At 34.3% G+C, this 72,089-nt stretch overlaps 5 protein-coding genes, 2 long non-coding RNA genes and 2 other non-coding genes across 9 annotated transcripts in view; 4 read left to right on the top strand and 5 right to left on the bottom strand.

The window, feature by feature from the left end:
* The window catches only part of LOC146953106 (transcriptional activator hap3-like), a 1,778-nt gene extending 302 nt beyond the window's left edge, over positions 1 to 1,476 (bottom strand). Inside the window, exons 1-2 of the mRNA XM_085744878.1 lie at positions 1,422 to 1,476; positions 1 to 201 (exon numbers count right to left, since the gene is read on the bottom strand). The exon at positions 1 to 201 is cut by the window's left edge and continues 302 nt beyond it. Of these exons, the coding sequence (XP_085601004.1) occupies positions 1 to 201; positions 1,422 to 1,476 (256 nt within the window). The remainder of the gene's footprint in view (positions 202 to 1,421) is intronic.
* Positions 1,477 to 5,139: 3,663 nt separating this feature from the next.
* LOC146953105 (uncharacterized) lies at positions 5,140 to 7,406 on the top strand. Its single transcript, XR_015026914.1, has 2 exons — positions 5,140 to 5,392; positions 7,088 to 7,406. It is a non-coding gene; the product is annotated as an uncharacterized LOC146953105 (long non-coding RNA).
* A 2,586-nt stretch (positions 7,407 to 9,992) lies between these two features.
* On the bottom strand, positions 9,993 to 11,213 carry LOC146953104 (uncharacterized). The gene has a single exon (XM_085707874.1). The coding sequence runs from the start codon at positions 11,180 to 11,182 to the stop codon at positions 10,541 to 10,543; it is 642 nt and encodes a 213-aa protein (XP_085564000.1). The 5' UTR covers positions 11,183 to 11,213; the 3' UTR covers positions 9,993 to 10,540.
* Positions 11,214 to 14,902: 3,689 nt separating this feature from the next.
* On the top strand, positions 14,903 to 15,009 carry LOC146953103 (small nucleolar RNA R71). The gene has a single exon (XR_015025251.1). It is a non-coding gene; the product is annotated as a small nucleolar RNA R71 (small nucleolar RNA).
* Positions 15,010 to 21,366: 6,357 nt separating this feature from the next.
* LOC146953102 (nuclear transcription factor Y subunit B-1-like) lies at positions 21,367 to 23,478 on the bottom strand. The gene is made up of 2 exons (XM_085744740.1): positions 23,349 to 23,478; positions 21,367 to 21,975 (listed from the first exon to the last, which is right to left on the bottom strand). Exons 1-2 carry the CDS (start codon positions 23,401 to 23,403, stop codon positions 21,608 to 21,610), a joined length of 423 nt encoding a protein of 140 aa, XP_085600866.1. The 5' UTR covers positions 23,404 to 23,478; the 3' UTR covers positions 21,367 to 21,607.
* A 10,253-nt stretch (positions 23,479 to 33,731) lies between these two features.
* LOC146953101 (small nucleolar RNA Z221/R21b) lies at positions 33,732 to 33,818 on the top strand. The gene has a single exon (XR_015025287.1). It is a non-coding gene; the product is annotated as a small nucleolar RNA Z221/R21b (small nucleolar RNA).
* A 4,892-nt stretch (positions 33,819 to 38,710) lies between these two features.
* LOC146953100 (uncharacterized protein C57A10.07) lies at positions 38,711 to 43,854 on the bottom strand. Its single transcript, XM_085707863.1, has 3 exons — positions 43,119 to 43,854; positions 41,603 to 41,727; positions 38,711 to 39,251 (listed from the first exon to the last, which is right to left on the bottom strand). Exons 1-3 carry the CDS (start codon positions 43,705 to 43,707, stop codon positions 38,934 to 38,936), a joined length of 1,032 nt encoding a protein of 343 aa, XP_085563989.1. The 5' UTR covers positions 43,708 to 43,854; the 3' UTR covers positions 38,711 to 38,933.
* A 15,226-nt stretch (positions 43,855 to 59,080) lies between these two features.
* On the bottom strand, positions 59,081 to 62,688 carry LOC146953099 (uncharacterized). Its single transcript, XM_085707870.1, has one exon. The coding sequence runs from the start codon at positions 62,676 to 62,678 to the stop codon at positions 59,568 to 59,570; it is 3,111 nt and encodes a 1,036-aa protein (XP_085563996.1). The 5' UTR covers positions 62,679 to 62,688; the 3' UTR covers positions 59,081 to 59,567.
* Positions 62,689 to 66,478: 3,790 nt separating this feature from the next.
* Positions 66,479 to 66,947, top strand: LOC146953098 (uncharacterized). Its single transcript, XR_015008036.1, has 2 exons — positions 66,479 to 66,619; positions 66,723 to 66,947. It is a non-coding gene; the product is annotated as an uncharacterized LOC146953098 (long non-coding RNA).
* Positions 66,948 to 72,089: the final 5,142 nt, after the last annotated feature.

Genomic DNA, 72,089 nt, shown 5'->3' with positions numbered 1-72,089 from the left:
AATCAGACACACACAATTGTGTTGTTGCCTTGGCATCTTGAGATATTTTTGCGTACGATGGAAGAGCACGCCGCATGATTCTTGTCAAATTTCGGATGGGAAGACACAGTTCTTCATTTGTTGTTGGAGGTAAATCTTGTTTCTCAATTTCAGCATCAATGTTTTTGGTCCTTGGAGATTCATTGTTTTCATATGGACTCCCTGCTTGCAAACGGACTAAATCCAAACATAAGCACGTAGTTAAGTAATTTACATGAAAATAATTTTTTATTGAAAAAATATTTAACATAAGAGTAATTTACATTAAAAATGCAGTGTATATTGTATACTTTCTTTCCTTCTTTTTTATTACACAGAGTGTCAAAGTCCGAACGTAACGTATAATTGACAAAAAATGTAATGTATTAATTTTTTTTTCTACTTTTAAATCTAAGGTGGCAAACCAGCATGTAAAAGGTGACTACACATCATCACTTGACGTTAGTGGAATCTTTACATATAAAAACGAGAACTATGAAGCTATATATTACAAACATATTTTTTGTGTCTGTGTAGATACCGGTTAGCTTCACACCATTAGATAGATCAACAATGAAATTTGTAGCAAAATTGACGTATTTAAGGGGACCTTGTTTATTTTGTCACCCACCTTTTCTCTCACTTTATTTCTATTCACACGATAATTGCATTTTTGTGTAACCTCAAATAATTAATTTATTATTATAATTAATATTATATCCCATTAGTTTTAAAATACAATAATTTATAATATTAAAAAATTGAAATCTTAGCAAAGATGTTTTTCTCACCATTGTATACGCAGATCTGCTCTGAATAAAATTAATTCCAAGATCTCAAATCTTTTTTAGTGTGAATCGAATTCGGTACCCCAAAATTTATAACCCTCAGACATATTAAAATAATAAATTAAAAATATTAAAGATATATATAAAATTGAGAGAAAGAGATAGAGATCAAATATGAGATCCATATTTTTTTTTTGTCATCCCCTTAAATCAAAATTTCATTAAATAACTAAGTATTTTCCAGTGTAAAAAATCGCTAACAAGTGATGCACAATCTCCTTCAAAAAAAAAGTGATGCACAATCATATCCCAAGTTAGATCTTTCTTTCCGAAGCAAATAATGCCTTGAGAATCTAATAAAATCAATTAAGGGGGAAAAATACGAAAAATAAAATAAAATCTAGTGAAAAATATTAAAACAGTAAGATCTACTATGAAATTAGATATCAAAATCAATCTTTTACAAGGTAAAAAAATTTTAAAAATTAAAATATGTGTTAATCACTCTTTTTAAATATCATTACTCTCTATTATTTTAGAGAAATACGAGGATCTCAACTCATTATAAAGAGATACAAGAGTGTAATTTTTTTGTTTATTGTTTAGAGTGCTTACCAGAGCTTGATTGTGCTGAACGGTTGTTGTTAAATGAGGGACTTCCATGCTCCATGCTACTTTAGGACTTAAATTTGACTATTGAACAATGGTGGTAATTTATTTTGAGAAGAATCGATGTGAATTTTAGTCTATACTCTTCTTAATTTATAGAGGAAGAATGACCTTTCCCCATAAAATAGAAACGTAAAATTGTTGAATTGTCACCCTATTAGTCCATGTCCACGTGTATAAAGCATGGATTTTTTTATATATTAATTAATAAAACTGAAAATTTATTTTGATACCTCATTATATTTAATTTCAATAAATGTTAAAAAATTATATTATTTGGATTCATTAATAGAATCAGATATGATTTTAAAATAATTATATCTATTATGAGGTGTTATCTCAGTGGTAAAATCTTAACTTTTTCTTATTTGGTAGTGTAAAATCTTAACTTTTATAATTACAACGGACATGGTTCAAATCGGCCAAGGTAGTTAAAAAGTGATCAACAATGCTATCCCGGTTTTAATAATATTTTCTCCATCCCGATTTTTTATTTTAGTTTTCAAAGAATTTTAATATAGTTTTCTTAGGAGTTAGGAATAGACCAAGGCTTCTCGACTTTAGATTTATTCATTGTTAACGAGGTCTTACTAATGTCCTCCTCCTCCCCCTTTGTTTTGTATCTTTTCTTTTTCTCTATATATTTGAGTGGTTGCAGCTCCTTTATTGCACCACTTTTTGCTTAAAAAAAAGACTACCAGTAACTAATAAATTTTCTTCTCTCTAAAGACATGTGTGACAATCAAATACATATTTCTAACAAGAATCATACAGTTGAATCTTTTGTTCCTCAAACTCCAAGGTATCAAGGCATAAGATTTGTTAGTCAAAATAACAAGAGTTGAATCACTATCCAACTAAGGTTTGACCAATCCATTGCAAAAGCTATCTCAATGGATTTCATGAACCCTGATAATTTAGCAAAGTAGGCAGAAGCAACTCCTAAATTCTCTCTAAATCCTCCAAGAAAATCAATACCACTATTTCTGAAAAATGTCTTCATGAGAAGAATCATGTGATGTAGAGGCTCCACTTGTATTGCACTTCATGCAATTAGAAATTGGAGGAATCCAAATAACTTCTTTAATGATAGGAGCCTTAGGGAGGTGAATATTTTGATGAAACTTTTTCAATATAATAAAATCATACATAAAAGAAGTTGAAACTTTTCTAGTTTAGTTGCCATAATGAGAGAACCTAGAGGTAATATTGGAAATAGATGATCTCTAGTTCACTATGTTGAAATAAGCCCTAATAACTGATATGTATTGATTGGATATGGTTTTGTATCATGACTTTAATATATATTTATGAATATATAATAAGACATTGCTTTAGTGATTTTGTTTTGTTTCAAAATAATAAAGTCCCTGGAATAATTAGTTTGTTTAATCGAACATTAAGTATAACTTAATCATGAGACCCTATTAAACATAAGGACATTATTCTTAAAGTATCTATAGTCAAGCTTTATTGTGAAGTGGGATAGCATTAAAGCATAGAGAATACTATGTGGGTAGGCTGATGATCACATCTCACGGATTCTGGATAAAGAGTTATCAAGTCTTCACATAGATATAAATATTTTGAGTAATATTTATATTGGATTGACCCGTCATGAGAATACTTGATAGAAAGTTATGTAAATTTCATAAATTATTCTCATAGTGATAAGTGGTGTATTCCACCCTTCGACCTGAAACCACTATGTACCATAGATGTAGGAGTCAGGAACTTTGTTATCTTCCAAACGTTGTCCGTAACAAGGTGACTATAAAGCTAGTTGATGAGTTCTCCACGAATCATGTTGAGGAACATGAGTGACCTAGGTGGAATTTTCCTCCCTACATAAAAGGAGAAATGTCTAAGGGCTCAATATTGAACTGGACAAGGTTGACCAAATATGTCTTGTGTTCAATATAGAAATGAGAGCAAAAGGGTAATTATACACAAGATCGTTATCACAAAAATATTTCGTCAGATCACTTGACATTCTTGTCACTTGATTAACAGTGATTTGTTGTTAGATACCACTCACTGTTTATAATATTAAATATATTTAATATTATTACCAACATGACAAGAAGCTACAAGGTCACACACAAAATAACAATTGAGTGAGAGGTATAAATGAGACTTATAACTCGGTGGTGCAATTAGAACATTAAACTAATTAGTTAGCAAAGTGCAGCAAATGGATTATTGGGCAATCCCAATAGTGACTGCTTGACTTGCAGAGCACAGAAGTGGTTCTATAATAGAACCCTTGTGCTGAAACAAGATAACACACTTAACCTAATTCAGAAACCTTAGTTTTCTGAACCATAAATCGCCCATTTCTCTCTAAGTCTTCATATGTAAGTATCTAGCACTAAAGAGTGAAGGAAGTTTTTGTATGGACTGAGTAGAGGTGTTGTCATCGAGAAGTACTTGTGATCACTCACTTGAGGTAAACATATAATCCTTTCAAGTTGTTGTTTGATTTGTGATTAATAATTTAATTAAGACCCGTTCATCAGGATTTATTCCGCTAAAAGGATTAAAATTTTGAAAATCCCCTATTGAAATCCCAACACACTCTATCATTGTTAAATATACTCTGATTTCTAGAGTACTAATAAGCAACATTGGTGATGGTATCTAGAATAACAGTCTTGCATAGTGGAGACCAAGCTCTAATGCAAAGATTCCAAAAATTATCTAAAGACATAAAGTGTATATTTATGGTGATAGTTGCAAATATGGAATTCCATAATCTAATGTAAAATTGCATTTAAAGAAAATATGAAAAGAGGTTTCGTCATGAATTGAGCAGAGTGAGCATGTAGAAGGAAGATTACAACTTCTTTCCATAACGTTCTCGTCAGTTAGGATCTTATTATGCATCAATCTCTTGATCAACATAGATATTGAGAGAGGGGGGGGGGGGTATGCATACCAAATGTATTTGACCCTGGTTAACTCTTAAGATTGACGAGCTTTATGCAGGAAAGCTTATTTAAAGGAAAGTTAATCGTTGGAAGTATTTTTCAAGATAACTGGTCTGCATTATCTTTAGCTAGAATGGTTACTTGTCGAACAAGTTGCCTCAAACTAGGATATACTTGATGCTAGGAATCAGATACGTCCAATTGGAAATTGTTGATAATGTCACTCACCTTGGTTGTGAGAAGATGAAGTTGATTAATAGGAATGTTGAGATAGAAAAATAAGGAAGGACCACACCAAACATCTTTCCAAAATTTCATATTTATGCCATTTCCCAATAGCCAAAATAGTGCTTTCTAAAATGACAAAATATTCTGATTTGATACTAGACCAGATGAAATAAAACATGAAATGATTGATGATTACATAATGCTTAATAGCTCTTTTTTCAGAAGTAAGGCCCATCTTTCCTATGAGTGAATAAGATACCAAAACCAAATAGGGTTTGAGATTTGTTGCTTCATTAATACCAACTAGACCATTGACCCGTGCTCCGCACGGGTCTTTACCGATTAAAGATGTAACGCCCTGTTTTATTATTTATTTATTTGATTGAGTTTAGAGTCTTTTTATAATTTAATTGATTTATTTGATGAGTGATATTTTTGTTGTGTATTGATATTTATTAGTAGCCTCTATTTTATTATTTAGTGGAAGAATATATTTAGTGGAAGAATATATTTAGTGGAGAAATATAATTATTAGAATAAGTAGATTTGGGGGCTGAAATAGAAAGAAGAGAGTTATTGGGCCTAATCAGATTTAAGAAGAGTAATTAGTAATATAAATAGAGGAGAGATTAGGTTGAAAGATGAATATATGCAAAAACAAGGATTTGGAGAAAACAAGGTTTAGAGAGAAGAGAAAAGAAGAGAAGAGAAGAATCAGAGAAGGAGAAGTCTGTAGACCTTGCTGCTAATCAATCTAAGGTAAGGGTGGGACTAACCTTCTTTGATCATAAGTATATGGTTCTGAAATAGGGTTTAACATGTCTGTTGTTGTTTTATTTTGATGATTAGAGAAGTTAGGGTTTGAAAAGAAGATAGGGTTTTGAATTGCAATTTAATTGATGAATTATGCTCAGTTGATGATTTATGTTATGTTGTTGTTGATTTGTGGTTGGATTCATGATTATGAGTTGTGGTTGTTGATGATTGTTGTTGTTAATGTCATATTATGAATTGAGTATGAATTATGTTGAGTTGTTGTTGTTGTTGATTGTGATGATTTTGAATGAATGTGAAGTTTGAATAATATAAGTTGATTTTTCTGATTATTTTCATCTCTGCCCCAAATTTTGATATGAAAACTGGTATTGATCGGTGCGGAATTGGTCTTAGGTGTAAACACGAAAGTTGTAGGTATGGATATTAGCTTTCTAATGTCGTTGGTCTGACGTCAAAACGATTTATAGAACTTGAGTTATGATCAAATTACTGCACGTAGGTCACAGTAAATTTTTATGAATTTCAGCACAACTTTTCCCGAATTTTGATATGAAAACTGGTATTGATCGGTGCGGAATTGGTCTTAGGTGTAAACACATAAGTTGTAGATATGGATGTTAGATTTCTAATGTCCTTGGTTTCACTTCAAAATGATTTATAAAACTTGAGTTATAGTCAAAGTACTGCACGTAGGTCACAGCGAAATTGCACAGTGACAACATTCTCTGTTTCATGTTTTTGCGTTTTGTTCATATGTTTCTGTTTTGAATTGGTCTTTAGTATAACCATGAAAGTTGTTGATAATTGCGATATCTTTCCAGTAGCCTTGGTTTGACATGAAAATATGTTATGTATAATTTATTATGTTTTTACAAAGTTGCATGATGAATTATTGATGTTTGAATACGATGTTATATGATGAATTGTTGATGTTTGAACACGATGTTATATGATGAATTGTTGATGTTTGAACACGATGTTATATGATGAATTGTTGATGTTTAAATACGATGTTATATGACGTTGTTTATGATTGATGAATATGAAATTATGATATTAAGTCGCTGTCGTTGTCGTTACCACAGTTGTCGTCAATGTCTTCAAAGTTGTAAGTAGTTTGTCAATGTCGTTTAAGTTGATGAAGTTGTTAAGATGTTAAGTTGTTAAGATGTCAAATGGTTGAGTTGTTAAGATGTTAGGATGTTAAGATGTCAAGTTGTTGAGTCTACTCATACAAACGATGAGAGCTTAAGCCCTGGAGCATTTTGCTCAATAGCGGCGAGGGCTCAAGCCCTGGAGCCTTGTGCTCAAAAGTGACGAGGGCTCAAGCCTTGGGAGCCTTTTATGCTCAATAGAGACGAGGGCTTATGCCCTGAATGGTACCACATGCATGATGTCTTAGTTGTTGTGGCATTGTCGAAGTTAAAAAGTTGTTGTTGCATCGTCCTTGATGTCTAGTCGAAGTTGTGGATGTCGTAGTTGATCTATTGTCGTTGTTGCCAAGTTATCAATAAATTAAGGAGTTTAATTAAGAAGTATTATGATGAAGTAACATAGTTAAATAAGTGTTATTTATGTTGTTAAATTCTGCTGATGAATTATATGCTTATTATTATTGAATGTGAAATCTCACCCCTTCTGCTTGGAAATGTTGCTCTTCGAATTAGTAACTTGCAGGTGATCGAGAATAAGTAGCTGTTGATTGCTGTCGTGAGTGGCTATCTCTCACTGTGTCTTTTGGTGCTCTGATACGTAACGGGATGGGAACTTTTGTGGCTATTTTCTATTCCTTACGTACTGCTTATGATTTTACATGACTATGATTTAGTTTTTAGATTATTACGAGATGTTTTGATGAGGCCTTCGTGCCAAGACTAATTATGTTGTTGAATTAAAATCCGCTGCGAAGTTTTTGAATATTTATATTGACCAATTTATGAAGGATGAATTGTTATTTATTCCATTTATGATTTTTAAGAAGTGTAGCATTCCGTTTATGTTGAATGACTCTGATTTATATGTGAAATTTTTATGTTGGGAAAACGGGGTGTTACAAAAGAGACATCAATTTGTCTGTCCATAGTACTTGTCAAGAAAAACATATTATTCTAAAATAAAATATAGTTCTCATATAAGTCGTATTATAAACATAAATCCACATATAAGTCTTGTCATAAACATAAATATAGTTCTCGGATTAGCACACTGTGGATTATTGTGAATTCACTAACAAATTGAGAACACTAAATTTGCGCACACACACACTAATCCAATTTTTAAGTAATGCAAATCTAATTCACTAACAAATTGAAGTGTTCAATCCCACTTGTGGTAAGAATCATTCAACTAAAATTAAAGATATCAATGGATGCAATCGGTACATGCCACTTAATATTTAAGTTGTTAATTGTTATGGAATGTGATATGTTTTTCAAAAGACACCCCCTAGTAGTTTTGACTTACAAATTTCATTACATACATCAGTCACCATTGAGATATCAAAATACATTAACCATAGCACAATGAAAGCTTAAGTTGACCTTCATGAATATATGATATGCCCCTTGCAGTTACATGATCCTTCACACTCATAATTTGCATATACAAACAGTTTTCCATTTGATCCAAGCCATGCACCAAAAAAGAACAACCATGCTTGCACTTTGATAGACGTTTGGCAAGTGCACCAAATACTATCGAAGTAGTAAAAATATCGATCCCACGAGGACTGTTTTTAATCTCAATAATTCAACTACGTTGTATTTTAGGATGTATAAAGGTTATTTTGATTTGCCACTAGGCAGTAGATTGGTTTGATTGCATAAAAAATAATTGCTAAAAATAAATTGGTTTTCAAGAATAAGAGAGAGATGAGTTTAGGTCTTTCGAATCATCTATGTTCCCCTAATTGTTATGTTGCACCTATTCGTATGAATGATCTTCTAATCCCACGATAGTTAACAAAATAGTCCTAATCAATCCCTTGAGTTAGGACCCTCTCCTTAAACTACAGCCCCTAATCCCTTAGGTGGTCTAATAATCTTTGAAGGTTTAAAGCACGTTAACCTAACATCACTAATAAACGATTATCCATTCCTAGACTAACCATGTTTATTAGAACAATTCAATAGGTCTAAGTAGAAAGCTATGGTCAGTAGTCATTCATTCTCACAAAATCATATTTATATTTGATCAGGATATAAAAAGCATTAAGAACAATTGAATTGAATAAAGACTAGAATATCATTCACAATAAATAGAGTTTCACAACATAATATCTCAATTAGGGTTACAACGAATCATCTCAGACCTAACCTCTAATGGATTTAGCTACTCATAATAATGTTTACAAATAACATAATCATTAGAGGTAATAAAACATACACAAAGTGGTTGGAAGATGAAGAAATCGTCCTCCTGGTCCTCCTTGTAGTTGTAAAATCGCACTTGGCTCTCTAGAATTCGTAACCCTTGTTTTTGGAATAGACTTCAGCATAAATAGGCACAGAATATCGCCCAAATCGTGTCACGTTTTAAGTGAATCGTGACACGTTTTTACCTTCTGGAGCAAGAAACTGAATTAGGGTTTCACCAAATCGTGTCACGTTTTACCAATCGTGACACGTTTTCCTAATGTCGAAACAAGGCTTCTTGTGCTTCCCAAATCGTGTCACGTTTATACCAAATCGTGACACGTTTTATTTCTTTGCGTTTCCTTCAGTTTTTCTGCTCTTTTTGCTGCATAAGTCTTCTGTGAACTCCTTTTTGTGATGAAAATACATATAAAATTACGTAATGACAAGGTGTCATCACAACCCCAAACTTAAACCATTCCTTGTCCTCAAGGAATTTACTTGCAAAGCTGACAATCGACAGTGAAATAACAATTACCTATTCAAGCAGTAGTACCCAAAAGTTCAACACCTTACTAGCTAATGATGAGCTAGTTTGACTTGTATGCATCCACCACTTCACAACTCCACGCAAATATTTGAAATAGGGTTCTACCAGTCGACATGCAGATCTACATATTACCATACGCTTGAAAAGTTTCTAAACATCAATCAAAGTCAATATCATTACACACTTTTGAGGTCTTTAGGGTTATAACGGGGCTTAGGTGAAAGGTGGGACATATTTGGATAAGTAGGCTACACAAAATTAGAGTTAGGCATTCCTACGGAAGTTAAAGAACAAATTCAATCCTACGATCATTCACCTTGTGGAATAACAATCAATGCAAAGGTACTAGAGAATATTTATAACTTTTAGGGACAATCGAGTTTGAAGTTACTCACATGTTTCAAAGTTTGGTCCCTTTTTCATCATTCATTTCATCTTTTTTTTTTTTTCATACATCAATTTTTTTGAAATGTATTTTTGCCTTTTGCATGACAATTCTTTTTCTTTTTGTTCTCTTATTCTCTAGTACCCCCACCCCAAACTTAATTGGTTGCAAATTCCAATAGCAACCCTAAACTTAATTTTAAGCAACATTCTACAATGCCTAACTCAGAAAAACAATAAGGGACAAGTCCTAAAAGTCTCTAAGTTTGTAATGTAGTTTGTCACTGAACAAAAAGTTCTAATCCTACCGGCTCAAAGGGGCTAAGAAAAGGATAAAGTTTAACAATTATAGTCAGGGTAGGCTTCAAAAGGCTCACAGGACCAAGCACTTTTGCCTCAGTGTGTAATTAACAAAGACCAATCAATAATAGAGAAACAATGCAAGTTCTAGAAATGTAGTTGCATGGAAAACTAAGCTAAATATAAGTAAATTGAAAAACAAAATATGGCAATGAACCTTATGGCTGAGATTTCTGGGAGTATGTGACTACCTAGCAACGCCGTACACTTCGCCTTTGAAAACCAAGTCACTCCTCCTTTTGAACTTTTGGAATACCACTTGAACAACTATTTGTTATCAAACTGTAAAAAGTCAACTAAACAAACAAATTCATCAATAATAAACAAGTGCAGGAATAATTACATAAACGGGGGGAATAAAACCGAGTTAAACTTAATTAAAAGCAATAAAAATTGTTTGAACATAAAATTAAAGTTACATAACCAAAGTGCTGAAACAAAAAAAACAGAAAAATAAAAATAGGTGGGCCATCAGTAGCCCACTCAATCCTGCATCTGGTCCTCCGGAATCCAAGTGTTGGGGTCCTCCTCTGCATAGGTATCCTCCCCAAAGTGCTGCCTAGACTGAGCTCCACCAGCAGCAAAGTCAGCTCGGATCTCCTGCTCTCTATCCTGAGCTCGACCTCTGGTGACATCAAAGTAGTGGTCCATAGCCTCCTCGGACCCATCAAAGCGCTCGAAAGACCCAGTCATCTTCCTCCTGTTGAGGCAGACCGCCTCAGTGAACTCCTGACCAAACCTCGGACGGTTCCAATACTCCTGATCTGACACCTCATTCATCCAGTTGGCATGGCCGAACATGTAGTCCAGCATCATAGGATGAATAGGTGCATAGGCACCCTGCTGGCTGCTCCCCTCTCCAGCAAAAGTCTGACTCTGAGGTGGTGGCGGTGGCTGTTGTGGTGGTGGCGGCTGTGGCTGTCCTGCTGCTGCTGCCTCGGCACCCATGATAGTCTGCATGCGGTCATGATAATCCTTGACAAAGCCATCCATGTAAGTGTCGGTGATGGGCTTCATCATTGCTGCACTCAAATCATTAGCAAACAAATCGCACTCCTCCTCCTCACAAAGCCAATTGATAAGGCTCAAATGAGGGAGTGCCTTCTTGGTACCTGAAGCAAACATATAGATATTGTCGGCAATTAACTCACCAACATTGATGGGTGTACCATCAAGAATGGCAGACAGCGTCAACAAGCGGGGCAGTGGAATCTCTGAAGTACAAGAAGTGCCCTCAATAGTTTGCACCACAAAAGATGCCCACGCCTTTGCATGGGGCTTGAAGTCAGCCCTCAACAGCATATGTGACCCTCCATGCCACTTAGCACCTTCAACACAAATCTGCATTAGCAACTCCTCCCACCTTTCATCATCCCAATTCTTGCACTCCTCCATCCTCCTCTTCACATCACAAATCTCCGGTGGCACAATCTCCAGCAACTGATTAATCCTTTCCGGGCTATAGTCTATCTCCTTCCCCCTCACATAGGACACATACTTCCTCCCCATATACCTGGCATTAGAATAGAATTCTATCCCAATGGTTTTGTTGGCCTGCTCGAAAATCATACTAACAAGGGACTCCCACCCTCTCTCAGTGATCACTTGATGGAACTCAGGGTTGGAGATGAGTTTGGTGAAATCAAAACCTCTCTCCGGGATCACCCTATAGCCTCGGATGTCCTTGAAACGGTCACGGGCAGCAGTATTATAAAACCGGTGGTTGATGGACGGTGGGGGTGCGGTGTTAGGGCTAGGTTTGACAGGTTGTTTTCGTTTGGGGGCTATTTTGGCCTTTTTGGCTGGTTGGGATGTGGCTTGGGACTTGCCTTTGTTGCGGGTCTCAACCATGGTTAGGGTTAGGATTTAGAGAAGAAACAAAACTGGATATTAGGGTTAGGGTTAAGATGGAGATAATGGGTTTGGTTGTTTGTTGGTGATGATGAAGGTGTATGGTAATGGTTTGGTGATTAGAAGATGAAAAGATGAAGATTTTTGGTAGAAAAGGGTTAGAAAATCGTAGGTTAGGGTTCTGGGAAAATTTTGGCAGAGTTTGGCTACTTTTGGAAGTGAATGGAATGAAAATCGTGTTGGATATATTTATAGGCTGGGAAAATCGTGCCACGTTTTGCCAAAAACGTGTCACGATTTTGTTTTGTAACGGTTAAATTTTTGAAACTGCTACAATCGTGTCACGTTTGGGCTAAACGTGTCACGATTTTTCATTTTTGAAAATTTTCTTGCCCAGAAATCGTGTCACGTTTTGGCCAACGTGTCACGATTTCCAATTGTCGAATTGCACCAATTTGAGACTTAGAAAAATTTTTAGGTGCCAAAATTCGTGTCACGATTTCAGCATCGTGACACGTTTTCTGGAAATGTCGAATGGCACCCTTTTTTTTTACTTAGAAAAATTTCTGAGAGGAGCTTCAGAGGGGGCAAATCGTGTCACGTTTGGCCCAAAACGTGTCACGATTTGCACAGTATTGGAAAACAACAAATTTTCTTCCTCTGTTCGTTTCAGCAAAAAATCTTTTTGTATTTTTGAATATTTGAAAGCAATAAAAAGGAAATAAGAAATACTACCTGAAATCTAAATGTGGGTTGCCTCCCACCAAGCGCTTCTTTACCGTCACTAGCTTGACTGATGACCATCCCTAAGGATTAGTTGATGTGGCTCCCTCTTCATTGTTTTGGAGTCCTCCTTCACGGTACCGTTTCAGCTTTTGTTCCTTACCCTTGAAAGTTCCTTGTGCACCAGACTTCTTGATGTCTATAGCTTCATCAACAGGCTTGTTTCTTGCCATCCCTTCGTCACAGTACCTCCTAATTCTTTCCAAAGTATCAGAGAGAGTTGAATGCATACACCATCGAAAAGCAGCCGGCCCATTACGCATCCCATAGGGAATCCTTCTATAAGCCAATTTACCACCTGGACCAGTGGTAGTAGTCTTTATTTCATTTTTACCAGTTGTCAATCCCCCATACTTGTTGTCACGGATGTCTCCTGATGATTGTTGGTGCATCTGTTCTTTGCTTACTTCCAGTTGCTTAACACCCTCTATCTTTCCAAAATCTTCAATCACTTCTTGTCTATCTATAGATTCCACACTTTCCACCTCCGTAGATTGAATAGATTGAGGTTCAAGTGTTTTATCTTCGACAGTTTCTTCCACAACATCAATCCGGTAACACTTGGGATTCTCATCTTGGTGTTTCATTGCCTCAAAGATATTGAAGACTACCTGCTCCTTATGGAATCTCAACATTAGCTCTCCACGTTCAACATCAATCAAAGCACGACCAGTTGCAAGGAAAGGTCTTCCTAGAATGAGTGGCATGTCTTCATCTTCAGCCATATCTAGGACCACAAAATCTGCTGGGAACACCAAGTCATTAACCTTGACTAGCACATCTTCAAGTATACCGACAGGATAAGAGATTGACCGATCAGCTAAAGTAATGGTCATTCTTGTTGGTTTTGGTTCCCCACACTTAAGCTTCTTCATCATTGAAAGTGGCATCAGATTTATACTTGCTCCCAAGTCACATAAAGCTCTTCCAATGTCTACCGGTCCAATTGAACAAGGGATAGTAAAAGCACCAGGATCCTTCAGCTTAGGTGGCAACTTCTTTTGAAGAATAGCACTACAATTTTCAGAAAGTGCTATGTTCTCATCATCCTTAGGCTTCCTTCTTTTGGTTAACAAGTCTTTCATGAACTTAGCATACAACGGCATTTGATCAAGAGCTTCACCGAAAGGAATATTCACCTGAAGTTGTGAGAAAAGTTGCATGAACTTCTTGAATTGGCCTTCATCCTTTTCTTTCTTCTTCGAAAGGTGAGGGTATGGAAGCTTCACATATGATGGAATAACCTGTGGTTTGTCTCCATCTTTCAAAATTTGACTCTTCGACTTCCTCAAGATTGAATCTTCATCAATTAATTTCTCACTTTTTTCTCCCTCTATTTTTTTCTTCCTTTCGTTTTCAACTACACCCTCATCATTCTTTTCAACTACATCATTCTCCTCCTCCTCAACTACTTCATCAACCTTCTTTGGAGCTTTTGGAACTAAAGGTGTCAAAACCTTTTTGCTCCTCAGTTCAATAGCATTACAAGACTCATTCTTAGGGTTATCTTTAGTGTTACCTGAGAATCCGCCTTTGTTTTGTTCAGCCAACTGCTTAGCTAATTGCCCCAGTTGAGTTTCAAGCATCTTCCTAGAAGCTTCATTGTTCTTTCTTTCAGCTTCTTGACTCTTCTTCATCTCTTCAAAGTTGCCTTGAGTCATCTTCATGAAATTCATCATAGTTTCTTCAAGAGCTGATGGCTTCCTTTGTTGTTGTTGAGGAGGAGTAAGCATTTGAGAATTTAAAGCATTGTTATTTGAGTAGCTTAGATTTGGATGCTTATTAATGCCTGAATTGTAGTATTGATTCTGCCTTTGATAACCTCCCATGAAGTTAGCTTCTTCACTTGATCCTTCCGGAACACATTCACCGTTTGGATGTTCTTCACCACATAAGTCACATTTGATTGCAGCCACTTGTTGTTGCTTATGAGCCAAAGTGAAGCCTTGAAACTCCTTAGTTAGAGCTTCGATTTGTTTGTTCATAGCTGCTTGGTTAGCAAGGATAGCAGTTTGTTCACTCACCCCAAACACTCCTCTTTCTTTCTTTTTAGCTTGATCACGATACTCATTGCCAGCCATGTTTTCAATTAGAGCTTGAACTTCATGATCAGTTTTACTTTTGAGACTACCTCCCGCGGAAGCATCTAAGAACATTCGAGTGTTTGGTGTTACCCCCTCAGTGAAGATTTGGAGGTATTGCTTCTCGGTGAACTCATGATTAGGGCATCTCTTGAGAAGCAAATTGAATCGCTCCCAAGCATCGTACAATGATTCACCTTCTCCTTGCTTGAAGTTAGAGATCTCCATCTTCTTGTCCCAATACTTAGACATAGGGAAGTATTTCTCCAAGAACTTCAGCTCTAACTCTTCCCATGTTTGGACAGTCCCGTTTGGAATTGTTAGCAACCAATCTTTTGCTCTTCCCGTCAAGGTGAAAGGAAATAGCCTTAGCTTCTTTTGTGCTTCAGTCACGGTGGCTGGTTGCACACAAAACTCACAGGTTTCAGCAAAACGGCTCAAGTGTTCATGAGGACTCATAGCTTCAGTCCCATCGAATTGCTTGTCCCTCAAACCATTGAGGACAGTTGTCTTGATGTCGAACGCTACGGGGTTAGCTGGTTGAAAAGTGTGGGTCAGTTGACCGCGATGAGTGGCTAACCCGTAGTCTCCAAGCTTAGGTCTTGGTGGTACAACTCCTTCTCCTTCCATAGTTGCAGATTTAGGAGAAGAGATTGTTTCAGATTCACTTGAGAGTTGCTCCGGTACTTGTTCTCGAACACCCGGTGGAACGGATTGAGCTAACCTTTGCGATCGGACAGCTTTCCGAAGTGCTCTAGCAGTTCTTTCAATCTCCGGATCGTACTCTAGGTCGTCAGAGCTCTGTTTACCTCGCATAAACAGCAAAATACCTTAGTAGCACTGCACAACGCAAAGTAATCAAGTGAATATGAAAACAGAAAAATAAAAATTAAAAACAGAAAATTAAATTGCAAAAACCCTAAACTATAACGTAATTGCCTTGTTGAAATAATTCAACAGTCCCCGGCAACGGCGCCAAAAACTTGATAGACGTTTGGCAAGTGCACCAAATACTATCGAAGTAGTAAAAATATCGATCCCACGAGGACTGTTTTTAATCTCAATAATTCAACTACGTTGTATTTTAGGATGTATAAAGGTTATTTTGATTTGCCACTAGGCAGTAGATTGGTTTGATTGCATAAAAAATAATTGCTAAAAATAAATTGGTTTTCAAGAATAAGAGAGAGATGAGTTTAGGTCTTTCGAATCATCTATGTTCCCCTAATTGTTATGTTGCACCTATTCGTATGAATGATCTTCTAATCCCACGATAGTTAACAAAATAGTCCTAATCAATCCCTTGAGTTAGGACCCTCTCCTTAAACTACAGCCCCTAATCCCTTAGGTGGTCTAATAATCTTTGAAGGTTTAAAGCACGTTAACCTAACATCACTAATAAACGATTATCCATTCCTAGACTAACCATGTTTATTAGAACAATTCAATAGGTCTAAGTAGAAAGCTATGGTCAGTAGTCATTCATTCTCACAAAATCATATTTATATTTGATCAGGATATAAAAAGCATTAAGAACAATTGAATTGAATAAAGACTAGAATATCATTCACAATAAATAGAGTTTCACAACATAATATCTCAATTAGGGTTACAACGAATCATCTCAGACCTAACCTCTAATGGATTTAGCTACTCATAATAATGTTTACAAATAACATAATCATTAGAGGTAATAAAACATACACAAAGTGGTTGGAAGATGAAGAAATCGTCCTCCTGGTCCTCCTTGTAGTTGTAAAATCGCACTTGGCTCTCTAGAATTCGTAACCCTTGTTTTTGGAATAGACTTCAGCATAAATAGGCACAGAATATCGCCCAAATCGTGTCACGTTTTAAGTGAATCGTGACACGTTTTTACCTTCTGGAGCAAGAAACTGAATTAGGGTTTCACCAAATCGTGTCACGTTTTACCAATCGTGACACGTTTTCCTAATGTCGAAACAAGGCTTCTTGTGCTTCCCAAATCGTGTCACGTTTATACCAAATCGTGACACGTTTTATTTCTTTGCGTTTCCTTCAGTTTTTCTGCTCTTTTTGCTGCATAAGTCTTCTGTGAACTCCTTTTTGTGATGAAAATACATATAAAATTACGTAATGACAAGGTGTCATCACACTTGATTCTTTCCTCTGCTCAAATACATTTTAAAAATAGTAACGAATAAAATCACCTTAAAAGTTGCTTAAAGTGAAAAGAAGAGGAACGATCATGTATAGAAGGATAAATATTGAAATTTGAGATTACAATGAGAAATGCATTTTCAAAATTCAATAGCAGAAAAGATTCACAATTGAAGAAAAAGATGAGATGTAAGATAGGAGGACATAGCAAGAAAGGCAAGCAACAAAGTAACCTTTACATCATGCACAAACAATGTACATTGAAAAGTCATATAAAAGTAAAAAGATCCACATATTTATCTTGTCTGAAACCATGTAAGCATGCCTTGAGTAAAATGGATGGAAAGGTAAAAATAATAAAGACAAACATATAACGAATAGAAAATGGAAAAATAAGCCGTAAAGTTTTAGTTTGATGAGACAATAATGTTTTCAATTGAGGCCTAACCTTCTTTTCTTTAGTTTTCTTTGTACTCTCTCAAGTCGATTAATTATTTGTTCAAGATCAGCTATGCTTACTTCAGATAAATAGCTGTAGCTTTCTGTTTGAGTCTCAGGCTGACCGATTATGTCTCTTGACAGCCTTCAATCATTGCTCTCATTCCTATCTTCCTAGACATGCTCACCATCCTCAACAGATAACAAAGGAGTTAGAGTATTATCTTTTGGAGGTAAACTTGGATCATCAGAATCAACATCTTTATCACCTATAAAACCATAACAGAATTTTCATAAGACATAGATTTCAAATGTTCAGGAATTGAACCAAAAGGAATAGTTAAACTCAAAGCGTTTATATTGAAATAAGTCTCCTTAATACCTAAATTGTGGACAAATTACTAATTTGTAAGGGGAAAGTCACATGTGAATGAATTTCCAAACAGGGTGAATTACATGAAAGTAGTCTTCGAATTGACTCAAGAATTTCAATAGAGAGAAAATTACCACCGAAATCAAGTGATTTAAAAACTTTGCAACCTCAAACATCTTAGTAGCTGGTTTGAATCTTGACAAATTCCATATTTGAAAATTACTTCACATACAAAACATTAATTCTTTAAAAGATAATCTTCTGTTTTTGAAACCTATCTAACATTGAATCAAACATTGCATTTTTTTTTGTTTCTTTTAATAAAGCTCTAACCTGAGATTGAAATTATTTTAAAAAAAAAATCATCAATCAGGTTTGACAACTTAGCTACTAACCTCAAACTTCATCTTGCTCAAAGTAAACAAAAGTTCCTCTTGCATTCCATTTAATTGTTCAAATTGAAGCTTGTATGTCACACCATATGATTTTGCAGCAGAAAAAAATTTATGAACAACTTTTTACATGGACTAACCAGATTATATAATTACATTGATGTGCCTAGGGGGAACAAAATTAAAAGGGATAATATATGCATCTAAGTTTTGCATAAAAGACAAAGAAGTAACATAAGGAAAATTATACAACTAAAGTCTTGAAGAAATATGAAAATTCACGGTGTACAGCTGAAAAATAATAACCTCAATTAGATCTAAGCACCTCAAAGCCTATGTCATAATTATAGTTGGGTTTCTGCAAAATAATTATAACCTCAATTATATCAAAGCATTTCAAGTCTATGTCAGAACCGTCATTGAGTTTCTGCAAAACAATAACCTCAGTTAGATCAAAATACTTCATCTGCAATAATATCAAAGTTGTATTGAAATCAATGACTGCATCTGCAATCCCTAATCAGAAATCAAATTTAAACTATACCTTTTTTTAGCCAAGACAACACATTAGTTTCTTATTATATACCCAGATTTTGGTTGTGCTACATCAAGGCCATAAGATAAAAGCATTTGAAGGCAGAACAAAACAAAAAAGGTAGAACCTTATTACCTTGGCCATACAGAAAATTGAAAGCACTAAAACAATCAGAAGTATAAAAATATTTATCACTCCTATCAGATAGCCTAAAGGATCGTTACAACTTACCTACCAACAAAAGACAATGCCTAAAGGATTCATATTCGAGTGAGGTAAAGTAAAATTCAAAATGTTTTCCAACATATATTTATAAAAATTGATTTTACAATGAAAAAATTGTTCTCATAAAAGAACCCTCATCAATAAATTCAACATCAATTTATGCTCTTCCAATTGCTTATTCAAACAATTAACAAAATATAAAACATCTTTTATTAAATAGTAATTGAAGGATTTTAAAAGAAACACCTTTCCTTTATCACCATCTATACATAACTCACCACATAATCATCATCGTCAACCTTGGAAGAAAGAAGACGAAACAAACTGGAGGTATACACTCTGTTGAATAGCTGACGGCTTCTGGAAGTAGTATTCACAGATTCAATAGGAGAGAATGTTCACCAGTAAATAGTTGGCACCACAGATGGTCTCACGTTCACGGTCGAGTTAATCCGTGTTAGAAGAAGCAAATGTTTGGGGGAAGGTCATTTTGTGAAGCGGTGGAGATTTGAGAGATATAAAAATGAGAGCTGCATTTACCATTCGAAACGCACAACAGATGAGTTTGTTTTGTTTTTAATAAAAAATAGGGCTATAGTTGAAGTTTTTGCGTAACAGTTTTTGCGTAAAATTAAGGTGAAGTTTAGGGCCAATCTGTTTCAACAACAAAATAGGGCTATAGTTGTTTCGGAATTAAGCTTTAGGTTAGGGTTAAAACAGGAAATTTAATCCCTAGGGTTTAGGTTAAAATTAGGGCTAAATTATGCTTCCGTGATAACTTTAATAATATAAGGATTAGAGACCTAATGTTCAAACCATCTTAAAGATATAGGGCTTGCAAACTTTCTCTCAAGCTACAATCACTAACTTTCTTTTAGAGTTGTCACCACTTCAAATTAAATTCTTAACACATCTTTCAAGATCCTTCAATAAAGAAACTCGTCAAACATAGATAGAAATTCTCGAATTAGCAAACTTTGAATGACTGATTCAATAAAAAACTCGTCAAGCATAGATAGAAATGATCGAATTAGCAAACTTTGAATGACTGGTTCAATAAAAATAAAAAACTCGTCAAGCATAGATAGAAATGCTCGAATTAGCAAAGTTTGAATGACTCATTTGACCAATTGAACCATATCTGACATAGAGAGTAAGGAAGTTATATATCATGTAATGCATATCTATCATTATTTAATTTTTTTAATGAAATTAACCTATCTTCATATAGGTGGATTCTAGGATGAGGGCTCTATTAAGTCCCTCACCGGTGTACCATTTAAATTACCAGTAGATGAAAAAAGTGTACATGATATCTTTAGTGACAAACCACATTGGATTATGCTTTTTCTCACTCACTCTCTCTGCGGTTGCTCTTTTTCCTTTCTCTCCCTCTAAACACAGCCTGCACTTTTTCTCTCTTAAAATGATCTTTTATGCCTCTTTCACCCTATTCCTCTCATATTGAAAATGTCGGAAACAACCATAACAAAGGTTAGCAGGGATTTTGATTGCCTTAGCACCACCAACATAATCATTGTATCCATGGTCACAAAACTTCACATCAAAATCAGTTTCGGAATGAAAATTTCTCAAAATTCATTGTACCCATAGATATATTAAAAAAGAAGAAGCCTACAAGACAAACGGGTAATGGAAGATAAGAGTGGTAAAACGAAATTTATTGAATCCAGTCTTCAATCGTCATTTTTTAAGATTTTTAAAGTCAATGTCAGAACTGAGAATCATAAAACAATAGTTTCAAGGGAAACAAAATGAAAGAGAAAAAAGGATTAAATTTTTGTGATTTGGGAGAAGACATGATTTGGAACTGGTGGTGGTTCTTTGGAGCGTTAGAGAGAAAAAACATAATCCAATGTGATTTATGACTAAAGATATCATGTACACTTTTTTCATCTAACGACCAATTTAAATGGTACACCGGTGAGGGACTTAATAGAACCCTCACCCTAGAATCCACCCTTCATATATGTTTTATTTAGATAATCTCGAAAAAGAAAAAAATAATATCTTTTACATTTTAAACCAAATCTTAAAGTAAAATTATTTATTAAACCATGCATGTAACTTGGTTTTTGAAAAACACTAGGTGGAGAAGATGATGAAGGACCAACACTCACTATTCAGTGTACCAATCATTCACAGAGGACTTCCATCTATGCTTATTGGGGAGACTTAGTACAGTCACAGACCAAGCATTTCACACTCGTGTGATAAAGGATATGCTCTCAAGTATTTGGAAGTCGCAGAAAATGTGTTGTAAAACCAAATTGGTTCTATGAACAATTCTTTTACATTGATATATTGATGATAACAAGGTAGTTTTAACCAAGGCAGAACATACATCCATTTCTGATCAGTTTCAAATTCATGTGTTCATTTCTGATCAAACACTTATCAATATTGATGTGACATTTCATAGACATTGATGATTATGATGATGAAGATGATGACAATTGTTGCAGCAGTAGTAGTAATAATAAAATAATTCTCAAATATTTCCATACATGACACTCAATAATTACTCAAATCACCAATGAAAGCCAAATGAAATAAAAAAACCTTAAAAAGAAGGAACCAACATACTTTCAATGCCACCAATTCATGAAGTTTTAAGTACAACTTATTTTAACCATATCCATAATCATTAAAAAAACATCTTCCATAAGCACATTTTATTGCACGATAGGTAGGACCTTAATTGCATGCATATCAATGTTGGCCATTGCCACTGCTCGAGCCACTAGCACCTGATCCATCCTTGTTGAACCCATAAGCATGGTTGCGATAGTTTTGGAGGAGAACAGATAGAGGACCAACATAGTCCTCAAACCCTAACCTACCCATGGCCCATATTAAATCTTCACCACTAATGATCTTTCGACTCTCTTCATTACATTTCTCAACAGCCTCAGTGATGATGATGCCCATGAATTCAGACACACACATCTGTGTTGATGCCTTAGCATCTTGAGATATTTTTGCGTACGATGGAAGAGCACGCTGCATGATTCTTGTCAAATTTCTAATGGGAAGACGCAGTTCGTCATTCCTTGTTGGACTCCCTACCTGCAAAGGGACTAAATCCAAAAAGAAGCACATAGTTAAGTAATTTACATAAAAATAATTAACATAGAGTATCACAGAGTTAAGAATTTTTTTATTGAAAATAATTTTAAGGAAAAATTAAATTAAAACATGTAATGGTTAACAATAATTTTATGCTTTATTTATATTAATAATATTTTAAGAAAAATATTTTCTATAAAAGCAAAAAAAATGTTGAGTATACTTTCTTTCCTTCTTTTTATTGCATAGAGGTTCAAAGTTTGAATGTAACGTATAGACCAAAAATGTAACATATAATTTCTTTTCTTCTTTTTAATCTAAGGTGGCAAACCAGCTTGTAAAAGGTGACTACACATGCATCAAATGACGTTAGTGGAATCTTTACATATAGAAACGAGAACTATGAAGCTATTACAACTAAGACATAAACTTACTTTTTTGTCTGTGTATATACTTGTTAGCTTCACACCATTAGATAGATCAACAATGGAATTTGTAACAAAACTGAAGTATTTAAAGGGCCCTTGTTTATTTTTTTCACCCAACTTTTCTCTCACTTTTATTTCTTTCACATGATAATTGCATTTTTGTGTAACCTTGATTAATTTATTATTATAATTAATATTATATCCTATTAGTTTTAAATACAATAATATATAATATTAAAAAATTGAAATCTTAGCAAGGATGTTTTCTCACCATTGTATACGCAGATCTGCTCTGAACAAAATTAATTCCAAGATCTCAAATTTTTTTTAGTGTGAATCGAATTCGGTACCCCAAAATTTATAACACTCACACATTAAAATAATGAATTAAAAATATTAAAGATATATATAAAATTGAGAGAAAGAGATAGAGGTCAAATATGGGATCCATATATTTTTTTTTGGCACCCCCTTAAATCAAAATTTCATTCAAAAACTAAGTATTTTCCCATGTCAAAAATGGTTAACAAGTGATGCACAATCATATCCCAAGTTAGATCTTTCTTTTCTGAGGCAAATAATGCCTTGAGAATCTAAGAGAAGCAGTTAAGGGGGAAAAAATACGAAAAATAAAACTAAATCTAGTGAAAAAATATTAAAACAGTAAGATCTGCTATGAAATTAGATATCAAATTCATTTATGCGATGAAATATATACATACACCATTCAAAACAATATATACACATAAAATTTATATTCAATCTTTTACAAAGTAACAAAATAAAAATATTAAAATATGTGTTAATCACACCTTTTAAATATAATTACTCTCTATTACTTTTAAGAAATACGAAGTTCTCAAACTCATTATAAAAGAGATTCTTTTAAAATTAAAAAAAAAACTCATTATTAAGAGATACAAGTGTGTAATTTTTTTTTTGTTTAGAGTGCTTACCAGAACTTGATTCTGATGAACGGTTGTTGTTAAATGAGGAGCTTCCATGCTCCATACTGCTTTAGGACTTAAATTTGACTATTGAACAATGGTGGTAATTTATTTTGAGAAGAATAGGTGTGAATTTTAGTCTATACTCTTCTTAATTTATAGAGGAAGAATGACTTTTCCCCATAAAATAGAAACGTAAATTGTCACCCTATGAGTCCATGTCCACGTGTATAAAGGATGAAATTTTTTATATAGTAATTAATAAACTAGAATTTATTTTTATACCTCCTTATATTTAATTTCAATAAATGTTAAAAAATTAATTATTTGGGTTTTTTTTTTCAAGAAAAATGTGAGAAGTTGTTTACCCCTCACCAAATATATTAACAAAATAGATACAAAGAGGGGGACATAACCAAAACCCTCTCAAAAGTGAGCAAACATGTAACAAGAAAGCCCTGGTCTATCTCTACTTAAACTATGGGCTACCTGGCTAGGTACATGATCAAAATACTGCAAATCATTTAAAATTAAACCAATATTTGCCAAAATGTCAGCATATTGATTCCCTTCTTTGTATGTGTGAGTAATCAAGAAATTCTTGTTCCTTGTTAGAAGTAAAGCATTCCTCCATCTATTCATTGGCCTGCTAGGAACCAGAGAATTGTTTTTGAAGGCTAAAACAAGTAACTGAGAATCACTCTCTATTCAAAGGCTATTCCATCTCTTTTGATCAGAAATTTTTATGGCCCTTGATGCACCTGCTACTTCAGCTTGGAAGGTATTTCCCAAAGATAACATCTCAGCAAAACAACATCTAAAATTAACATTGTGATCTCTAAAGATGCTTCCACAGGTTGAGACCCCTGGACAACCTTTAGCAGCTCCATCTATGTTACATTCTATCTAGCAATTGATAGGGGGAGACCAAATAACCTCCTTTATAATAGGAGCTTTAGGAGGTTTGATATTGCAATGAAATATTTTTTTACACTCTAAATAGGAGCTTGTTTTATCTTGGTTTTCGGGTGTCAAACATTGATTACGTTTGAACCTTTTAAACTGGTGATATCTCATTTTTTCTTGGGAAGGGAAAAGATAAGCAAAACCCTTGAGAATCAAGGTCCGGGAGTTGTTTTCGCTACGGGAAGGTGTTAGGCACCCATAACGACTATAGTAACCTATAGGAACCGTCTTTACTTTCTACGCGCGCGCTTTATTTTTAAATGCTATTTGAAAGTGTTTATTTAAACCTAAGAGTTTCTAAGTGAAGAATTGGAGGGAGAAGAATGTGTTTGAATTTTTATTTTATTTGAATTGAAGGAATTTTGTCCTTGCCTACGTACCCGTTTAAGGGATCAAATCCACCGTAGTTCTCTTCCAAAAATGTTTTTGTTTTTGTTGATTGATTTTAAGTTTGAAAATTGGAATTTGAAGAATGAGAGAGAGAGGCCTCAAGGGCATAAGATTGTGAAATTGTGAGGTTGAATTAGTTATTTTGCAAAAGAAAGTCAAAGTATGATTAAAATTCATTAAGATTTTATTTAAGAAAAGAAAGGGAAAATCAATGGGAATTTGGATCCCAAAGTTTATTAGGAAAAAGATTTGAGTGATGTTGTTCATATATTTTTTTGGAAAAAGGATTTTTCTAAGTATCGCGATTCCTAAGCATACATCTAAACATACATTCTCTAAACATACATCTAAAATATCCATGTGATGTGTGTGCATGTGTCGGTGCTCGTGTCGGTGTACATTATTAGAGTCCATTGTCCTTATTACATCATACCCTAGATACATGCTATGGTCTTGCAAGAATTTAAAAGCATAGGAAAAATATTACAAAATTCCTAAGTTTTACATTCTAAGTATTGCATGAATTTGAAAGTGTGAGAAAAATAGAGACCAAGAATATAGGATGAAGAATGAGATGCCTTATGAAATGCATGAAACATGAAATGAAAGAGTTAGTAGCACATGATAATATCAAGAAAATAAAGCAAGTAAAAGTTACTATAACAAAAGCAAAGAAACTACCACAAAACATAGCAAAAAAATGATGCAAAGCATAGCCAAAATTACACCACAAAATACAAAGCTCCCATGACTTATAACCCTCACATTTTAACACCTTTTAAAGACATGAACTCAGATTTAAAAATGGAGATCAAAGGGATATGAGAAACCATGCATTTAAATGGTGAATTTAGGCATATTTTCCATTATTCATTCACAAACAAGTCTTGCAAAGCAAGTAACTAAACACAAGGCACACACACATGGTAAAAACACATTCAAACAGCAACAAGACCTTCACAAATCATATATAATGAACCAAGACATCCATCAAGAATTGGGATTGGAATCACACAATTTTAATAGGCTCTTTTACACAAAGTTTCACAATTAAAACCCTAAGACACCATATTATTTCCTTACCAATTTTCCAACACAACAAATATCACAAAAAGGACCACAAAAATAAAGAAACATGTAGGAATTTTTTATAGAGTTCTTCAAGGATTTTTAGACTCAAAAAAAATGTACAACACTTTCCACAAATTCGACACAAACACATCACATAAGCAAGAAACTATTACCCACATTTTTATCAATTTTTCAGTACAAGAAATTGCATAAAAACACTTCAAAATTACCAAGAAACATGCACAAATTTTGTGGAATTTTTTTCAAGTAATTTCAATACGAATAGGAGTGTGAAAAGCATAGACAGTGAGGCAAATAGCAAAAAAGTCCAGAAAAACAAACCAAAGGCCCAAGGCCCAAACATCAGCAGGAAACGGATCAGAGGGAAGACTCAGGGACCGTCAGATTGATCCACATGGATCAGGATGAGATCTGACGGTTGAGAGGGAGGGAGAATGAACCGGATCTGAACCGGACCGGTCTAGGGGCCTATAAAAGCTCCAAGACACCGGTCCAATTCATTTCCTCCAACTCTTTCTCTCTCTACCTCCACTCCTCGTTCTTCCCTCTCTCTAACCTACAAACCCTAACGGCGCAGCTGGACAAGAGGAAGGTGACGAACGCCTTGTAAACCTTATGGAACGACGGAATCGTCGTCTTCTCCGATGAGAACGACGGATTCCGTTCATCCACTTTTTGTATATTCTTCGAAAATCAAGGCTTAATTGGTGTTCTCACCATTCGTCAATTCGAAACCCTAATCTGTATCATTTTTCATGCTGATTGCAGATTCGCATCTAATTTTACAAAATAAACGGTGATTCATTGCAGATCTATGTTTTAGGGTTTCGATTTTCAAATCTTTTCAAGCTTTTTCAGTTTTTTCGAATGAACAAGTCTTAGGACTTGTTGATCTATCTTGTTTCACCGTTTATTTTGATTATGGATCCTTCGATGATGATTTGAACACAAAAATGAGAGGGATTCGTATGCTTACCTGGTTTCGAATGAAAATTCGAGTGAGAAGACGATGAAAACCTCCTCGGATTCTCTCTAAGCTTCTGGTAAGTGCCTCGACGTTGTTCGTCTTCTTCCTCTCTGATTCTCTTCGAATTCGATCCCTCTTCTTCTCTTCCTCAATCTTCTTCCTGTGATCACCCTAGGGTTTGAATTGCAGGGAGAGGACAATGATTCGATGATGAAATCTTCGTTGAAGATATCTGAGAATCGAAATGATTCTCAATCAATTGAGAAATTGAAGCTGTTTGATTCGTTTTTTGTGGAATTTGTTGTTGAACTGTGTATTTGATGATGAATTTGGTACGAATTTGTGTTGGATTGTGTTGCTGGAAAACGGTTAGGGTTTGAGTTCTTGATGAATGTTCTTGAAGTTCATATGAGTTTGTGGTTTTGATCCATTTTTCTGGGAAATGGAAAATGGAATCTGTTTGTGTGAGTTGGCGAGTGATGAATGGTGACCCCCTCTGCATTGAATGATGTGGCCTCTATTTATAGGTCAGGTGTGATACTCTGGACCAATGTGGGACTGCCACGTGTTCTGGACTGATGACTTGGACAATGACTTGGACAAAAGGACCATTCTGCAATTCTGAAAAATGTAAAAGGACCAGCTTGCAAATAATAAAAAACTAAAAATAAGATTGGACTGCAATTGTTTAAAAGAAAAAGGCTTAAAAATAAATTCGAGACAAAAAAGGACTTGGATGCAATTATAATAAATTTGAGGACTTTGACAAAATTAAAATAAAATTGGACTAAAAATTGGTAAATTTGACTAAACGTAAAGTGAAACGATTAAAAATAACAAAACGGACTAAAACGAATCAACTACTTAAATGAGGTACTTTAAAGTAACCTCTCTCTGTCGAAATTTCGTGTGAAAAGACCAAAATGCCCCTAGGGACTAAAACGACTCAAAATGACTCAGATGCAGTTTTAAAATGGATTTTATCATGAAATTAAGGCAAGAGTTTATTTAAACCAATTGAAAAGACTCAGAGACAAATTTTTGAATTTAAACAGAATTTTAATACATGAAAAGACCAAAATGCCCCTAGGGGCTGAACTGACTCAGAATGACTTCAAATGCGATTTTTTGAAATGGATTTTGACATAGAATGGAAACAAGGACTTATTCAAACTATTTGAAAGGACTCAAACCATTTCCAAGGACTAAAATGAGTTTGGATACAGGAAATGACTAAAATACCCTTTTTCATGAATTTTGCAAGTAATATTGAAATAAAATGCAGAGAAAGATGTAATTGATCAGAGACAGTTCAAATGACTTGAAATGCAAGAAAAGAAGAATGGAGCTAGTATTTTTAGGTCCAAAATTAGGGTATAACAGAGCTTTAGGAGGTTTGAGATTGCAATGAATTTTTTTTTACACTCTAAAACCATGTAGAGAATTTTTAGATACATGCAAAGTGATATTTCCATAGAGATCTGCATTTGAAGAGATAATAGCAACTGCTGATCTCCAGGAAATTCTTTTGTTTTGGAACCTGTTTTGATTTCTAGCAAACCAAATGGTATTGAAGATGTTAACTAGAGCTGAGGTAATTACCATTTTGCACATATCCTCCATGCTAGTGAACTGAAGAATCATGTCCATCATGGTGGCAAACCAGGACCAAATCCTGGTGGCACAAGAACAAGTGAAGAAAAGATGAAAAGAAGTTTCTTCACTTTTCAAACAAAGATCACGGACTGAGGAATGTATCAACCTCTTTCCTTCAGCTTATCATTTCATTTGGAATGTATCAACCTCTTTTCTTGGAGAGATAATTTCTAAGCTTTCAATCTCATTTCAAACATGAATACAACAAGTAATATAGGAGAAAATATAGTGACTTTAGAAATCTGGGAAATAATGCAAGTCTTGACTCTTGAGTTGTCTCCCGTTTTTATTTTTATTTTTATATATAAACAAATAATTATTTTAAGAAGCACGAGGGGAACTCAAACCCTTACAATTCAAATAGAAGTAATCCTTAGATGCCTTGTAGACATATTAAAAAATCTTATACCAACTAAAAAATAAAATAATTAGAATTACCACCCGCTATACCGATAAACCAAATGTAATGTTTTTCCTCAGAGGCCAAATACATCAAAGTTGTGGCTAACCAATTTAGATGTTTTTTCATACTGTTCCGGACAAAGCTAAAGCTCATTTTGGCTAGACTCGGGTCTGATCCGTGACCCAAGAGCATACAATGGACTCACCCTAAATTTCACTGGATAATAGTCTGAACCATTACATCCTGACCGTTCAGTTCGGATCTAATTGTCCACGTAAAGGCTTCACAGCCAAAAACACTACTTATCCCCTATATATACACATGCTTAACATTGTGTTAGGTAACATAATTCTTACCCTATTTTCAGTCACACTCTTTCCTGAACCCCCTACTGACTTGGCGTCGGAGCACGTGCAGATACACCATCCTCTCTGATGGAGAAGGACTCACGACAAACCACGGTAGACGGCAAAGAGCTCAATCCCTATACACAACGAATTTCAACCCAACAAACCATCTTCCTAGGTTCAACCGGATCATATACATTTTTTAGAATCGTGTAGTTATCTTCATAAAATGGATAGATACATGTGGAGGTATGTCCATATATATATATATATATATATATATATGGCAAATACCAACTTATGCTCTTAGACCATCTACAAACAGTAGGTGTTTCACCTATTAGCATTAAGTTAAATAGGCACCCCACCGTGGAGTGATATTTGCGGTGCTTATATAAAAGGGTGTCTATAGAAGGATTTTCTCTCCCTTAAATTTTTTGTGTGAATTTCATTTAATATATTGTAATAAAATAAATGAGTTGTTGAAATGTAATGATATGGAGTTATTAGTGGAATCTATTACTAGTAGTTAATTTTGAAGAGGTGTTTGGTTGGAGGAATTGAGTGTTTATTATGTATTGACATTAAAAAATTGTAAACTCGATGATGTATACATGCAAGACCCACTTAGACACTCAAATATGAGAGTTCCATTATGGATAGTTTAAGAGCACACTTTAAGAAGCTAAATATAAAAAATTTAATCATAGAAATTGTACATTTATTCATATTGAAAGTTTTAAAATTTATTTTTTTATTGCAATATTTATTTCCTAATTCCGCTTTTAGCTCAGTAATCTGTGCATGTTAACGTGACCTTAAAAAAAATATCCTACATATGAGAACTTGATGAGGAAGTTTTTTCAATGCATTTCTACAAAAAAATTGGTAAGATATGGTAATAGCTATTGAAATTTAAGGAGAAAACAAGCGCGCAATTGCTGAAATCTCATCTCAAGCATATTAAACGTGAAACTCTTAATCTAACATGTGAAACTCTTTCAAGCATATTAAACGTGAAATTCTTGTAACCAAATAAAAAACGTGAAATTGTTAATCATGTGAAAGTCTTTATTAAGCATAATAACGTATGTCAATTGAATTTTTAGAAAGAAAAAAAGGTAAACATGGTTATTGTGAGCTTTATGGTCTGTTTGGTTCAAATATAAGCATGAAATAAACTCTTATCCATTATCGTTGCGTAATTCCCCATACAAACTCTTATTGTTCAAATATATGAAAATTTAAAACAAAAAATTAATGGTAAATGTTAATAAATTGTTAGATCAACAATAATCACACATTCGTCTAGGTTTCAACCAAAACTTTCAATTAATATATATTGTTAGATATTTTAACTTCCTGATTCTCTTTCTTTTTGTGGTTATTAATATATTTAGAAGAAGTTATTATGGAAGAAATGTGTTTATCATACATGGGGAAGGCCCCCTATTTAAAGTGTTGCTTCCGAGATACTCCCTCCGTATTTTATTCTAAAAAAAATTGAAAAAAATGTTTTGCTTTTATTATACTCTCTCCGTTAGGGGTGTTCGCGGTTCGGTCTGGATCGGTTTTGAGGTAAAAAATCAACCGATCCAAAATAAAAATCACGTGCGGTTCGGTTCGGTTTGGATGATTATGTTAAAAAAATCCGAACCGATCCGATCCAAATATATGCGGTTTAATTTGGATCGGTTTTTGGATATCCAAAGTGCAACATGTAATTTTTTTTATTAATATTAATATTACTCATACATCGTAAAATAATAGGTTTGATACAAAATATAACATATTTATTAAAAAAAGTTAACATTACACAATGAAAATGATTGATTATATTTGAAATAGAAGAAGTAGTAATAATATAGATTAAATTAATGCAATATATAAGATTAAATACCAATAATAAATATATTAATGCATTATATAATACTAATAAAATAATAAATAAGTATAAAAATTTACTTTTGCGGTTCGGTTTGGTTCGGTTCGGTTTTGAAAAAGCAATCCGAAATCCGATCCGATCATAGCGGTTTTTCCAAAACAACATCCAAAAATATTCGGTTTTTTGCGGTTTTCGGTTTTTTTGGATCGGTTTGCGGTTTTATTTTGGATCGGTTTGGATTTGAACACCCTACTCTCCGTCATAAATTATATGACGTTTTGGACATTTCATACGTAACAAGAAATATAATTAATTTTGTATGGGAAAGAGATATAATGAGTTGTTGTACAAACTTGTTCTTAATAAATCACATGAGAAAAATAAATTTAATTGAAAAGAGAGAGCAATAAATAGTTAAGGATATAATAGAAAAAGTAACATTAATGTTTCATTGGTATTATAAAGCGACTTATAATTTGGGACAATTTTTTTTCCAGAGCGACTTATGATTGGGAATGGAGGGAGTATAAGCTAATTGCTCAAATTGACTTTGTAATACACGCGATGTTTGAAAAATGATCATGTAAAATAAAAAACACATTCTAACCATGTAATTTTATATTCTTCTTATTTTTGACCCTATAATGTACGCCTAGTCCAAAAAAGTGACATGTAAGTCAAAAAAATTCAACATTTTTCATACAAGTTTAGGACGTCAAAATATGATTTTATACAAAAAAAAAAGATTTTTTCAACTAAGGACGAATTAATTATGAATTTTATTATTCCCCATAATTATGAATTTCTTAAAAAATTCATAATTAATTTGTCTCTTGTTTAAAACTCCAAAATTTCTTGGTGTTATGATGTTCTAACCATGTCTACGAAATTAGAGAACGAAATTTGACTCGTGAGTATACTCAACGAGTCATATGATTTTATGATGTTATAAATTTATGATGTTCTAACATTTTTTAGAAATTTTGTTACTCATAACAAAATTGCAAAATAAATTGAAACGTCTTTGAAATGTTACGAAACATTGCATGTTCTTTTTATGGTTTTTTTTTTATAGATGTCTACGTAAATAATCAGCTCAAAATTTGATTTATAGGTCAAGATTTTTGTTGTGTTGTTTTGAGTTTTTTACGTTTTATAAATCCATAATTAATTCGTCCATAGTTAAAAAATTCAATTTTTTTGTGTAAAGCCATATTTTATCGTTTTAAACATGTCTGGAAAAAATCATGAAAAAAAATTAACCTCTAGATCGCTTTTTTTAACTCCACATATATTAGAAGGTCAAAAATTAAGAATTTCAAATTATAGTGTTAGAGTATGTGTTTTAAATTTTACAGGTCACTGTTCAGACTTAACATATATTAGTGGGTCAATTTCAACAATTAACCCTAAAATATCTTGAAAAAATTCAAATGGAATAAAGTACAACATTCAAACCCTGGCACAACCCCATCCCAACCTTTTTTTTACTGAAATGCCCTTTCTTAGGCGCCAAAATGAAGACTTCTTCAAATGACAAAATGACAACCCTGCCCTTCTGTATTCTTCAACAAAAAGATCTTGTCATTTGTACCATTGGGAGCTTAAAATGCATCCCAAGTGTCAAGAGTAATGCATGCAATAAGTCAATTGTTACCCTTGTAGTAAACCAAGTGTGATGGCTCATGAGGAATACATGCAACGAGACAAATGTCAAGAGGAATACATGCAGCAAGCCAAGTGTTACCCATGCAATAATCAAAATGTCATGAGTAATGTATGCAACAACCCAATTCTTATCCATGCAATAAACCAAGTGTCAAGTGGATTACGTGCAACAAGCGAAATGTTATCCATGTAATAAAATATATCTCTTTCTTATTCCCTTTTAAATCCCAACTCTCTCTTTCTCACGAACTCACCAAAACTTGCCACTCTCTATCATCTCATTTTTTTCTTCTAAAAATGTCATCTCTCATCAGTCACGACCTTCTCTCCTTCTTCTTTTGGATCCTCTCCACCCTCCTCTTGTGTGCTCACTATCCTCAAATCTTGTGACAATCGAATCATGCATTTCTACTACGACTTCCTCAATCAGCACATTCTTCTATGACTCTGTCAACACTTTGATTCACACCACCAATAGGCCCACCTCCATGATCTCTTGCTCTGATGTCAAACCTTTTTCTATCGTATGGCCTAATATGTGTAGATCAAACAAAGACTTATATAAAATTTCTTTCATATACGTTGTTGAAGGATTTCAAATTAATGTGATTGTTATTATATTTAATAATGGAATTTTATATGAACATTTATTGTATATTTTTTTTTTGAATTGAACTCATAAGAATAATTTTATTCACCACAATCTCTATGAATATTACATTTTGCATATTAACTCACCCGCAAAGCACGGTGTGGGGTCTAATCTAGTAAAAAAAAAAAAAAATCTCACTTAATTTGATTAATGAGAAGTGGGCCGTTTTATTGGACCATAGATGAACCGGCCCAATTTCATCAAGCTCCACCTAACAAACGAATTAGGGTTTATACCCTTTCCACTATATAATCAACGCCACAACCCTTCTATCTCATAGCTTCTTCTCTGTTTTTTTCCCTTTTCCTTTCTATAATCTTTATTATTCTCTCTCAATTATAACATGTTTTGCGTTTTTAATTTTCTGGGCTATGATGAATCATAGAGATAGTCATGCACCACTCTGATTTTCAGTGCTGATAATTTTCTCATACCCATTATTTTTCTGAGCCTTTTATTCCTTTAATTATCATAGATCTTCTGAATTTCTGATGATTTTTTATTTGTTAATTTGTATGTGTTATTGAAATTAGAGAACCAAATGATGCGGGGTTTATAACCCCAACCATGATGCGGACCGTACAGCTTTATAGCTTCTGGGGATGAAATTTTGGTTTCTGATGGTTCTCCCTTCGTTCTAAATTTCATTGTTTATTTGTTTTTTTTTTTGTTTTGTAAGCTACGAAGCACAGACACTTTTTGGATCATGCATGTTTTGACGTTGGACATGTATTGTATTCGTCATGACACCAACATATATAATTAGATTGTATTATGTGATTTTGTCAAATTATTAGTGCATATTTTTCAATTATGTTGAATTTATTTTTTGTTAGCATAAAATATTTTCGGTCGAAGAGAATTTTAGTAATCTGAATGGAGAGAGAATCGTAATTGAGCTCCCTTATGTATTTAAGGTTGAAGAATCAGTTTTGGTTTTTGTGTAATTCCCTTCTTGATTGATACTTGGCTTTCTGAGGGATATTTTCCATTTTCTTGGTGCTAGGGCCTTTTGAATAAAGACTAAAATATAGTAGCTTATAGGAGTATAAAACACATTCATAGTTTTTACAACTTAAAATGAAAGTACATTTGACCCAAGAACACTCTTAGATAAGTAGCATATATATGTTCTGTTCTAAACGGAAGTACATTAACCCAATATTTGGCTTGCAAGTACAATCACCCAATATTGGTATTCTGTAAAACGAAACAAAATCTGAAAAACAAGTTCAATAAATTACTTCTTACATTCAACTGAAAAGTACATTTGAAAAGTACATTGACCCAAACTTTACTAGTAATGGCAAAGGTTCACATTTGATTTTTAGAGACCCCAAATTTAGTTGTTGTGTTTGCAGAAAATATTTGTTCTTGTTCTAATCAAAGTTTAATGCAATTTTAAAAATTTCATTTTTTGAAGAAAAATATGTCAATTGAAAATTTTCAATTGACATATTTTCATGTGTATTACTGATATAAAAAGTGAGATTGAGGTAACTTGAGATAAAAAGTGATAAGTTATAAACTTTGCTAAGCTATTTGAATTATAAATTATAATCTTGTGAGACTGATGGGTATCAAAGTAGTGACTTTTCCGCCAATAAAAAAATAAATAAATTATAAAAACAAATCTTACCGAAGAGACCCTAAAATGGTATTAAAAGTAATAATTATGTGTTTGTAAAAAGTCTAAAAATGATAATTTAAAACTGAAGTTCGAAATTGAAGAAACAATGTATGCATGTCTTTCTCTAAGTTTTGAAATTTAAAAATGGCCAAATACCTCCCTGGGTCCTTTAAGTTTCACGTTTGTAACAGATAGGTCCTTTAAGTTTTTTAGGTAACAGATAGGTCCTTTAAGTTTCTAAGGTTTCAGATAGGTCCTTTAAGTTTCGAGTTTGTTTCAGATAGGTCCTTCATATCAACTCCGTTAAGGACCTATCTGAAACTTTAGAAACTTAAAGGACCTATCTGTTACCTAAAAAACTTAAAGGACCTATCTGTTACAAACATGAAACTTAAAGGACCCAGGGAGGTATTTGGCCTTTAAAAATTAAAGAACCTTTTTCAAAGATGACCTGACTTGACCTTCTGTATGGAAATGATCTTGTCAAGATCTTAGTGCCCGTTTGGTTCAGCTTTAAATATAATTGATTCTGATAGAATTGATTCTGACAGAATTGATTCCGAGAGAATTGATTTATGTTTGGATACAATTATGTAGAATTGATTAAACAAAATGATTTATGTTTGGATGCAATTATGTAGAATTGCTTTTGAATGTATAATTACTAAAATAGACATAGATAAAGGATAATTGATAACGAATGAGAATTGATAAAGGGCAATAAAGTAAAATAACATGTTGTAATAATAAAATATACAAACCTATACACGTTGTTCAAGGAGAATTGATTCTAGAAAAGTTAGAAGCTAGGATTTGTAGCTTCATGGAGAATTGCTTTTGGAGGATAAAAGCAATTCTGAAAAGCTGAACCAAACACGTTGTTTTTGGCTAGAATTGCTTTTGGCAGTGTAGAGAATTGATTTTGGGCTAGAATTGCTTCTCAGAAGCCAAACCAAACAGGCCCTTAGACGATGCTAGAGCCTAGAATAATACAAGGTGCAACACCAATCAATTTATTTATTAAAGTTATTGGAAGTGGTAACAATTTATTGTTGTTTGTAAAAAGTTTAAAAATGACAATTAAGAACTAAAGCCTGAAATTGAATAAGAAAATTATGTTACTATACTTTTCTCTATTTCAGTTCTGAAATTTAAGAAATGATAAGGAGATGGTGCCATGGTGGTATTTGATTGGAATCCATGTAGAATGTGGTTTGAAGGAGGTATATATGTGAAAGACAAAATAACGAGGAGATGGTGGTACTTGTCTAGATGGAATGTGGTGTTTGCAGACATGTAAAAGACAATTCAAAATTTAAGTGTCTTTGATCTGAGAGTTCTGATTAGAATGAAACATACCTTGATTGGTAGTGAGTGATATGAGTAGTATACCGACATACAAGATAGTATTTGTGGTGATACATTGTTGAGATTCGTTTGAATGGATGATGATCCTTAGTATTTATCTTTGGTCTAATTTAGTATAATGAATGACTCCTATTAATTTAGGGGTTACTGTTTTGGACTAGACCAAATGCTTGATCATTAAGATCATAGTTCATTGAGGGGTGGCCCCAAAATGGAAACCACTTATACGATCTCTTATGGATATATAAGACTCACACCATTATTACCAATATGCTTCATTCTAACCCTTTGCTACCCATCTCAATCACAAACTGACTTGAGCATTGGGCGTCGGAATCTCTTTTGTAGATACATTGTCTGAAGATTTTGATAAGAACATTTCAGCAGACACCTCCACAAACAAGAAGCTATCAGAACAATAACAATCTCCTTATAACACCTTATGCCTTGACAACATGAATTGAGTATTATCCCTGATACAAAAATCTGATAGAATCTTCGTAACCTCTGGTGACTATCCATGGATTGAGTATTATCCTTACAAGTTTAAAAGGGGATAATGAGGTGATAATATGCATGAGTTTCAAGTAGTTTGGGACTGAGGAAAATATGATTGATCACTAAAACACCCTAATTATGTCAAAACAACAAAATCTGGACAACAAAGACCTAGACATTGAAGCCAGTGTGTTGGACATTGACTTCAGGATGGTTTCGGCCAATTTTTCCATCAACGAGACTTTGGCCATTGAAGCAAAAGTTGTCTGCATTGATGCCCAACCGTTGGTTGTCAGTATTCCGCATTTCCTTCACTTCGAAAGGAAATTATGTCCAATATTGATCACAACCAATTCCATCAGTCACAATATCAGTTCAAACACATATTTGTCATCAAATGAGACAGAAATAAAGGATTTTCTTGTACCAAGTAGTAACTCTTCACTCTCAACTTTCAGTTTGTGATTTGTGAAATGAATCTCTGTTTTGCGTAACAAATTTACTAGTTGCTTCAAAGCTAAACTAAACCAATGCTAAACCAACCAAGAGAAATTGTAAACCAAACCGGTACAAATAAATATCTAATTTACAAAACGAATTTGCAAGTTGCTTCAAATCTAAACCAAACCGGTGTTAAACCAACTAGGTGAAATGGTAAACCAGTTTACCCTTTTTTTTTTTTTTTCTAAATTAAATTGGCTGGTTTGATTATTTTATTAACTGAGTTGGACTTCTAAAATGTGGAAGGCTTTGGTATGGTTAACCCAATTTTCGCACGCCCCTGACTGCAAGCAACTAACCTGGCTGCGACCATAGGTAGCTCTGCGGTGGAGGGGCAAGTGTTGGTGCCAACAAAAAAGGGAGGAGGGAGTGAGTGGGTGGAGAAAATGATAGGACACAAGCAATTTGTATTTCATAGTCTGTCCTTCGTGCATAAATTTTAAAACTCACCCAAGGTGGAGTTCTTTTATGACCCTGCTATACTTTTCCAAGGTCTCCCCAAAAGGTCATGTTTATGACTTTTCTGAAGATGTATTTTCATGCTATAATTTTTAAAAAAAATATGAATTTCTCCATTTATTTGAGAGGTAGAGAAAATTAAGGATCTAGTATGACTATCATACCATGCCCCCTTTTCTCAACTCACATAAAATTTGGTCAATTACTATAAATTTAATGTGAAACAAACGGATAAGAAACTCGTGTACCTGTTCCAACATAATTTTCATGCATGTGCCCAAAAACAACAAATGAAAGTTTAGGGGTTGTTTAAGAGTTTACGAGGGGAAGAGTGGGGAGGACTTTGAAAAACAGGGAGGAAGTTGAAGAGAAATGAAGGATTATGGAATGTGAGTTGCTTTCGGGTTTGCTTTTCTTTATAATGCAAATTCCACTTAATTTTGGAGAACTCAAATAATGTATTAGAGTATAATTTTGGAGGGCTTGAGTGAATTCTTCAAATCATTTTCATATTATAATATTCACAAAAAACATTTTCATGCTTTAATATTCACAAAAATTTAAAATATATTAGCCATAAGCATTCTCTACAAAATCACTTTCTCAAATAAGGTACAAGATTCATCTTTATTTCCTTATCTTTATCTCCCCAAAACCCTCCCGTCCCCTCCGAATTCTCAATCAGAGGTTAAGAGACTAATTCGTTTACTAAAATATAATGTTTTGGGGCTTATTTAGCAATATTGCATAAACTAAGATAAGAATGAAATATAAATAATTGTCATTTATCTCCTACACGATCACAATATTTGTAACCACCATAAAGAAATTAAAAATGCACCCCTTCACAAGATTTCAAATTGAACTGCCATGTTGAGAACAGCAAGAATTTTAATAACCTTACAAAAACTTTGATAGACATTTTTATAAAATTATAACCAATATGTAACAACAGTTTCATGATTCATCTACAATTTATCATCATCTTAACAAAACAAAAAATTGATCTTCATATCATGTATCAACTATTCATGCAACATTAAGTGGTTGCATTGCATCTAATACCTCTATGCTTTTAGTGTACACTTGTATAATTTCACGAACCACCACTACTATGCCCACGGGAGTGCACCAGGATATGGAGCTGGTCCACAGTATCTGAACAAAGGTTCAATTTCTGGACATCCATTAGGATACGGAATTGAGCGATGAAAAGGGTCGCGCTTTAGCTTTTTGTGATAGAGTGAACCTCGACATCCGAACGGATCTCTTGAGAATTGCGTTCTCACCAATTCCTCGCCTTTTAAAGCAGCTTCTTTTGCATTTGACGTAGCAGGTGTGCCAGCGTAGAAGAACCTTGACTCTGGAAAGCCAATCGCAGATCGATGTAGATTTGCAAATCTGTCTTTCTTGAAATCATAACTTACAACCTGATTCCCAGATTTAGCTAATCAGAATAAACTCATGATGCAACTGAAAGAATAATGCATACCATCATTCAATTTATAATTATATTGATGCATGATACTTGGATAGAAAATGATCCTCAAAACAAAAAACTTAACATGCCGTTCCATACTACTATTGAATCAACAGTAAGTGGAATGTGCATGTGATCGTAGTGGCATTGCAAGCATGACTACACGAGTGCAGTAAATTATGAAGCACGAACACGCCTGAGGAGATTAGACGTATATCCCTGTCCAACACGTGTCAGTGTGCGATTATCGTAGGACACTCGTATGACATGTGCCCGACAACTCAGACAAGTGTCCCAATTTTATTTCTCAACCTCACACACATTAGACACTGTCTGGACACATTTTGAGATACATAGACGGAGGTTAAAGATGTGTTGAAGCAATAATGATCAATGAAGATGTTAAAGACATCAAATTTCATTTCATCGATTTTTTTTTTTTTTGGTAATGAAACAAATTGCTCAATTTACATGACATATGTGTATCGGTGTCCTGTGTTTTTTACATTATCAGTGTGAACATGTCGATGTCTGTGTCAAAGTTCGTGTTTCAAAGACAACAACTTTAAATGCAGTTTGAGATACATATACAGAGGTTAAAGATGTGTTGAAGCAATAATGATCAATGAAGATGTTAAAGACATCAAATTTCATTTCATCAATTTTTTATTTTTTTGTAATGAAACAAATTGCTCAATTTACATGACATATGTATCAGTGTCCTATGTTTTTTACATTAGCAGTGTGAACATGTCGGTGTCTGTGTCAAAGTTCATGTTTTAAAGACAACAACTTTAAATTTTCTGACATGTCAATAATAGAAAGCAGACCCTTCTCTAAATCATATTGCAAATGAGCCCAATGTGAACTGCAGCATTTTTCTTCCCTATTAAGTATTACTAGTTAATAATCCTCCGCACTTTCTTTTCTGCAATTTTGTATGCTTAATACTACCTCCATTCCTTGTTACAGGAGACAATTCACTTTTTAGGTTCATTGATTGAATAACTGATGCATCTGATCTATATAGACCAGATACATCAGTTATTCAATGAACCTAAAAAGTGAATTGTCTCCAATAATAAGGAACAGAGGTAGTATTTAGTACCGAGGCAGAAATATCAAAGACAACTCCATGCTACTGTTTTTCTGGGAATGCAAAATGATATTCATATGCAGCAAGAAATCAGCATGCACATTAATAATAATTTTCACCAATTAGTTCTGAGCATATCTCAGCAGACATTACAAAAAACTGAGAATCTGATATTGTGATGGAACAACGGAATGGCCATAGGCAGTCAATCACATCGCGATCACCATGGTGCGGCGCGGCCTATGGCCGCCACGGCAGGGTCAGTCGTGTATTAAAGAAGCAGCCGCGTCAGATGCATTCTGCGAGAATACAACATTCTGTGCAGTTGCAACACATCTTGTACGTGATAATGATAATCGCGCGTAAAACCATTTTAGCCCTTAAAATCTGAGTCCCTTGAGGCGTATTCTGGGTATTTCACAAGCAAAACCTACTTCTCCTCTATTCCTCTCCGTGAATGCAGAGACCTATCACTTTCCCTTAATTTTCTTCCCTGTGCACAAACCTTTCTTCTTCCTGCTCTCCTTTTGATTTCTGCAAGACAGCCACAAACATGTTCACCCCACGCTACCATCAGACAGTCCAGCGCACACCAGATTCTGTTTCCCTTCCTCTGTTTCCCGTTTTAGTTCCTCTGTTTCCATCTTGTCCAGATTTCCTTCCTCACATTTTTCCCACTGTATGTTTTTATTTTTCTTCCTCTGTTTTTTTATTTATTTTCCTTTCTCTGTTATGCTTTTTATTCTTATTTTTCTTCTTATCTGTTTTTTTCTTTCCGACCCAGTTTTTCTTCCTCTCCATTTTTTTTATTTTGATTTTTGTTTCCCTCTGTTTTTCTTATTTCTCTCACACCCTCTCTGTTATGGTATTTGCTATGACTTTTATTTTTCCCTTGGAAATTATTGAATATTTCACGAGTTTTGAGTTATTTGTTTAATTTTACATTAGCTATGTGTTTGAATACTTTATAGCATTATCCATGTATTTGTCCAAAAAATGATCAAATAGTAGCTACCCTGCTATACGCTATCCCACTTTTATGGCCGGCTGCTCTGCGCTGCTATTTGGGATTGACTACCTAAGTATGGCCACATATTTTAATATATTATTTTTCTTTCTTTTAATTAACTTTGGTAATTCCACAAAAATGTGTTTATACAAAGGAACATAATGCTTCAGAACTCACAAAAGTAAGGCTTACATACAGTAATATTTTGAGGATAGGTGCCAGTAAGCTCTCGGAACCGACAGACACTAAATAGAAGATTTTCAAAGCTGTCCCTTGCATGTTCTTCCGTAAGTGCTCTCCATTTCACACTTTCTTCCTTACCTACAGAGACAACCCAAGAGAATGATACTATTTCTATAAAGGCAGTTTATGTGGGAAGCAAATGCGGTGAACCACTTTCATGTTATCCATATCAGTAATAAACAGGGAAAACAAAGACAAACAATGCAACGGAGACCGATTGAGCTAAATCTAATTATTTTGAAGTTGTAGGAACTTTTTTTAGAAGCTACAGCCTACAGAACTGATGAGACAGGGCGGCAAGACCGTAATGAAACAAAATGATGAATTTATCAATTTCCATGTTCTTTCACATAGACAGGTTGCAGAAAACATCTAAATACAAGCTCGATTGGCTACCTGGTCTACCATGCTTGATGTTCTTTTATCATCATGTTTTTAATTTACTTTGAGACGTTCATGTCCGACATAAAGTGCATAATACACTAGAACGTAACAAACTACATTCCTAAAACTGTTATGGCAAGCATATGATATATGTAATAGTACAATCAGTCAAATATCTAGGCCAAGCAAATTGACATGAATTGACGAAAAGATTGAAGTAGAATGGAATGAAAATAAAACATATTTCAATGCTTACATTACATAAAATAGGAAATAATGAAATGGAATCTGAATCCATTCCGCCAAAAAATATTCTTTCTATTTCCCTCCAACTTAAGAGTATGAGATAAAACCATTTTTTATCCTGTCATAAAAATATCCAATCAATAGAATGATAGTAGCCTCAATCTATTTCATTTTATTCACTCAAAATTTAATTTCTAAAACCATAGTCTTAAATTGCAGTCTGCAAGTCAAAATTACTAGAGTCTCTTTAACAACATAGCAAAGGTTTTAAGTAAAGGTCTGCAATTATGATCTGTTATCGCAATCACTATTTAAATCATGAACCACAATGTAACCATAATCAAATTAAAAAAATGGTCCCATATCACAAATGTTCCAACAAAATCACGGTTCTTTATATCTTTGCTACCTAACATGATTGCAATCACAACCACATCATCCACTCGGCTATATCTAGGACGATACCACAACCTAAATTTAAAACTTTAACTGCGATAGCAACCTAAAACCATATCAAGAAAACATTTATTTCTAACAAACAAACTTTCAGTGAACAAATCATTTTGATTCCTAATTGTATAACATCTGTCATTATTGAATGTATCAAAATTACAAAAACATCCTTAATGTCCATCGCTAGTAATTTTATCGATCAAATCAACTAACATAAGACACATTCGAGAAACAAACAAGCTAACTAACTAACTAACTAACTAACATACACACATATCGTGACAGCGCCTCAGACATTTACGTATAGAAATGACCATTTAACAGTAAACTTCGAAAACTTACTACAAATACCAAAACAATGACTATAAGATATAATCAAAACTCACCAAACCATCCTTTAAAATCAGCAACAGCCCAATAACTCTGCGCCTCACTCCTCGGCCCCGCGTCTTTCCTCGTCTCACCACCACTAAACAAAAGCAAACCCTTCTCATCCTTATCAACAATCCCAACTCCTTCCTCAATATGCTTCACAAACGTAGCAGCCTGACCAGGATTCTTCTGATAACTCTCCAAATACCACGAATCCTCTTTCTCAATCTTCTCACAACCACTACTCGTATAAACCGAATGACCAGCAACCATAACCAAATTCCTCAGCTTCGAAAACGGGTAATCATCAAAACCCAGATCAGTTTTCGCGTAATTGTTCAACTGGGTTGCGTTGTAAGAGAGAAAAACGAAAAGGGTCACACCGAAAGTTAAAGATAGCAGTAAAATAGCTACGAAAGGATGAAGCTTGAAAAAATGGTGAAATTTTTTGAGCATTTTGAAAAGGTGGAAAATTGGTGAGTTTTTGGGTTTTCTGGTTCGTTTGATTGTGGTTGTGGGAATGCCAGATTCTAAATCGAAATCGGATTTTGGGTATGCGGGGAAAGATTTGTAGGATTGTGATGTGAATGAGAAATTGTTCATTGTTTTGGTTTGAAGCGATGCAATGGAATCATTGGATCGCGGTTTTTTTTTGCAAGAGAAGCTACATGGAAGGAATGAAGTGTGTAGTGAAAAAGTAGATTGATTAGAAGATCCAAATTCAATTCAGAGGATCTTGTTTTGTCTATTGGGTCATCCAAACCGAACTGAATCACAATTTATATTTTGAGAAATGATATTTTGGCAACCACTTTTTGACAACTTTTGGACAACTTTCTCTCTCATACTCACATGATGTTGTTATCCTCTCTCTTCCTTTTTCTCTCTCCATTGTTTTTGACCAATAAGAAGTGAGAAAAACAAGGTTGTCAACAAAGTTGTCATCAAATGGATGTCAAAATATCATTACTCTTATATTTTAGATGGAACGACTTTTTTCTCAAAACTAGTTACAAACCCGTGCTTCGCACGGGGTTCAGTAACGTATTTGACAAAATATTATATTGGAAGGATAGATTGCGAAATGACAGATAATTATAAACCATAATACAATATTTAAAGTACTCTTGCATTACGGATTACAAAATTAAATCTTCAAAATGGTTTGATCACGAGTAACAAATGAAAACATATTTTGTCAGCGGTAGAAACACTTTTCCAGTAATAATTGATATCTATCTATAAACCAATGAAAACCCTATTACCAAAGCTACCTGATTTATATCATTTTTACTTTCAGCTTCAACATATATAAATCATTTCACATGATCTACAACAAAGACAGATATGCAATTTAGTATCTAGTTCTTTCAGGTGAACAAACTTCTGCATAAGATAGATAGCTGAAAGTCTCTCTACCTAATTTATATCATTTTGTGTTTTAGCTTCAACGTATATAAATCTTTTCACATTATTTACAGCAAAGGCTAGGGATGTCAATGGATACCCATGGGTACGGATAATATGATACTCGTCCCCGCCCCGTTGGATAAGTATGATACCCGTGCCCGCCCCGTATCCTCGTGGATACCCACTATACGGGTACCCGTGGGTATTGAGGTATCCATGGGTACCCATGGAGTTTTGAATTTATTTATTTTTTGGTACAAATAATAACATTTTTTAATTACCAAAAAACTTCAACTTTTAAACATCCATACATAATGCACTCAAAATTTCATAAATCATACATAATTCATAGAAAATTCATGATTCTTATATAATCTATATGTTTTATGATGTGAATGAAGTGGAAACGGTGAACTTAATAAGATGAATTAAAAAAATTTAAAATAAAAATATGTTATTATTGAGGATTTTTAGGTGGGCGGTAAAATTTTCTTCAATAAGGTACCAACTTTAAGTAATAAGATATGATATATAAAGATATATTAGTAATTTACTTAATTTATTATCGGGTATGGGTACCCGTAGGTATGGATACAATCCAATCCGTGTCTGTGTCCATATAATAATGGGTAGTCAAATATCCGTTTATTATACCCGTGGATATTAACTGCAATTTAGTACCACGTATATAAATCCTTTCACATGATCTACAACAAAGGTAGATATTAACTGCAATTTAGTATCCAGTCCTTTCAGGTGAACAAACTTCTGAATCAGACAGATAGTTGAATGCCGCTCTACTTGATTTATATCATTTTGCCTTTCAGTTTCAACGTATATAAATCATTTCACATGATCTACAGCAAAGGCAGATATTAACTGCAATTTAGTATCGAGTCCTTTCATGTGAATTATACGCACTTTTAAAAACTTGTTTTAAAGGAGAGATGTTCAAATTACGGAATATTACCATTCTTCGTAAATTTGAGAATGAAGGTCGCATAATCCAAATATTTGTGATGCATGGTCTAAGGCATGGGGTTCAGTAACGTATTTTGTAAAAAAATTGTTCCGAAGGAAAAAATGAACAAATTAATGAATATTGCACAAAAATTATAAATCTTTATCAAAATATTTATGAAAGCTTTATCAAGAGCAGGAAAACATCATAAATTGCATATTAGTTAAAATTATAAAAGTGAGCGCTACTGTCATAGAGTTACCAAAAAGGGATTAACACCAATATTTACATGACACAAAATGAACGAAAGAAACACATTAAACTCTTTAGCGTCTTGTATAGGAACTTGGTTATTAATAATTTGACTGTTAAAAAATAAAAAATCTCTTTGACGTCAAAAAAGTAATATCAGCTGAGCAATATTCAGTCTCTTCACATATGCTTAGTAATATTCAGTCTGGAAGATTACATTGAAAGGATAGATGGTAAAATGACGGATAATTGTGAATCATTGTAATATGTCAAAATATAAACCTTAAAAATCATGAACCATCAACTTAGTTTTAAATAGTTAAAAATAAAAAATTGTAAAATAGTTAAAAGTTTTTAAAAATATAAAAATTGGAAAATAGTTAAAAAAAATTGGTGAGGTAGCACTCAACCAAGCAACACTAAAAAAATTATATGCATTAGCGTAACAAAAAATCAGACAGACGGACATAAAATATTACTCTAAACGTTAATGTGTGTATATATTCGCGAGGTTGAAGAAAGGAGATAAAAATATTTGGGATCATTAAATGACAGCGTGAATAAAAATATTTGTGAGATTGTGATGATTAAACGATATTGAAATTAAATAGATAAGTGATAAAAAGATAATAAAATTTCTTTGAAAAAAAGGTAATAAAATTAAATGGAATCTCCTTAAAAAATTAATGGAACAGTTAAAAAAAAAAAAGTTAAATGGAAGAAAAAAAACATATTGAAATATAATATTAAAAAATAAAGAAAAAGTTTCCAGCGTGAGTTGAAAAGAGGTGCTTGTGAAATAAATTGTCGAGAAGTAGTTTTTTAAAGTAACATTCAACGGCTTCTGGTCAAAGCTCATTCCATTCAATTTTATGCGTTCAAAAAAAGTACTTTTTTTAGTAAGTACTTAATTGATATTGTATTCGGCCTAACTTCTCCTTAAAAATGTAGAGAAGTTTGAAAAAAGTCGGGTCAAACGATACCTTAATCTCCCACAACGGCAATGTAGAAGCAATTGAATTTGGTAGGAAAAACTGAAAAATAGTTAAAAATATAAAAATTGAAAAATAATTAAAAGTTATTAAAAATATAAAAATAAGAAAATAATTAAAAAAATTGGTTAGGGGAAAAAATGGAATTTCATAGGCCAACCCTAAAAAAAAACCACCTCCAATAATTGAATTACCAAAATGCCCCTCCTAGGGGCAAATTGGTAAATTCACCGGACATTTCCTTTCTTATATATATAAGTAGAGTAGATTGATTCAATCGGGTTGATTTTAATAGTAAAATATACTCCCTCCGTCTTACTCCATCCGTTTCAAAATAAGCGTCGCTTTAGCCAATTGCACACATATTAAAGAATGAAATAAAATAGTCAAATGTCATAGCAATTTTACTAAATTATCCTAATCAACTATTGATTTGTTTTTCATTAAAGAAAAAATAATACTTTGGAAGTAGTGTAACATAGTATTAATTGAAGGGTACAATTGAAAAGAAAAAGTTATTATTGCATTGGAAACTGAAAGTGACATTCATTTTGAAACAATTTTTTTTGGCTAAAACGACACTCATTTTGAAACGGAGGGAGTATATTATAAGAAGAAAAAAAAAATCACACTTATTAAGAAAACCAAGAAAACTAAATATAGTACTCCCTCTGTCCCATAATACTTGACACAGTTGACCTTATTACGCATGCCAATGCATAACTTTGAGCTTAAATATCTTGAATAATATATTAGAAAAAAATTATGAAAATTTGATATTTTGAAAATACTCATCGAAACAAATATAACGACATCTTATATGATATTAGTAGAAAAATACGGTCAAAGTAAGTTAGGTCAAAATTGCACATTCTTAAATGAGTCATCTATTGCGGGACTGAGGGAGTAGTTTGTAACATAGTTTTTTGTGTTATTTTTTAAATAAGTTTTATAGGAAGATGTAAAAACAATTTTCATTGGTGATTGATTATAGAGAAAATGAAAAAGAGAGCAAATTGAATGCACTTTGCATTTAATTTTCCTTTGAAAAAGATCATTTTTTGAAAAAACATAATTAAATATGATAAAAGTTAATCTTTTTTTCTTATAATTTGGGACAAAGAAAATGAGTTTTTTTGCTTATAATTTAGGACGAAGGGAGTATTTTATTTAGTAAAACACCATTATTAATTATACTTAGTAGAGTAGTTTGATGATTGAGATACAGTAAACAAGAATATGTTAGTGGGTGAAAAAAAATGTTATAGTAGTATCATAAAAAGATAAATAAATAATTATATTTTCCTTTGACCGAAAAAAAAAATGATAAATAATTTGATAAAAAAATAGCAAAGATAACATCTAAAATGAGATGAGGAAATAATTTCCTAGTTGACTCGGTTTAGTTTTATATTTTTTTTATGTAACAAAAATATGAGTTATTGTTCCTGTGAGTTTAACTTGTAGGGACAATGCATAATATATGCAAATGTTGGGGTTTAAACCACAAACACCCCACTTATTCACCTTGAAAAAGATGAATTTTTATTCATTAAGTTACTTGACAAAAAAAAGATATGAGTCGTTAACCTTGAATCTATTATCCAAAAATAAGTGTGATCCAATTCTACGGTGACATCTTATGGGAAAACGAAAATAGATTATGATTTAGAAATGACTAAAGTGAGAAAAAGAAAATAGAAGAACATGTTTAAAGGAACTTGTGTGAAAATAAATGTTTAAAGGAAATTATACAAAATTAGACAAGATGAGATGTTAGTAATGATGTGTGGTAGTTCTTTGGTACACAATTTTTTTTTTTCCACCATATATTGTATGCACATCCAATACAATTTTGTAGAGTTTGTACATCGATTTTGTATAGGCTAATAAGTGTGTACAACATATATTTAATCCATAGCCTTTTATTTTTGTTGCTAATAGAGTTCTTTACTTTGTAATTTGAAATAAGACTAGTATGGACAGCGCCAAGCACGGGTTAGAATTTTGTCATACTTGAAGGAGAGAATATTGTGATGTTTCTAATGTTAATTAAAATCCAACATTAGACAAAAGAGTGTAGGTTGAACAACAAATAAGTGGAAAAAAAACTCAAAAGCTTAAGCCTTTAAATTCATGATGATGTGGTATCATTGTGATTGCTATTTCTCCAATGTATCCATCCACACCAGTTTTGACTTCCCCAAAACACCAACGTTGATATTCTGGTTTAATATTGTGTGTGTGCGTGTGGTGGGTGGGGGGGGGGGGGTGTCATGAGTGGTTCTTGGACCTAGGTGGTGGATCACACTCACAAAGAGTCTGACACTTAATGGAAAAATGTTAATGTATCAAGTGTGAGTTAAAATCTTAGATTGTAAGAGTCGATATTGAGCAACGTATAAGTGAGATAACTCATATACCTATTAATGCCTTAAAACTTTAAGTGAAGTTGTGATGTCAATCTCACTTGTGTGTTTTCTCTTAGCCTAATATGATTATACAACCAATGTAGGCTCGCACGGAAGACCCAACATTATGATAATTTGTTTTGTTAGTTTTTGGAAAATGCTTTGGGGATGGAGGGGACCGCATTGTATTCAAACTTTCATGTGGTTAGTTGCTCATGGTCGTATTCTTACAAACTACCGTCGTAGTAGGTGGGGTACATGTGTTTCGGCTACATGTCTCTGTTGTGGAAATGCTGAAGAAACTGTTCTTCATGTGCTTCGTGTAACACCCACGGCTGACGAGAGCAGGGGAGTGATCGCCGGTGCACAAGGCACGACAATGTGCGGCTCCCGACAGTTTCTAGGGAAACCGAATCACATCGGAATGAGAGGGATCCTGAGGCCGTGTAGGTATGAGACTGCATGGTTGAAGGAAGACTTATAAGAATTGTTTGGTACTACCTATATCAACAAGATGCATCTTCTTTTCGGAAGCCCTTCCATAAGAACTCCACAGTTAAGCGTGCTTGACTTGGAGTAGTCTTTGGATGGGTGACCTACCGGGAAGTTTCCCGGTAAGCGTGTGAGTGAGGATAAAACACGCTGAAAAGCTCATGTTGGTTTGTAGGGTCAGTCGACAATCTGAAAAGCAGTCTGGGATGTTACAAATGGTATCAGAGCAGACCTCTCCCAGTACGGTTGTTTACGTTGGATTTTCGTAAACAACCGCTGGTTTACAAATGGTAACTTGCAAGATCAACCAGTAAATCTTAGGACATATTGTGTTTGTTCTTGTTGTTAGAAATTCTGCGTTTTTGATGCCAAAAATATAAGAAATATGATAAAAACAATCGAATTCAATCCACTTGAACTCAATCGAACTTAATAAAGTAAAGTGCAAGAACACTTAAAGAACAAAGGGTAAATTGCATTGATTAAACAAAGGTTGGTACACAGATTCATACATTGCAACTTGTGACTCGTTTCTCGCTTCCATACGGATACTTTGAGTATAAGTTTGTATGACGGAATTGTGACCTGTTTTTCCTATGAAAAACTACTATTTATACTAAGTCTAAAAATAACTACACTTCTTTGAAATTCAAACTACAACTGCCACAAGTCGACAGTTTTACTTATTTGAAAACAAACTTAAAATAAAAACTGACTTAAAGAATAACTGTTGATAACCACCTTCGAAAACTGCTTTATCGAAGTCTTCTAGCATCTTCGAACCCATATTTGCTTTCAACACAACACTCTGTTCGAATCTTCTTTAAATCTAGGTCAACTATACTTTGACCACATTTATTACAGCTAGTAAAATATATTGGCTAACAAATTGCCCCCCAGAAACGCCATTTTCGATTTCACCGAAGGAGAAAAAGACGTTTTTGAAAAAAAACTAACATTCTCCATCGAAATGAATGATGTCAGTATTTAATTCAAAACTAATTCAAATTTCCTTTAAATACTGACCCCACAATCTTAGTTAGTGGGCCACGTTCTCTATCATTGGAAAAGACAACACTTTAATGGTAAAACTGTTAAAATAAGATCTTGACATGTGTCATGATCAAAGGTCCATATAAAAGCAAACTCACCTTTACTCTTTTCACTTTTCACCATTTCATTTTCACTTTCACTGTTCCTCTTCTCCGCCAAAAGTTCTCTCGAAGAAAAAACTTTAAATTTTCTGCAACTCCTATCTTACACACGAACTATTCATCAAATTCTCACAAAAATACTTAAACAATGACGAACGCAGCAGGAACTTCTCATGTGAATCGCGAAGAACCCATTGATTTTACTAAAGAAATCGCCAGTGCTGCTCCTGCTTTTATGAACGAACCAGAGATCAATGAAGCTGAAAAAGCTATCTGGAAAACCCAGGTAATCATCCCTTGTACTGATACTCCACATGCATTTTTAGGCCCCATTTCTCTAGAACCTGAAACTCCAGAGATTAATTCTCTTTTCCCATGCATTGAAACTCAACCTCCTTTAATTTTCACAAAAGGTCCTTTTGACCTAAGTTTTGTAAAATCCAAAATTAGGACTGAACCAAAAACTTATCTAGAATATATTGCTTGGTTAGACAAAGTTCAAAAACAAAAGGGACAGTTCTGGAAGGAGAAAGGGATTTTTGATCTCATCCAAATATCTCGATATGGTCCAAAATACCATAATGAATTGATATTTGCTGCTTTACATTTTTGGAACCCATCGAACAACAGCCTTCACTTGAAATGTGGAATGCTCACTCCTACCCTTTTAGATGTGGCTGGTCTTACTAGCTTAAAACCAACTGGATACACCTTTAATCCAGATGTTACCACTTCTCAATACTCAGTAAATTTCGATAGCCCTGCCTATGGTTTATTTATAGCTAACAACCATGATACCGAATGTGCTGAAGTATCTGCAGATGAACATGTAGCTTTTTTGACCTACTGGTTATCTATGCATGTTTTTTGCTCGAGGTCAGTACAAGTCCCTAAGAAATTCATGTGTCTAGCTAGTCAGTTGCATGAAGGAACAGATATCTGTTTAAGCAAACTGATTCTAGGTTCTTTATATGAAACCCTTAACCAAACAACTAATAATCTTAGAGATTATCCCCAAACTGGTGGAAATTTAGTTGTATCAGGACCCATATGGTTGTTTCAACTATGGCTTTTAGCCATTTTTGGATCAAAACTTGCTTCGATCCTACCTTCCTCTTACACATCAGCATACTCAGACAAGACCACTGAAGGTATAGGCTTAGCTATGTTTCACCCCGATGGGAACAAGTCTTCACAACAACTTTTTGAAAATGCTTATACAACCCTGCTTGATTGTCCCATTTTCACCCCTATGATGGCACCATTTACCACTAGGAAATATGGACCTAACTGGTTCAAAGAGGACTTTCCCACTACTTCGAAAAAAGCCAATAAAACAGAAATCAATGCTATATGGGAAGCTTATTTGACCCCTACCTATCTATCTAGCAGACTTACACCTGGTAGCCCTTATGGAGTATATGGTTATCAACCTAACCATGTAGCTAGACAGTTTGGTATGGTTCAATCAAAACCCAGCTCCTTGTTCAAAAGTATAAGTGAATGGAGAATTCCTCTGATCGAACCTGTGTGGAAATCCATAATTCAAGCCAAGAGAACAACTGTGTTCGAGCCTACATATTTCTCAACATCATTTGCATGCTCTGAAGCATTCTTTCGATGGTGGCAAAATTATTACATGCGCCAATCCAATCGAGGGAATCCCGATGAATTGCTGCCTCAACTGACCAGTACTTTTCACACTTTGCAGAACAAAGACAAGAAGACTAGAGGTACGCACATTAAAGAAATTCAGCAATTTCAAAGATATTATCAAACAACATATGACCCTTTACATCCAAAGAGGACAGTATATTATGCTGCTCAAACTCTGAGAGATAAAGTTCGAGAGAAAATTTCAGAAACAATTTTTCCCCCTGGAACACCCAATAAATATCTTTATGTTTTAGAAAAGAAAATGAGACTAGCAAGACTTCCATCTTGTAATCTTGCTTTGGCCTTCAGGCCACCATACCCAAAATGGTTACTTTATAATTTCAAATTCCCACAAAATAATTTAGTAACCTATGCTAAATGCAATTTATACCAATATAATGGTGAACTTGGCTATGAATTATCCCAAGTTCGAATCGAAACTCCCAGTATCATGGGTATGATTTTTTCTTTCGCTAAAACACATTAATACTATTGTTAAAAGAAATAGTACTTATCTGTATAATCACATATTTCAGCTTTGCCTTTAACTCCAGGAGAAGCAAAGCTCGATGATGCCAGCGCCCAGAACACTTCGAAAAGCAAGTCTGACAAGAAGAAAAAGAAAGCTTCCCAAACTAAAGAAGTTGAATCGAAGAAATCTGAGGCTGCATCGAAGGAACCTCCTAAATCAAAGGAATCCAAAGTGAAAACAACTTCATCAAAAGGACATTCTAGATCGAAGAGCAAGAAAGAACAAGCAACTGTCGATCTCTCTGATGATGATAGTGAGGTGGAGATAACTAAAGAACAGATCGAAGCTTCCAAAGTAACACTTCCCAAAGTCCATACTGAAGGAAGAAGGAAAAGAAAACAAGAACAAATATCACTTGTCCAAGAAAAGGAAGTCGAAGTGGAAGCTTCTGAAAGTTCTCCCCCCATCTCACCATCTAAACCATTCAAACGTCGTCGAAAGACTTCTCATTCTAGTGCTCATTCACATGTTGGTGATAATGGTTCGAAGGTATTTTATCGAAACCATATTTTATACGAAATATCTCTAAATGTCTTGTTTTTTAAGCATCTATCTTATTCTTTTTAGGGTATCGAACAAGAACAAACTAATCCATCACAACATGGGCAAGTTCTTCCTTCTTCGAAGACCACTTCACCAATTGCTGAAGACAAAGAGGATGAGCATGATGATGCTAGCAGTCCAGAAGGTCTTAAAGTGGATCATCCTCAACAACAACAGGCAGAAACACCCACTGATGACTTGGTAAATGATGAATCACTTAACAATGACCAATCTCATTCTGCACCCACCCTTGGAGATAATGTATCGAACTTTGCTACTGAAGATACAAACATAACTACTCAACAAGATGCTCCTGGTGATGCAGAGATGATTGCTCAACAAGATGCCCCTATGATCGATCTGGAAGAAATCGATCGATTGGCCAAAGATGATCCTTTCAATGCCTTTGCCTTGATAGCTAAGAGTAATACTCTTTTCTCAACTAGCACTGGCCAAACTTCTGATTCATCCAAGGGAAATCCCTCTGAGACTTCAAAGAACAACCTGCTAGCAGAATTTCAAAAGAAGATCATCGAAGCCAACTTGCTAGAGTTGATTGAAAAAGATGCTGGAGCTCTTGCTGAAATCAAGAGTTTATTTGAAAAACTTGGTGCTCTCCCAACTGGTTGGAAGTTTCGAAACCTGTTTAATTATCTTGAACCAATGTTGGAGAGTGCTAATCAAAATTTCCAGAAGAGGAAAACTGGTCAAGCTCAAATGGCAGAGAAGAAAGCGCATCATGATCAAATTGTGATCGAACTGTCATCCTTCCAAGAGAAATTTAGAATTCTTCAACAAGAGAGAAACAATGCGAAGCAGCAAGTGGTTGACATCGATGCCAAGATTAAAGAACTGGAAGCTCAGAAAGCTGAAATTTTGGCTAAGGATGAAGCCAGAAATCGAGAAGCCAATGAAGCTGTTAACAAATTCAAGCTCTCCAAGGAACTAGAGTCTACCATTGCTCAACTTGCAAATGACAACCATGCTCTCGATACCCAATTGGCTGAATACAAAAGCCAAATTGAGAAACTCATCTCATCATTTGAGATTTAGTTCTGTTTCCATTTTATTCTCTAAGACTTTTATTTTATTTCAGCCTTATCGAATATCTTGGTCTATAATGTTTTTATAACAATTTGTGGACCATTTTCTATTTCGAACGACAATTTCTTTTCAATCATCGAAATTCCTTTCTTATTTTCTTGTATCGAATTTAAATTTTATTTAAATCCAAATAAGATTGGAACAATTTCCAAGACATTTTAATGATGAGGAAACAAAAAAGTAACTTTTTGTTTAACCCAACAAGTTAAACTTGCCTAGGAAGTTGAAAAGAAATAAAACAAATAAATGGCCTTTTAACACAAATTAATCCTTTTTAAAATAAAACCTTTAAAACTTCCCTCAGATTACGAAGTTAAGTAACCATTGGCCATCGGAATAACTGTTCCCACGTGTCATCATCTTCAAAGCAAGAAGAACCGTTTGATTGAGCCACTTCTTTCAACTTCCCTCCATTATAAATATGATTTTCCCTTTTATAAAAATCACTCTTTTTCTTTGTTTCGTCTTCGTCTGAAAAAATCCTTCTTACTCAAAGCTTTTCTTTCTTAAATCATCATGACCACCATTGATAATCTGAGTGATGATCTTTTAGTCAAGATTGCTGCAAAGATTGCTGCTCAAAGCAGGAAAGATCTTTTCGCTTTTCGCCATACCAATAGCAGGCATTGGCGCATCAGTGAGGATTCTGAAGTTTCTAGGGCTTTTGGAAATGATGTCCTCTACTTCCTCTACGACCCCAATGAATGGTACAACAATGCTATGGTGGCTCATTCTAAGTTTGCTTTTAAACTTAGACTCTGGAATCATGGCAACGCCATGTTCTGTATTCTTCGAAGCACTCAACACATGTTGGATGCTAATCCAAACGTTGAAGAAATGAAACGCCTCCTTACTACTGCTATCAATGCCACTGGCTCTCTGAGTGCAAGGTACTACCTTCTTCTCATCAATGCGCTCTCCATGCCTATGCCAGAAAACATCCTCGAAGACTTCAAAGATCTTGCATGGACACATCGATTGGCAGAATTTCGAAGCGACATTTTGGGAGGAACTTCGAGTTATCGATTTCGCTGTCCTTGGTGGAATAGGCCCATGCCTATTTGGCTTACTAGGCGTCGTTTTTGCAACAACTACCACAACTGTGCAGGAGATGGGAGAATTGGAGGCTGGTATTCACTTCTACCTGGGCCAGATCATGACTACTACCTGGTCAATGCTTGCTTCAGGTGTCGTCTCGATACAGAAATTCGCTGGTTTCTCGATCGCTTTGGGATTGTAACTGAATGGTGAAAACCATTTCTAAATGCTTTTTGTCTTTAAGTACTTTGTGTTTTCTTTTGTAATGGTTTTTCCGTTTTAAGCATTTCGATGTAACCTGCCCATCAGTTGGCATTTTTAAATTAATGCCAAGTTTTATTTCGAATCAAATTACTCTTGTGTAATTTTAATTTCTTGTAACATCGGTTTATATTTTTTCAAATATTTACCGTTTATGCGTAGAATTCTCTGATCTTCTTGTAGTTCCTCGATCTCATACGCATTATTCGAAAAAACTCTTAGAATTTTCCATGGTCCTTCCCAACTAGGAGACCATTTTCCTAAACATCGATCCTTTTTATCCATAGGCAAAATGACTTTCCAAACTAAGTCTCCTTGCAGGAATAATTTCGATTTAACTCTTTTGTTATAGGCTTTTGCTATTCTTTCTTTTTGCTTTGTAAGCACTTCTAAAGCCATCAATCTTTCTTCATCAATATCTACTAATTCATCCAACATCATATCCAAATATTGATTTGTTGGAATTTCGATTTGTCTTTGAATTCGAGTAGATTGAAGTAAGATTTCTGTTGGCAATACAGCATCATGGCCATATGTTAATCGAAAAGGAGTAGTATTTATAGATTCTTTAGGAGAAATTCGAACTGCCCATAAAGCTTCATAAAGAAACTCATGCCATTCTTTGGGTTTTTTCTTTTGGCTAGCTTTTCTTTTGATTATAGTAATCAAATTCTTATTTGCTGCTTCTACCTGACCATTTGCCTGAGCATAATATGGTGTTGAAGTCAACAATTTATATCCCATTTCTTCAGCAAATTTTACCATCTTTCGACCAGTGAATACAGATCCTTGATCTGTAGTAATAGTTTCTGGTATGCCAAATCTATAAACAATAAATTTTTGAATGAAGTTTATAACTTCATCTTGAGTAACATCTTTTAGTGGAACAGCTTCTATCCATTTAGTGAAATAATCTATTCCAACCAAAATATATTTGTAGCCTTTGGATGACTTAGGTTTAATTTCCCCAATTACATCTAAAGCCCATCCTCTGAATGGCCAAGGTTTTACTATTGAATGTAATTCACTAGCTGGTACTTTTTGAATTCCAGCATGTTCTTGACATTCTTTACAACCTTTAGCAAAGTTTATGCAATCTTTTAACATGGTTGGCCAATAAACACCTTGTCGAAACAAAAGCCATTTTATTTTATGGCCTGCTTGATGTGTACCACAAGCACCACTATGAGTATTCGATACAGCCAAATATGCTTCTGCTTCACTAAGGCATTTAAGTAAAACTCCTTCTGGAGTCTTTTTAAATAATTCATTGCCTATTATCACATAACTCAAGGCTCTATATTTGACTTTTCTACAAGTTGTGCCATCTGGATTTTCCAAAAAATTGACTATGGGTTTTCGCCAATCATCATCATCCAAATTGTTAATGACCAAAATTTCAGAAAATTTTGCACTCTGAAGGTATTCTTGAGATGTTTCCATGCCCCCAAGTTTTGGTCTTAACAATTTGTTAGGCACAATGTCCATCGAATTACGCTTTGTTTTAATTTCAATAACCTCTTGCTCTTGTTCCTTCGAAAGTTTGTACCCAGAAGCCAATTGAGCTAAATCATTAGCTTCTTGATTTTCTGCTCTAGGAACATGTTGAACTTCAATTTGAACAAAATGTTTAAGTAATGCATTAACTATAGTGTAATACATTATCAAAGTTTCTTTGAGGCATTTATACTCTTTTGTTATTTGCTTTATTACTAATTCAGAATCACCTCTAATAATTAAACATTTTGCCCCCAGTCCGAGCAAAATCTCTAAACCATTTATTAAGGCTTCATATTCTGCCTCATTATTCGAACAATATTGACTAATTCGAAATTTATATTTGGTTACTTCATTTGTTGGTGAAACAATAACTATACCTATTCCAGAACCATTTTTATGACTAGACCCATCGAAATACAATGTCCATGGAAATGTTTCGATGCCCCCAGTCACAGGTTCTTCAATGGAATGATCAGCAATAAAATCAGCCACTATTTGGCCTTTCACAGTTTTCAAAGATTGATAAGTTAAAGAATATTCTGTGAGTGCCAAAGCCCATTTACCAACTCTACTATGCAGAATAGGTTTAGATAACATGTGCTTAATAATATCGAAATGGGAATAAACATAAACATCAAAAGGCTTTATATAATGTTTAAGTTTCATACATGAGAAATATAAACAAAGACATAGTTTCTCACTAGGATGATATCTTGTTTCAACATCACTTAAAACTCTACTAAGATAATAAATGGCTCTTTCTATACCATTTTCATCCTCCTGTGCTAACATACTCCCTATAGTTCTTTCAGATGATGCTATATATAACTTCATCTTTTTGTTTTTCAACAAAGGTGAAAGAATAGGAGGATTAGATAAATATGACTTTATGTCTTCAAATGCCTTTTGATGTTCCCATCTAAAAGTTTCCTCTTTCTTTAATCGAAGTAATGACGAGAATGCTTGCGCTCTGCCACTGAGATTAGAGATAAATCTTCTGAGGAAATTTATTTTGCCTAATAAAGACTGCAACTCTTTTTTGGTAGAGGGTGCTTTAGCCTCCATTATAGCTTTAGTCTTATTTTGATTGATTTCGATGCCCTTTTTATGGACAACAAATCCTAAAAAATCACCTGCACAAACACCAAACGCACATTTTAATGGATTCATTTTTAATCCATATTGTCTCATCCTTTCGAATGATAACCGTAAATGTTCTAAGTGTTTGTTTTCAGAAGATGATTTCACAACAATATCATCAATGTAAATTTGCATAAAATCTTCAATAAAATCATGAAACATTGAATTCATTGCTCTTTGATATATAGCACCAGCATTTTTAAGACCAAATGGCATTACTATCCACTCATAACATCCTAATGCCCCTGGGCATCGAAATGCTGTTTTAGAAACATCTTCTTCAGCAATAAATATTTGATTATAACCTGAATAACCATCAAGCATACTCAAATATTCGAAACCTGCTGCAGAATCTACCAACATTTCTGCTACTGGCATAGGATATTCATCTTTGGGAGTAGCGAGATTTAAATCTCTAAAATCAATACAAACTCTTATACTACCATTTTTCTTTTTAACAGGAACTACATTAGCTAACCAATCAACATACCTTGCAGGCCTGATGAAGCCACATTTGAGGAGTCTTTCGATTTCTTCTTTTATTTTTGGTAGAATCTCTGGTGCAAACCTTCTTGGAATTTGCTTCACTGGTTTCTTGTCTGTCCTGATTGGCAATTGCAACTCTACTACCTTTCTACTCAAACCAGGCATCTCATGATAATCCCAAGCAAAGCAATCCTTGTAATTTTTCAAAAGCGCCACAATTCGATCTTTGAAGCTCTTAGGAATCTTTGAACTTATGTATGTTGGTCTTTTTACAGAACCATCTCCTATATCCACTTCTTCAAGAGGATCTTGGGCCTTCATTTTTATTGTAGATCCCATTGGATCTTCTTCAAAACCCAAAGGTTCATCATCATAAATACAATCTAATTTTTTATCATCAATGAGGTCATCAGAATTATTTTCCACTGAAGCATCGAAGACCTCTTCTTCTTTGGCTGTTTCAGCCAAATCGAAGTTTTTCTCGGCTACATAAGCCGTAATCTTTTCCCATATGCTGGGCTCAACCATTGATCACTTATTGATATCCCACCTAGTTGGTGAGATTCCATTTGCTGAACATCCTTGGTCATCAGTGACCCTCTTGTACGAAGTACTTCTTGTCTTCAGCAAATCTTTTTCCTTTACAGGTATCTTCTCATGGCAATCTTCGTTGTTCACCACTACGAAGTCATCGTCGAATGCAGTTTTCCAACGAAAACCCCATTCTGGTGCAAGTTTTACAAAGAATTTTTCTTCTTTAGTCATAGAACTTGATGCATCATTTTCCATGAATGGTGCAATAAATTGAAGCTGTTTGTCAAAGTTCTTTTTGTTGATATCTTGATTATCAACTTCAGCTTTAAAATAATAACTCTGATCAGCCTCAATATTCTCTACCAAACCATCTTTCCTCCAAATCACAATCCTTTGATGCATTGTAGAAGGAACTGCACCTACAGCATGGATCCATTCCCTTCCTAATAATGCATTGAAATTGGCTTTAGAAGGAACTACCAAAAACACAGTTGCTCTGGTTATGCTTCCTACTACCAATTCTAGTTCGATAGCACCAAGAGATTGTCCAGTAGATCCCTCATAATTAGTGAGCACTACATTATGTGGTTTCAAATCACATTCAGAAATACCAAGTTTCCTTAGAAAAGATTGTGGTAAGAGATTAACAGTAGCACCACCATCTACCAACACTTTGTTAATTCCAACACCATTTAATTTAGCTTGAATAAACAAAGGCTTTAAATGAAGCTTCATGCTATCATCAGGTTTCTCGAACACTGCATGTTGATCTTCGATGCAGCCATTATTCATAACATAATAACATAGAGGTCTATGACGAGCCATTTCCTCAGTGAAATCACATTCATCATCATGATTGGCCTTCGAAGATACATCATGTGCATATTCAATTGGTAGTACAGAAACCACACATATAATGTCAAGACTTGGTTCAGAATCTGAAAAAGTAGAAGTTAGAATATCATCATCCCCTTTAGGGATGTTTAAAGCAGAAGATAATGGAGGGAAAATTCTTTCAGTAGCTGGTTTTTTAACCATTTCGAAAACTATTGGTTGTTTTCCCTTACTTTTGTCACCATTAGTGACATCTTTTAAAACTCCTTCCTTTTTCTGGCGTTGAAAACGGCGCCATTGAGTTCTAGTCATAGGATTCTTACCTTTATAGTTATTTTTGTAAGCATACTTGTTAGGATTAGAACTCTCTGGTTGGTCTGGAACTTTGACAGCTCTTTTTACCCATTTTGTTGGTGGTGCTGGAGGCGCAGAATGACCAGTTTTCTTGCCTCCAGAGAAAACCCAAGTATCAACAGGAGACTTCGATGAAGGAACGAACGTCTTCTTATGGTTCTTCATTTGATACTTCTCTGAAGTTTTCATCTTGTAAGGAACACCTCTTTTGTTAAAGCCAAACTTAGAACGGTTCTCGAACCACCCTCCTTTACGTTTTGTTTGAGGTTGATATCCTTCAACTGATTTCGCAGCTTCTTTATCGAACACTGCACTACATCGAGGACAAAGCATAGCATGGGTGTTAGATATTTTACATCGGTTTAAAAAATCAACCAAATCTTCTTCAGCCTTTGGATATGCTTTCTCCATTTCCTTGGCCAATTGATCTTCAGTAACCACTGGCTCTTCAATTCGATGGTCCTCAGTAACCATTTCTACATCAATATTATCTGAAATTTCCACCATATTGATAGAAATACCAGCAAACATGGATTCTACCACATTGGTAGACACATCAGCAAACATGGACTCTGCCTTTTTCATAGGATCTCCATCCACTTGTTGTTTTGGTTTTTCTCCGAATTTTAGCCTCCCTTCATCAAGAGCTTTTTGTACAGAATCCCTGAAACGAGTACATCGAGATAGGTTATGACCTAAAAAACCATGGAATTTACAAAATCCTCTTTTCTTCCTTTGTTCCAAAGGAGGTAACTTCATATTAGGTGGCACCAATATTATGCCATCATTAACTAATAGATCAAAAATTTCTTCACTTTTAGTAATATCAAAGGTATAAGTTTTAGAAGGATATTTGTCACTCTTGGGATCTTCGGGATTTTTTCCATTGGATGGCCTCAACATTTTACAAGCATATGGAGGTCCATCTTTTAATTCTGCCAGGTTTATATCATTGTCTTCAACGATATCTAAACCCCAATCGAATTCGGGTTCACTATCTCCTGTTTCTATATAGGCAATTTTTTCTTTTTTAGAAAATTTGTTATGAGTTCTAGTTTTTTCAGCTTTAAGTCTTTCAACTTGTCGAACTCTGTCTGCCAATTGGGCCATGTCTCTTAAGTACTGGGTATCTAATTTCTTTCGAACAGAATAATCGAGGCCACCAGCAGCCATTTCGACTAATTCATATTCTGGAACAGAAGTAAAACATCTAGCCTTAAGGAGACGAAACCTATTGAGATAATCATCGATTGACTCATGACTTTTACGTCGAACACTGGCCAATTCTTTCAAACTAATCTTAGATTGACCCATGTAAAATTGTTCATGAAAAGCTTTTTCTAATTGGTTCCAACTATAAATTGAATGAGGAGGTAAAGTTGTAAACCAAGTAAAAGCATTTTTTGTCAAAGAACTTGGGAAATATTTCATTCTCAAATTTTCATTTTCTGCAATATTTCCTGCTTCCATGAGAAACCTAGCAATGTGTTCGACAGTAGACTCATCAGTTTCTCCAGCAAATTTGGTAAACTTTGGAATTTTCCAATTTCTAGGCAATTCAGCATCTAAAACATACTCAGACAAAGGAGACACAAAATTTGGTCGACGTAAACCCATATTAAAACCACTTTGGGCTAACAAGGCCTCGACAATACCCGCTATATTATTCTGACCATCGAAATTGTTCCGACGGGCTTGTAAAACCACTTGATCGGCATCCTGGTTTCTATTAACCAAAATGGGTTGCCTTTCAGGTTCTGCCTGAATTTGTGGTTGTACTACTTGTGGTTGGACAATATTTTCATGATTTCGAACCACTGGTTCATCAGCAATTATTTCAATTGCCCTCACATTTCGATTTTGAGGCAATGGGTTATTTTGGATTGGTGGAGCGCCAAAGAAATTGGCAATTCTTTCCATTTGATCAGACAACCGTTGATAACTAGTGTTGGTGTCTCGAATTAAAGGATTTATGACAGTACCAATTTGTTGGGTCATCATATTAACCATATCATGATTAGTTTCTTCCATAGTTTGCCTAATGGCAGCCATAGAAGCGTTGGTTAAATTTTGTTGGGGACTTCTATATGTTGTAGATACCCCAGGACCAAAAAGTGGTGGTAATGAAACATTTAAATTCTCTGAAAACATATTACCACTAGTTTGTAAGCCTTGCATCAATGATGATGGCATACCATATGGCATTGATCTATGATCCCAAACTCCTTGAATAGAAGTATTATTTGGATAATCATGTGAAGTTTGGGTAACCATCGAAGGCATGGCTTGAGAAATTACTGTGGCCATCGAAGGCATGGCCTGAGACGATGTTTGAATGACTGTATTACTAGTTGGAATAGCCTGGGATGTTCTAACATTCCCTGGGGATGAAACATCATCTTCAACCGTCACTTGATCCACATCTTCATTTGAAGATGTTGGATTTGTTTTCTTTTGGTTGTTAGCGCGTGTCATATTAAGAAGCAATTTCTTGTTTCTTAATTGCATACACAACAAAACAAACCAGAATTAAAAGAAACTCTAACAAAAACTATAAACAAAAACACAAACGGTCCCACTGGGCGTGCCAATTTGTTTACGTTGGATTTTCGTAAACAACCGCTGGTTTACAAATGGTAACTTGCAAGATCAACCAGTAAATCTTAGGACATATTGTGTTTGTTCTTGTTGTTAGAAATTCTGCGTTTTTGATGCCAAAAATATAAGAAATATGATAAAAACAATCGAATTCAATCCACTTGAACTCAATCGAACTTAATAAAGTAAAGTGCAAGAACACTTAAAGAACAAAGGGTAAATTGCATTGATTAAACAAAGGTTGGTACACAGATTCATACATTGCAACTTGTGACTCGTTTCTCGCTTCCATACGGATACTTTGAGTATAAGTTTGTATGACGGAATTGTGACCTGTTTTTCCTATGAAAAACTACTATTTATACTAAGTCTAAAAATAACTACACTTCTTTGAAATTCAAACTACAACTGCCACAAGTCGACAGTTTTACTTATTTGAAAACAAACTTAAAATAAAAACTGACTTAAAGAATAACTGTTGATAACCACCTTCGAAAACTGCTTTATCGAAGTCTTCTAGCATCTTCGAACCCATATTTGCTTTCAACACAACACTCTGTTCGAATCTTCTTTAAATCTAGGTCAACTATACTTTGACCACATTTATTACAGCTAGTAAAATATATTGGCTAACAACGGTGTGGTTCGGGGATGAACCAGACAGAGGCTAGTGGGCATGTAACACCCACGGCTGACGAGAGCAGGGGAGTGATCGCCGGTGCACAAGGCACGACAATGTGCGGCTCCCGACAGTTTCTAGAGGAACCGAATCACATCGGAATGAGAGTGATCCTGAGGCCGTGTAGGTATGGGACTGCATGGTTGAAGGAAGGCTTATAAGAATTGTTTGGTACTACCTATATCAACAAGATGCATCTTCTTTTCGGTAGCCATTCCATAAGAACTCCACAGTTAAGCGTGCTTGACTTGGAGTAGTCTTTGGATGGGTGACCTACCGGGAAGTTTCCCGGTAAGCGTGTGAGTGAGGACAAAACACGCTGAAAAGAGACTCGTGTTGGTTTGTAGGGTCAGTCGACAATCCGAAAAGCAGTCTGGGATGTTACACTTCGTGATTGCAGGTCGGCATCTCATGTATGGATTAGACTTGTGCCTTCTGATTGGATAACTAATTTTTTTCCTTTGTTGATTGCAGGGATTGGGTTTTCAAAAACCTTAGCAAAAGATCGATTGGTGTTTTTGAGTTTAGGTGGCAGACAACTTTCATGACTACATGCTGGCATTTGTGGACTTGGAGAAACAAAGCTATCTTTGAAGAAGGATTTCAAAGACCAGATAACCCAACTTATGTCATCCAAAATTTCATTAGGGCCATTGAAGAAGTTGCTCAAGATCATTTGCAGAAAAATCCTCATCATAAGGAAATTGTGTATATTGGCTGGAAAAGACCATTGGAGCTCAGTTGGTAGGGATATTGCATGTTATATGCAGGGGCCGGGGTTCGAACCCCGGACACCCCACTTCTCCACATTTAATTGTGTGAGTTCTAGCCACTAGGCTACGTGATGGAGCATTGGATGGTTGGGTGAAACTTAATTGTGATGGAGCATGCAAAGGTAATGGTGAGCTTGCGGGTTGTGGCGGGCTCCTCCGACAATCTGATGGCACGTGGATCAAGGGATTTAGTCGCAAAATTGGAGCTTGTGATGCTCTGCATGCTGAGATGTGGAGTCTTTATCTGGGGCTGGATATGGCTTCGAGAGAGGGTATATCTCACTTGATTGTTGAAAGTGACTCAAAGGTGCTTATTGATATGGTGACTAACAATTGTAAGATCAATGGAACCATTCCTTCTTTGGTTCAGCGTATTCAAGACATCCTTTGGCGAGAATGGCATACTCAAGTTATTCACACTTGGCGTGAAGGCAACAGATGTGCTGATTGGCTAGCCAATTTTAGCTTATCTTTGAATTCTTGGAATCTGGTAGCTTTGGAGTCTCCTCCTAATGAGCTTCAAAGCCTCATGTTTGTTGATATTTCTAGAGCGTGCATGCCTAGAAATATGCGATTAGCTCCTTAGTTTTTTGTTTCGTTCTTTTGGGCCTTTGGCCCTCTTTTGTACAAAAAAAAAAATGAAATATCTATTTTATTTCTCATCTTTTTCCTTTCTGATGTTTGAAGAGAGAAGGAAAGACACACTGTGTTTATATTTTATTTAATATGTGATTCTCATCATGATGTTTCCATGAAGTTCATGTCAAAGAATAAAAATAAATTAGTAACTAAATAAAAAGTAGAGCATGAGATGCATATATAAAATGTTATTATATATCTATTTCCTTATACAACAGTCATAAAATTGAGGCTAACCGAACAAAATTTGCAAAAATAATGAAGAATGAGATAAGAGAAGTAGACGAATGATAAAATTAAAGAGAAAATTGAAGTTATAAATAAAAACAATAATATCTTGAATTTTGAATTAATGAGTTTTTCCCTCATTTTTTTTCATTATTTTGACGAGTTTTCAACAGACATTGGTAGTAATGTTTTGTTTAACTTAAACCAAATTTCAAATAATGTAATTTCTTTTCAATTGGTCAAAAATTGTAGGTAGCAAAATAATTTAATTTGGATAAAAAAGTATAACGTTTACTCTGTTGTGAATTGAGTCTCTTTTTGAGGAGTAAATTTAACTTTTTCGGTCATCAATACATATAACTATAGTTAAATGAAATCAGTTAGTCGCAAAATGTAATATATGGACTCAAAATAACCCTGATTTGGTGATGTGTCGATTTTTTAAAAAAGGGTAGTGTTGTATTTTTCACAACATCTTCCTTTCTTATATTATTATAGATTTATTCATCTAATTTTTTTCATCATTCATTGCTTCTACTTCTGTTTTGGGGTTTTTCCGTTATCTATTACGAAAGGCTAAAATATAAATAAAAAAAAATATAACAAAGTTTAGTAAAGAAATAAAATGAACTTTAATGTTCATCAACATTTTATCTGAGATGTTTATTAAGGATAAATGATCAACTGAGTAAGCTAAAGGGGTACACACAACATATTGAGTAGAGACGTTTAACATTAATTTCCATTTTATAAATGGCTTCTTGCAACTCATAAGTGCTAAAAACTATTTAATTGAAGCAAACAAATCATGAAATATTTACTTATAAAATGATCAAACAAGTCTATTTGTTACAAGCAAAGGAGGAAAAATATGGCTCAAATTCTTATGTTTATTTATGCTTTAATCATCTTTCTATCTCAATTTCTTGTTGTGATGAGTACAAGTATGTCATTTTTCACATTATTTTCTATTTTTCAAATATATCTTGTAACAATATTTTTTGTTCACATTTGAGTAATATCCATTTTTCTTATTTCTCTATGTAGCTACCTTTCCATGTGTTTCTAATGATGATTGTCCAGTGCCATTACCTCCTCTATTTGCAAAGTGTGTTGATGGTATTTGTGAATTCTTTAAAAAAATTCAACGTGAAAAATAATTATGTTTCAGAGAATAGGATACTTTTATTTTTACGTCATAATGTTTGTACTCTTGTTGTAAGACCTGTAATTTAGATATGATCAAATCTAGGGCTTTGTATTTTGTCTTGATGTTTACTTTGTTAATAAACAATTTTATGTAATGTTGTGACCTTGTCGGAATTTAAAAGTTTGTTTTGTTATTAATTTTGAGAAAACGCATTGGATGCACCTGCTGATTAAATTTTCAACGGACTAAGAGTGCCATGAAAATTTAAACAACAGATTTATACATTGCTATAATGGAAAGATGATTCCATTATATTTCTCCAAATTTTAGAAATGAGATTTTTGTCAAAAAGTTATCTTGACTTCAAAACCATTATTTTGAATGGGAAACTTGTTGAGGAAGTTAACTATGTGAGGTCTAGAGGTGACGCATATACACTTTCTTCTCATTTTTGTGAGTGAGTATGACTTTCAGAATGTTGCTAAGCATGAAAATATAAATGAATATGTTTTTGTGTCTTGCATTATGTAAAATGCAATGATTCCGTGTTTTCTTAATCTTTTGCATTTTTTGTGATTTTGATATTCAGGTAAAATTAACTATGAATTCGTTTGCAAATGAAATACTATTGGACCCGTATGTCAAAAAAAAAAAAAATACACCATTGAACCTTGAGAATCATCAATATTCATTAATGGAGCTTAAATGACGTTGAGACGACGTTTTGGAAATTTAGCGATATTTTAGCTGCTAGTTGAGAAAACTTATGAAACGAACATATTAGAGAATGAGTAGTGATTTTTTTTTATTAAGGAGATAATTCTAAGGTGTTTGGGACCGGTTAGAAGTTCACCATATAATTAGGATAGAACTTTGTTAGCTACATGTGTTTTGATCCATGAGAACTAGGTTCAGTTTATTTCCAAAACCAAAACTCTATAAATAGATGGTCTTACCACCTTTTCACATTAATCACAAAATTTCTCTCTCATTTTCGTAGCACCACCGTAACTTTATCGTTCCTCGTGATAATCACATAAATAAGATATCAAAATGAAGCCCTCGATGTTCTAACCAACTACACGTGTTTACCCGAAGTAAGAAAGGTATTTAATCTCTTTTTCCTCTTTTAAAACTCGGTTTTGGGTGTCGAGTTTTGATTTTCTTGACAAATGTTATGTATTGATGTTGTTGGGTGAAGGTGAGAAAAGCACTGGGGGGGGGGGGGGGGGGGGGGAGGTTGAATTGTGTTGGATTTGTCTGAAAATAAATTTCTAAGTTTTAAACAAAATAGAGCAAGCAAAGATAAAAAAAGAGAAGAGATGAATGCAATCAATTATCTTGGTTCACCCCTTTGAGGTCAGTCCAGTCCCCTTAGACTCCTAAGGGATTTTCCACCATAATCACACAAGATTACTATTACTTAGACACACAAGTCTAAAATTTCCTTGCCTCACACAAGAGGACTTCTACAATCAGAGTTTACATATAATTTTGATTGTGTTTACACTCTGATACTCAGAGAGTGGTGAACTAACTTAAAGCTCAAATGAATTTTGGAACTTAAGAAATTCTAAGATTGAAAGTTTGTAAGAATTTTTCTAAATGTTGATGCGTTATGAAATTTGACAGAGTATCATCTTCTTAGTCTTCAGAGCTTCTCTTGAGTACCAAATGCTTTCCTTTGCGTTCAGAGCTTAGTGTTTCATAACAAATATGTTGACATCAGAGTTACAATTTAATTCTATGGTCTTGCACACTTGAACACACATTAGAGTACCCAATTGTTCTTTCATACATTGTTATCATCGAAACCTTAAAGATATTGTTCTAAAACCCACTTTGGTTCAACAATCTCCTAAGTTAAGTGAGATGCTCTAGGATCTGATTAGAAAGATTTTTTAAAGTGTTCTTTAGAAAGATTTTTCAAAGAGATTGTTTGAGAGCTAGTGCAGAGAGAATGAAAGAATTTGTTTCCAATGAATGGAAAATACGTGGGAATTATTTTTTTTTTGTGGTGGTCGAGGTTTGAACCCCATACCTTGTATATATTATGCATTTTTCTACCAACTGAGCTAAGCTCACGAGAACAAATACGTGGGAAGATATATTTATTGTTGAAGGGTTTTAGAACAAATGGTTAAAAACCACAATGTGAATTGATTCACCCATTTCATTAATCGATTCACAAGTTAAAAAAAATGAATTATGGGTCGGTATGAATAATAATAGGCTTATTAGATCATTTGGTCCCTTAACTTATTTCATGTTTTCATTTTGGTCCCATAAGTAATAAAAAGTACCTTTGAGTCCCTCAACTTTTCAGCCGTTTTCCAAATAAATCCTTGACGGTTAAAGTTTAACCTCAAATGTCTATGGTGGATCAGCCTTAAGAGTGGTCCACCATAAACCTCATTAGTTTTTTTTTGTATTAACCATTCGATTTTTTTGTTTTAAAATACAACCATTGGATCATATGGGTCTATATTTCTAATAGTGCACCACCTACACCTTATCTTTTTAACATTCTGCATCTTCTTCCATTCTCCCCCCTCTTCATCTTTATCATATTCATTAAATTAAACACAGAAAAACCCAGAAAAAATAAATTGAAAATCATCATATGCCTTTCCAAAAACAGAAACTAATGAATCAAATCACCCTATATGCGTTTCCAATAACGGCAGTGGAGGAAAAAACTCAAATTTCTTCAATTGCAGCAAAATCGCTTTTAACTGAGGGAAGCAGGAATAACAGAAATTCAAATTCAGATGCATCTCACTGTTGTCATTCAAATTCAGAAATGCATCAATCAATAAAACCCACAAAACAGAGGGAAGGAGGAATAGCAGAAATTCATGAACAAAACTGAGGCCACACGCCCAAAAAACAACACAAAACGGCGAAGGAGAACCGAAGAAGAATCAGCTTCTTCTGACGGTGAAGATGGCAGAGCAGCCACCACCGAAACCAAAACGGCGAAAACTGACGGTGACGAAGGTGTTGTCATTTCGGGTTCATCATCACATTACGAACAGATTAGGGAACAAAGGATGAAAGAGAACGCTGAGAGAATGCAAAAGCTTGGATTGTTAAAGCTTTCTGGTAACCTCAAGAAAACACCAACACAACGTCCTTCCTCCTTTGGTTTTCCCTTCCACCGTATTTTCTCTCTTTCATAGAGGATTCAATTAAAAATGATGAAGAAGAAACTTGAAAAAAAGAAGAGGGATTCGATTTTGATTTTGATTTTGCAGAAGAGGATTCTGTTTTATCTTGGTTTTTCGGGTGTCAAACATTGATTACGTTTGAACCTTTTAAACCGGTGATATCTTATTTTTTCTTGGGAAGGGAAAAAGTAAGCAAAACCCTTGAGAATCGAGGTCCGGGAGTTGTTTTCGCTACGGGAAGGTGTTAGGCACCCATAACGACTATAGTATCCTATAGGAACCGTCTTTAATTTCTACGCGCGCGCATTATTTTTAAATGCTATTTTGAAAATGTTTATTAAACATAAGAGTATTCTAAGTGAAGAATGGAAGGGAGAAGAATGTTTTTGGATTTTTATTTTAGTTGAATTGAAGGAATTTTGATTCCTTGCCTACGTACCCGTTTAAGGGATCAAATCCACCGTAGTTCTCTTCCAAAAATGTTTTTGTTTTTGTTGGTTGATTTTAAGTTTGAAAATGGGAAATTTGAAGAATGAGAGAAAGAGGCCTCAAGGGCATGAGATTATGAAATTGTGAGGTTGGATTAGTCATTTGCAAAATATGGTCTAAGTGTGATTATTTTTCATTGAAATTTGATTAAGAAAATAAAAGGGAAAATTATAATGGGATTTTGATCCCAAGGTTTATTATGAAAAAGAGTTTGAATGATGTTGTTCACATTTTTTTGAAAATTGATTTTTCCTAGGTATAAAGCCTAAACATTCATCTAAACATACAATCCTAAACATACATCTAAACATGCATATTCTAGCTATATACTATAGTGATGTGTGTGCATGTGTCGGTGCTTGTGTCGGTGTACATCATTAGAGTCCATTGTCCCTTACATCATACCCTAGATACATTCTATGGCCTCTTTGCCAAGAAATTAAAAGTGGCATGGAAGTAAAATATTACAAGAGCTCCTAATTATTACATTCTAATTTTGCATGAAATTGAAACTTAAAGTGCAAGAAATTAAAGTGGAGAAAGGGATGAGATATGGAATGAAATGGGAATGCTTATGGAGAATATGAATCATGAAATGAAAAGGTTAGTAGCATAAGGCAATATCAAAAGAAATAAAGCAAGAAAGACACTATAACATGAAGGATGGAAAACAAACCAAAATAAAGGCAAAATGAGTGCAAACATGGCTAAAATTTGTTCATAGAATGCAAGAACCAAGTGACCTATAATTCTCACATCCCAATACATCTTTAAAGGTTTTAGAATCAAATCTTGGAATGGGAATTAAGGCAACATGATTTGCTTGGCATTTTAAAACAAACTTTTAAACATATTTGCATTATTTAACTTCACAACTAACTTGTAAGCTAAGTAATTAATCAAGATTCATACTCATGCATTAATATCGAGCACAAACAGTGGCTAAACTTCTATGGAATCAAGTGGCATAGGTCACCAAAATTCATCAACCAATTTGGATTAAAATCAAGCAAATTTTCACTCATTTTTAGCACAAAATATCGCAAAAGGGTAAGAAAATTAGCCACATTACTTTTACCAATTTTAACATGTAAAATGTTCATAAAAGTATCAAGAAACACACTAAAATCACATAGGAATTTTTAGGAATTTTTTAACAAAGTTTTTGAGCAGGAAGGTGTGTAAATAGCAAGGAGTAGAGTTGAAATAGCAAGAAAAATGCCAGGAAATGAAATCCACAGGCCAAACTGACCCAGGCCCAAAGGAGACGGATCTGATGAAGGCACAAGGACCGTTGGATTGATCCAATTGGATTGGATCCAAAATCCAACGCTCAAGCATGCGCCAACACACAGATCCATACATCAGGCTAAAGGAGAATTCACAGTAGCCGTCAGATCAAAGATCTGACGGCTCACACAGAAGAGGAGCATGGCAAACGTAGCATACACACACACAGGATCAGGCATGGCATATATAAGCAAAAATGTGAAGGGAAACCTCACAACTCTCACATGCTTCTCTCTCTACAAAGTTCTTAGAGAGAGAGAGTCTGCAGACTCTCTCTTCTCCGACCTAGCGCCGGTCATCTTCTCCAACTTTCCG

This window comes from Medicago sativa, chromosome 1 (genome assembly GCF_051527215.1).
Source record: "Medicago sativa cultivar Bolivia chromosome 1, Bolivia_mono, whole genome shotgun sequence".
In the NCBI taxonomy this organism is placed as follows: domain Eukaryota; kingdom Viridiplantae; phylum Streptophyta; class Magnoliopsida; order Fabales; family Fabaceae; genus Medicago; species Medicago sativa.
This window is presented reverse-complemented; position numbering and strand designations above follow the sequence as displayed.

Coding starts and splice junctions, on each gene's coding strand:
- LOC146953104 (XM_085707874.1), bottom strand. CDS start 11,182: ATGTTTGCTTCAGGTACCAAGAAGGCACTCCCTCATTTGAGCCTTATC.
- LOC146953102 (XM_085744740.1), bottom strand. CDS start 23,403: ATGGAGCATGGAAGCTCCTCATTTAACAACAACCGTTCATCAGAATCA. Junction 21,976..23,348: donor TTCATCAGAATCAAGTTCTG/GTAAGCACTCTA, acceptor TTTTGGATTTAG/TCCCTTTGCAGGTAGGGAGT.
- LOC146953100 (XM_085707863.1), bottom strand. CDS start 43,707: ATGAACAATTTCTCATTCACATCACAATCCTACAAATCTTTCCCCGCA. Junction 41,728..43,118: donor TGATTTTAAAGGATGGTTTG/GTGAGTTTTGAT, acceptor TTGTCTCTGTAG/GTAAGGAAGAAAGTGTGAAA. Junction 39,252..41,602: donor CCTATCCTCAAAATATTACT/GTATGTAAGCCT, acceptor TCTGGGAATCAG/GTTGTAAGTTATGATTTCAA.
- LOC146953099 (XM_085707870.1), bottom strand. CDS start 62,678: ATGGAAAGAATTGCCAATTTCTTTGGCGCTCCACCAATCCAAAATAAC.